This window comes from Loxodonta africana, chromosome 20 (assembly GCF_030014295.1).
Source record: "Loxodonta africana isolate mLoxAfr1 chromosome 20, mLoxAfr1.hap2, whole genome shotgun sequence".
NCBI lineage: Eukaryota > Metazoa > Chordata > Mammalia > Proboscidea > Elephantidae > Loxodonta > Loxodonta africana.
Genome location: NC_087361.1, coordinates 9734659 through 9806747, shown reverse-complemented (window position 1 = coordinate 9806747; position 72089 = coordinate 9734659).

Sequence of the window (72089 nt, the reverse complement as noted above, 5' to 3'; positions counted from 1 at the left end):
GATATATTTATCACAAGCTAGGAGCCCTGAACATCAAAGGCAACGTTAGAAAATGAACTGAAAGGCAGGGGAGGGAGAGACGGTTCAGAAACAGAAAGGAGTGGCAGGACCTGAATTGCTGGGAACCCTCAGGCACCACTCCCAGGAGTGGCTGCAGTGGGCTGGTGGTAGCATTCGGCCTCAGTTTCCTCAGGGAGAAACATCCAGTTGCACACCTTACTCACACCTCTGGATCCAGAGAAGAACAGCGCTCCGGCAAAAGCTACGTACTTGTACCTATTTTACCATGCCCACTGCCCCAAAGCCAGCATCAGTGGCTGTCGATTTCCCTGGGCCTGAGATAGGCCCTGTTGCGCGACCTGAGCCATTCTCCCAGCCTTGGAGAAGGAATAAATTAACAATTGGGGAAGAGATAATCTGCCAGCTCCACTAACCTCGGGAGCTCAGGACAGAGGCGGCTCCTGTCCAGGCATAAATGGTCCATGGACTTTGAATACCTTTCCCCTCTACATGGACCTGTGTGGGCCCATTTCAGGAGAATAGGCCCTTGTGGGCAGACTGCAGCTGTTTCAGCTGAGCAGTGGAGAGGTGGGTGTTTGAGGTTTGACATCATTTTGCCTATTAAACAGGGTCTTTTCACCTACCCACATCAGGGGCCTAAGGACTGGTGGCTCTACTCAGGTCACCAAGCCACCTGTGACTGGGGTCCAAGGATAACTGGCACCTCCCAGTCCTTACAACCAAAAGCATTGGGTGCCCAATGTCCATCTAGAACCCACCCACCTGTACACTTTAGGGAACAGGGATGTGCTTTCCTCACAGACACTCAGGGAACTGTTGTCAGCCCCCTGCCTTGTTCAAAGCATGACCCCCTACTGCAACCAGATACTGGTACCTACACCAATCACCCCTGACCCCCTAAGAGTGTAGGTCAGAGCCTGTACCACACACTTGATGACCAACTACCTGGACACCTGAGCTGAATCCACACAAGGAAAGTGAATGGACTCCTAGGCTCATATACCTGGTAAAAGCTCTAGCCATCTGGTGACAGGGTGTTAGAACTTCAAAGTCAAAAATAATCAAGCTAGCTCACTCAAGCAACCTACTGGAGCATATCAAAACAAAACAAAGCAAGAAGCTAGGATACAGTAAGCAAACATAAAATAAACTAATACAATAACTTATAGATGGGTCGCCGAAAGCAGTCACTATCGAATCACATAAAGAAGCAGACCATGATCACTTCAACAAGCTCTCAGAACAGGGAACCAAGGGATCTTCTGAATGAAGGTGCCTTCCTGGAATTACTGGATGTAGAATACAAAAGATTAATATACAGAACTCTTCAAGAGATCAGGAAGGAGATCAGGCAATTCACAGAACAAGCGAAAGAACACGCAGATAAAACATTTGAAGAAATTATAAAGGTTATTCAAAAACATAATGAAAAATTTACTAAGCTGCAAGAATCCACAGAGAGACAGCAATCAGAAATCCAGAAGGTTAACAATAAAATTACAGAATTAGACAACTCAATAGAAAGTCAGAGGAGCAGAACTGAAAAAGTGGAAGGCAGAATTTGCGACCTTGAACATAAAGCACTTGGCACCAATATATTTGAAGAAAATTCAGATAAAAGAATTTAAAAAAATGAAGAAAACTTAGGAGTCATGTGGGACTCTATCAAGAGAAATAACCTACTAGTAATTATAGTTCCAGAACAGGGAGGGATAACAGAAAATGCAGAGAGAATTGTTGAAGATTTGTTGGCAGAAAACTTCCCTGATATTGTGAAAGATGAGAAGATATCTATCCAAGATGCTCATCGAACTCCACATGAGGTAAGTTTTTAAAAGAAAGTCACCAAGACATATTATAATCAAATTTGCCAAAACCAAAGATAAAGAGAGAATTTTAAGAGCAGCTAGGGGTAAACAAAAGTCACCTACAAAGTAGAGTCAATAAGGATAAGCTTGGACTACTCAGCAGAAACCATGCAGGCAAGAAGGCAGTGGAATGACCACTGAAGGAAAAAAAATTGCCAGCCAAGAATCATATATCCAGCAAAACTGTATCTCAAATATGAAGGCAAGATTAGGACATTTCCAGATAAACAGAAGTTTAAGGAATTTGTAAAAACCAAATCAAAACTACAAGAAATACTAAAGGGAGTTCTTTGGTTAGAAGATCAATAATATCAGGTACAAAACCAAGACTAGAACACTGAACAGAGCAATCATACGTCAACCAAGAGAGGGAAATCACAAAAATAAGTCAAGATAAAAAAAAAAAAATGCTCAAAACAGGGAAACAGTGATGTCATTATGTAAAAGAAGACAACATTGAAACAATAAAGAGGGACCAAGAAATGTAGTCATAGATCTTTCATATGGAGAAGAAGATGAGGCCATATAAAGAAATAAAAGATAGGTTGAAACTTAGAAAAATAGGAGTAAATATTATGGTAACCACAAAGCAGACTATCTTACATATCAAAATAAAATACAAGAAAAAAATAGAGACTCAGCAGAAACAAAAATCAACAACCCATGACTGCCCCGACAGGGAACACAACAGAGAACCCCTGAGGGAGCAGGAAAACAAATGGGATGCAGACCCCCAACTCTTGTAAAAAGACAAGACTTAATGGTCCGAGTGAGACTAGAAGGACCCCAGAGGTCAGGGTCCCCACAGCATCTGTTAGCCCAGTACAGGAACCATTCTCAAAGCCAACTCTTCAGACAGGGATTGGACTGGGGTATGTGATAGAAAATGATACCGATGAAGAGTGAGCTCCTTGGGTCAAGCAGACAAATGAGACTATGTGGGCAGTTTCTGTCTGGAGAAGAGATGAGAGAGCAGAGCGGAGCAGAAGTCGGCTGAATGGACATGAAAATAGTGGAGGGAAGGAGTGCTCTGTCTCATTAGAGGGAGAGCAATTAGGAATATATATAAAAAAAAAATTTTTTTTTTTTTTATAGCAAGGTGTATATGAGGTTTTATATGAGAGACTGACTTGGTTTGTAAACTTTCACTTAATGCCCAATAAAGATTTTTAAAAAATCAATAAGCAAACATGATTATTAGAATTTAACTTAAAAAAGAAGGAAATTTTTTGAATGATTTAAGAGATGGTCAGAAGTTAACAGAGCATTTTGATAATAAGAAATTTTGAAGTCCGGATAAAGAATAAATCAATAGCTTCACAGAGGAATATCCAAATTCAATTTTCTCCCTTTTTCAAATATCATCTATATAAAAATTTTATATATTAAAAATTTAGAGTAAATTTATCCATGTCTTTTCCTTATGAATCAACCCATTATTATTGAGTCAATTTTGTTAAACATTTTAAGGTATTTCATTCTTTCTTTAAATTTCCTTTTTACTATTCATAAGCTTTTAAGGTAATATAATACACTTTCATGTATGTGGCAGGCATGTATAAATACACCTATTGTTCACTTGGAGCCCTGGTGGAGGAGTGGTTAAGAGCTCAGGCTGCTAACCAAAAGGTCAGCAGTTCAAATCCACTAGCTGCTGTTTGGAAACCCTGTGGCGCAGCTCTACTCTGTCCTCTAAGATAGCTATGAATTGAAATTGAGTCGATGGCACACAACACACACAACACACGTTGCTTGCTTATCGACTATCTCATTATCTGACAACTTGCATTTGTGACAATAGTAAAAAATCTACTCTCCGAGTGTTTCGTGCATTAACGACATACATCTGGCAGTAACAAACGCAGAAGCATGAGGTAAGAATAACACTGGCTGTGAAGGTTATGTGTCACCTTGTCTGGGCCATGATTTTCAGTAATTTGGCAGTTATGTAATGGTGTAATTTGGCAGCCATGAAATGATGTGGTTTGACAGTTATGTAATAACGTAGTTATGGTCCATTTTGTGATCTGATGTGGTAATCCTCCATTTTCACATAACACTGATTTTCACATAACGACCTGGCCTTTGGAACCTAACCATGTTGATAAGTGAGGAGTGGGTGCACATAACTATATAAACGCATAAAGGAGCCCTGGGTGCACAATGGTTAAGCACTCAGCTGCTAATTGAAAAGTTGGCAATTCAAACACACCATTAGCTTCACGGGAGAAAGATATGCTGACCGGCTTCCATAAAGGTTACAGTCTAAAAAATTTTATAGAGCAGTTCTACTCTGTCACATGAGCTCACCATGAGTCTAAATTGACTTGATAGCAACCATAACAATGTCCAAATTAATAAAATTAAAGCCTTTACATTAAGCTTTAAATTCAATTAACTGAGTCAGTGTAGTAAATAATATCTGTATTTTTAATTTACAATCTTAAGTGTACAAGTCTTTAAATAAAATGACATGCCACATTCATTATATTGTACGTATACTCATTTATTATATCTAGTATACTCTCAATCATTGTATTAATTATAATTTTTAACCAAAGTAAATGACTTTTTTTCTCTCCTGGCATGGAAGAAAATCTAGAAGCCAGGAAACCAATAACACCTAGCTATTTTTATTCATGAGCACACATTTCATATCTCCCTTATGAATTTAAAAAATGACAAAAACATCCACATGACTAAAATTATTCAAAGTCATTTGCACATCTGCTAATACCTAGCCATTTTTTAACATATAAGAACTATATTTAGTGACTAAAGTTTAGTACCAAAAGTATCATCCAAATATTATTCATCATTTCACTAAATCTAAAATTTGCCATGGTGTTAAAGTTAACTAATGATCTGGAAATTAAAAATTAATTCAGTTAAGCACATTTTATATTTTTAACAGCTTAAATAACTATGAAAACAAAGGTAACTTAAAATAAAAACTAAAAACCAAACCTATTATTGTCCTTGAGTTGATTCCAACTCATAGCAACTCTATGGGACAGAGTAGAACTGATCCACACGGCTTGCACAGAGTGGCTGGTGGATTCGAACTATTGACCTTTTGGATGGCATCCTAAAGCTTAACCACTACACAACCAGGGCCCTGACTAAAGGTAACTTAATTGACTCATAAAGCTAATGTAAGAATTTAGAAAGTTTAAATTATGGGGAGTTTAACCCTAATCTTCCATGATTTAAACTATTGTGCTGGCTTTGGTTTATGCAAGTAAATGGGTGAGAAGACAGAGAATGATCTTTAAATCAAAATCACTCACGCTAAATTTTCAAATAATTCATCTATTTATCATGGATATTACATAAAAAATGTTCTAATACAATTTATAAACTTCTTGGTTCAATTCTTAAAGCCATTGAACAATGGTACAAATATCTTCTTTTTGTCTTAAAACGGGAACTCTCATTATGTAACTAGTAGACAAGGCTACCAGTGAAGTCTTTGCAAAAAATGTATTACAGAGGCAACATGTGTAAAGCACAGGAACAGAAACTGCCTAATAATTGTACTCATTCCTTCTAAAATCTTAATTTTTTATCTCCAAATTTCTAGTATACACTAATATTGGCACACTTCATTTGATTAATTGAGCTTAAAAATTTTTCCAAGAAATCTAAAAAGGCAACAGAGAAAGAATTAATGAAGAGATACAGGGAGAGATGGAGAGAAATAAATGGGGGAGGGGGGAGAATTCAATTACAGCCAGGTTAAACAATATGCTGCAGCCTTGAAAATTTGATCAACCCACAATATTAAAACACTGTTACTTATTAATCCTAGAAAATGGAAACAGGAAACAGGTCCCATCAAAGTCTTTTAGACAGACAGCATGCATGTTTCTTCCCTTTTTGTCGTAAGGCATGCATCTTACATCAAAAGTTGCCCATAGAGGTCATAGATGCTCTTGATTTTCCTTGGTAAAAATGTACCAGTGTTCAAATATTTTATACTATTAAGTCCATAACGAATGAGCATTTATCACCCAGGAGACACATTAAATATTGTAGACACATTAAAAATTTAAAAATAAAGAATTGGATCTTTCAACTGCTATTCTACCCTAGGAGGTGAAAGGGTAGAAAAACACCAATAATTTCACTAGGAACAATTGCTATTAATTAATCAATTACTCTCAGTGCTCATCCAGAACAAATCAGAACACAAAGAGCAGGATTTACTTCAAAGTCTGGACAGAAGTGCCCTGAGGACGGGGGAAAATAAATAATCTCTGGCCTTCACAAGCTTTATCAAATTCCCCTTGTCCAAACAGTGAGAAAGTCTGGTCTGTCTCCTTGCATGGAAAAAGCAAGTAATGCTTCATTTCTGTCAGAGAGCCTAGAATAAGAGCAACAGAAATCAAGCCAGAAAAGAGAAAGGTGTATATCTACAAGAGTAGAAGACTCAATTAAAAAGCAGATTGCTTTAGATCTCTAGTATTTAGCACAGATTTCATAATTACAATTATGTGACCTGTTAAACCATTGTCATCATGTCAATTCATGAAGCCCTGTGTGTTACAGAATAGAACTGATCCACAGGGTTTTCTTTGCTGTAATCTTTATGGAAGTGGATAGCCAGTGGTGCTGCTGAGTGGGTTTGAACCACCAACCTTTAGGCTGGTATCTATGTGTAAACTGTTTATCCCACCAAGGGACCTACAGCGGCTAGGTAGGTATGATGAAATGAGTTCCTTTATGTGGCCTTTTGCCTGGTTCTTTGGAAAAACGGCTTGAAGGATTTTTCCTATAAGCCCTAAAGAGTTACTTTGCCCTAGTTGTCTACCCTAGAGAATTTGTTAGTTTTGTCAGGATTGATAGACAGTTCCCTGGTAGACTGTAAACAAGGATGGTTTGATACTGTTTGCCTGGTCCTGGGCTGCAGCCTTCCTTGTGATTGAAATGCACCTTTCAGTGATTGGGCAATAGACGATGCAAATGAAGTTCCTGAAGCCTGCCATGCGTGTGAAGTATCTGTGGCTAACGGGGACAAGACTGGTCAGTTCGTGGTCCTGGTGGGAGGACCATGCCTTGAAATTGACAAGGAGTTTGTGTATTTAAACAGTCATTCCCACAGAGGTTTTTCAGACAGAAGGAAAAAGGAAGAGAAGTAGCAGGAAGAAGCAGAAGGAAGAAAGAAGATAGAAGAAGCAGAGAAAGAGAAGGGGAAAGGAACTTCCTAAAAGAACTGTAACACAGGTCAAGGGCTGTAACATTGGAGACAGCAAGAGGCCCAGAAGGAGCCCTGAGGTAAAGTCAGTGGTGACAGATGGCAGGGCCAAGAGGAGCTATTTCTCACAGGGCTGAAAGGAGCCTGTCCTCAGGGGGCCAAGAGAGGGCTTGTCCTGAGGGGGCTGAGAACAGACCTCCATGGCCAAAAAGGGCTGAGAGAGCTGCCCTGCACTGAAGAAGGGAGACTTTACCAAATGCTTCCTGATCCTGATCCTGCATTGTAGCCTGTTGATTCTGGTCCCAAGTTGTGTCTTGCTCTTTAATAAACCACTTAACTGTATACGTGATTTTTGAGTTCTTTGTGGCCATTGCAATGTATTACTGAGCCCAGCAAAGCAGTAGACCTTGCCATGGGAGGGATTGCTGGTGTCAGAATTGCTACAAATTTTAAAGAGTAAAGGTATGTCTGACCTTCGACTCATAGGGATCAGCCTTGGGCTAATCCTGGTCTTTATCCTCCCTGAAGTTAGACAGGTTCCGATGATGCTATTATTACTACTACTTCCACCATTTCACAGCAGGTCACAGGAAAAGAGAGATAGAAACAGGGATGCTGTGTGTGGGGAGAGAGAGTTAATTTCACTAATATTAGTTAACTGTCACCAGTTCATTCAAAAGATGGCCAATGTCTGTCCAGGAAAGTATATTTGCAAGATTAGTTCAGCATTTTCAGTTCCAGGAGAAGACCATCTATGTCTGGCAAAAGTACTTTCTGCGGTCACTATTTTACCAAGATAATGGACTGAAGGCAGAGCTTAAAACCTTAAAACCTTTTATTTTAGAGAAAACATGGAGGTTAAGAAATTTCCCATGGTCACACCACTAGCAAACACAAAGCTAAGATTAGAATTCAGCAGGGAAGAACGCCAATATGAGTCTAAGTAGTGTAAATAGGATATTTTCCTCAAGTTCAAAAGCAAAGAAAAGCAGAATTCAAGTGCGTATAATAAGATATTAAGCTGTGAGAAGCTGGATTATCCAAGAAAAATAAAATACAGATCAATAGAATTTGAACAATAGTGCTGTTCTAGTGAAACTGGACTGGTGGTGTTGATTGGCACAAAATTGTGACCAGCAGTTCTCTTTGAATTTATCTGCTCACTCAGTTCCAACAGGTAGATGTTATTTACAATAAAGTCCATGGACTCACTATTATAACTGTTAAGCGAGGACATACACATATTAGTCCTGAAAATAGACATGCTTAACCATAGGAGAGTTTCATAAAAATGTCTAGGATCAACAGGTTTGAAACCAGTGCCCAAAAAGATCCAGATACCAGAAAAAAGAAAGATGTCTGGAAGGTACAGGCTGGGAGGCAAAGTAGGAAAGTGTCAGGTTTCTTGAATCTGACAGGAATGTGGAACCGAGAGTTCCTGGTTACTCAGACATTGCGCCACAAATAACGTTGACCGAATCCCAAAGGCCCTTAGACCCTTCCATTTTTTTTTCCTTACTGCCATTTTCCTGAGACTGGATGAATGGCTTCTTTTGTGTAAATAAGTATCACCAGAGAAACTCGTGTAAAGTTTAGTTTCCTAGACCAATCCCCAGATTTCTTAGATCTGAGATTAGCTCTTTAGGTCTAAAGTAATGCTAAAAAAAAAAAAGTAATGCCTAGAAATCTTAAAATTTATAAGCACTCTTTAGTGATCCTAAGAATGTGTTTTGAGATAAACTTCTCTGGATGTATACATGCAGGTATTCTCTAATCCATTTCATGCTTGTATAGGAGAACTGGGAGTGTAGAGATAACTTCATAATTGTAGGGTAAAGAATTTAGTTTTACACAAAGTAAGGTGGCCCTTGTCCTTTTCTGAGGAATAACCATTGGAGTATTTGAGATGCCTCAGTTTGGGACTTTCAGACTATACTCAATGTTACATTCTGGCAAGTGGGGGAAAGGCCAGGCATGAAAAGACCTTCCTAGGAGGCCAATATCAACCAACCTCAGGAGGCATGATTTATTCTATGCAGGGCTGGCCAATAAAAGCCTGGAATAGGAAGGCTCAGAGAATCTCTCGGTCAGGGAAGGGAAGATAACGTGGCCTTTGAGACAGGGGAGCTCTGTACTGGGGACTGTCCCAGACCTCACCCCTGTGTCTCTTCCTGTGATGGTCCTGATTTTTATCCTTTGCTATGATAAATATGTAATGATAAGTGTAGTGCTCTCCAGCTCTTCATGAGTTTTTTTTTTTTTTTTAAGTTATTACAGGGGATTATCAAACCCAGAGGAGAAGGAGGAGCTAGCAGGTCAAAAGTCGAGGTATTGTGTAAACTCCCCAAACTCGCAGTTAGCATCTGCCTATTTGGCAGCCTAAAGGGTGATGTTCTTTTAACGTGTGAGATCTGCCCACACTCTGGGTGGGTAGGGCCTGAGAGAGAGTGTGCCATGTAGATGGCTGGTGTCAGAAATGACTGAACAGCGGAAAGGTGGGGACTAGATTAATCTCCATATTTAGGGAATTGGATTCATGTAGTTTCTTATCCACGAAAGTACTCTTTCTTTCAAATCATAAATGCGTAAGTGTCCCAGATGCATTTTTTTCATGATCATATGATGCCTAGTTTGGCTCATTTAATAAATTGACACACTGCACTGATTTATTATGCAGGGATAGTTTAGAGTCAAGTAGGTTGTCATGTCTCATGCTGGGACTTCTGACCAATGCAGTTAGTGGTTGCTTGTCAGTGTGGTAGCCACATGGGTAGCTTCAAGGTGTACAACCTACACAGTTGCCCTGCACTTAAAAGAGTTGCGTGTTTAATGTTCAGCAGTTTTTATCTTGAAATTCTTACCAATTTCTTAACAAGGGGACTTGTATTTTCATTTTGCACCAGGCTTCTCAAATTATGTAGCTGGTCCTTGGTGCCAAAACAAGTCTATGACTTATTATGGGTGCTTCTACACTTCTCTTAGGTGACATTTATGCTTTCAGCCTCAGTAATAATCGGAGTTGAATTAAAATCCCTATAATTGACTCTCCACATTTTATTGTCGCTAAGGATAGAGATAATTTAGCTGAAGAGCTATACCTATTTTTTGGCATGTTTTTCGTATATAGCTAGTATTCTCTACCCCACACAAAGACACATAGGAATCCCTCGGGGAGATAGAGTTCTTAAACCTCCCCAGTTAAAACTGGCAGGCTCTCCTCCTGCCTCCTAATCTTCATTTGTCTACTATTTAAGAACTCTTCATCCACTGGTTTATGGCACAGCTCATTTCTCTATTTTAAACGTACCAAGAAAAACCACATTAAGAGTATCATTCCTACATTTCAAGCTACAAAACTTCTTTTATCTTTTGTTTTCCTGTCTGAATTAAGCATAATTATGGAAAGTAAGATTTTTTTTCTGTTCAAGGCGATATGTTCAGAGAAGAACTAGTGTGGCTCTTAAAACAATCCTTACTTCTTTTTTTGTTCCCTCTCACTTCCTGCTTGTTATATTCAAAGAAACAAGACTAAATATTATAATTTAGAGAAAATTACCTCCTGCATATCTGTAGTCTATAAATTTAATTCCATAAAACTGCAAAAAAAAAAAAAGGCTTAAGTATGGATTAAAATGTGCTTGTAGTAATGAGAAATACAATATCTAATATATACATATATAGGTATATATATATTTGTATTTATTGTATGTCAGACACTTTTCTGTGTGCTTTACATCTATTAATTCATTTGTTCTTCACAGAAATTGTATGAATTAGAGACTACCAGACATTTCAAATAATGAAACCAAGTCACTAAGAAGAATCTAGACTTACCTGTTGTATAGAAAACCAAAACCAAACCCATTGCCGTCGAGTTGATCTCGACTCACAGCAGCCCTGTAGGACAGAGTAGAAATGCCTGATAGCATTTCCAAGAAGTGCCTGGTAGATTCAAACTGCTGACTTTTTGGTTAGCAGCTGTAGCTCTTAACCACTATGCCACCAGGGTTGTGTAGAAGAGATATCTAAAATACAATATTAGGATATAAATAGAAATTTGCAAACATGCCTGTTTTGTTTTTCTCAATCTACCTACCTACTTGTTCACACAGTTTGGGCTTATTTACACATTCTAAAAGTAGCAACATATTGTTTGTCACACCAAAACAAATATATGGCTAATTTCCAACAATCAGTTATGGCAAGATTTAAGCAACATACCCAGAAGTATATTATTAGTTCTGAATAATGTATTGAATAAATGTGCACTATAGAGCATTATTCCTCAACTTAGTATGTTATCACTCAATGACTTTTTGAAACAAAAAGCCATTAGGGAACTAAAGAGTAAAATGTCTGCATTGCATGTTGTGTTATTGTTGTTAGGTGCCTTTGAGTCAGTTCTAACTCACATACCCCTATGTATAACAGAAGGAACTCTTGCCCAGTCCTGTGCCACCCTCACAATCATTACTATGTATGAGTCCATTGTTGCAGCCACTGTGTCAATCCACCTAGTTGAGAGGCTTCCTTTTTTTGCTGACCCACTACTTTATCAAGCTTGATGCCCTTCTCCAGGGGTTGGTCCCTCCTGATGACATGCACAAAATAAGCAAGACAAGTCTCATTCTCCCTTCTCAGGAACATTCTGGCTCTACTTCTTCCAAGATAGATCTGTTCATTTTTCTGGCAGTACACAGTATATTCAATTTTCTTTGCCAACGCGAAAATAATTCAATGTTTAAATTCTTCTTCTGTCTTCCTTATTCATTGTATAGCTTTCACATGCATATGAGGTGATTAAAAATACTATGACTTGGATCAGGAGCACCTTCGTACTCGAAGTGACATTTTTGCAGCAGACTTGTCCAATGTAATACATCTTTGTATTTCTTGGCTACTGCTTTTGTGCACATTGAATATTGATCCGAGTAAAATGAAATCCTTGACAACTTCAATCTTTTCTCCGTTTGTCATGATACTGCTTATTGGTCCAAGCTTCGGTATGAATTGTACTTCACAACTGCAATGAGGAGTTCTTAAAATATACTAATACCCCTAAGAAGGGACAGTCTTCAAAATGTCAGATTGGACATAAATGGCATCAGAGCCAGAAGTTTAACACAATAAAGTTGCTGTCATTATTGGATATTAGGTTGTAACAATGGGAAAAAGAACTGTGCGTGTTCTATGAGGCTGACTTCTTTCTTTTTTCTTTTTCTCTATCTTCCAGATCAAGTGCGAATAGACGAGAATTAAAACACTCTCCAGATGTAAAATCTCCCCGCCAGGTCCTCTGACCAAGAGCACAGGGGTCACGGTGCCTGGGGGAAGAGGGACCAGAACCAGAGAAAGGTAGAAAGAAAGTCCTAAATCTGAGCCATGTGGATGGTCCAGGATGATTTAAAGATCAATTTAACAAATATTTTCTGGGCACCTACTCTGTATGGGTCTGTCCTAGGACTCTGGTGATATAGCAATAAATTGAGCAGGGAAAAACAAACAAATAAAAGGGCATACTTTCCAAGAGCTGACGCTAGTTTTGATTGGTTAGAATCAGTGCTTGAATGCTGTGTTATGAAGGACTCTACAGCCACCTTATCTCTTCCAGAGTGTTCAAGTCATGCTTTGTTAGCAATATCAACCATTGAAAGCATGTCTGTGTGCCTCTGGGAGCTGAGCATGACTGAGAGATGTTGACAGACATTTGCTTGTTGTGTTTCTACCTGTCTCCTACTTCCAAATATGTTACATTTATTCTAGCCTCAAAGCTGAAAGTAAGTGAAAGGAAACCAGTTCCCACAGACAACGTACTATAAATGGCTAATTCGTGCAGGTGAACTAAAAATGCTTAACTTATGCTAATGATTTGGCATATGGAGATATTCGCAGTTACTGGCTCACCTCAACACTCCAGGAATTTGGAAGATTCGTAACCAAATTCAAAACCTAACTTTGTTGGCTCACCACCTAGCAAAAGCAGAGAGTTACATAAGGTGCACCTGACTCAAGCTATTGTCTTTTCAATCACCTCATATGCATCTAAAAACTTGACGATGAAAAAAAGAAAATAGAAAAAATAAATTGATGAGTTGGAATTGTGATGTTGGCCAAGAATAGTGGATATATTGTCAGAAGAGCAAACAAATCAGGCTTGGAAGAAATACTACAAAATGATCCCCAGAAGCTGATCAAGAATGACCAATGCCAAGAAAAGCAAATCATGTCTGGTCAAGTGGGTCAGAGAAAATGAGAGAAACCCTCCGTGAGACAAACTGACACAGTAGCCACAACAATGGACTCAATTACACTAACGATCGCAAAGACAGCACGGGACGGGCAGTGTTTTGTTCTGTTAAATAGAAGGTCATCACGAGTTGGAGTCGACTCCATGGCAACTAACTGCAATTACATGTTCTTATAAAATTCTTTCCAATTCACACAGACCCGCCCTACGTTATCCCAATTCACACAGACCCGCCCTACGTTATCCCACGCCCAGATAGGAGTTCTGTTAAAGCTTGTCCTCACAGTGTGAGCACAGAAGGCCTCTCTGGCCGAATATTGTAACCCAGACACTAACAGTAATAGTCAACACCAGTAGGATAATTACATGCCAGGTACTCGTCTAAAGGCTTCACAAGAATCAATTCATTTAATCCTTTAAAAAATCAGTGAGATAAATACCAGGACCTATTATTATAAGGAGGACTGAAGAAGAATTGATGCCTTTGAATTACAGTGTTGATGAAGAATATTGAATGTACCATCGACTACAAACAAGTCTGTCTTGGAGGAAGTACAGCCAGAATCCTCTTTTGAAGTGAGACTCCCTCTCATGTACTTTGGACATGTCATCAGGAGGAAACAGTCCCTGAAGAAGAACATCATGCCTGGTAGAGCATCAGTGAAAAAGAGGAAGCCCCTCAGCAAGATGGATTGACACAGTACCTGCAACAATAGGCTCAAACAGAGAACGATTGTGAGGATGGTGCAGGAACAGGCAGTGTTTTATTACGTTGCATGTAGAGTCATTATGAGTTGGAACTACCTCCACAGCACCTAACAACAACAATTATTATCCCAGTTTTATAGAGAAAGAAACTAAGATACAGACAGGTTGAGAAATGTTCCCAAGTTTACAGAGTTAACAAGTACAAGAGCCAGGATTTGAACATAGAGAAGCTATCGTATGATTTCAGAATTTTTTGCTGAATCACCACATACTTCTGTTTAGGTATTAAGGTATCTTTGTTTACTTTAGTCTGGAGTGTCCCTATGCTTCCTGCTATACATGTAAATTAAGATGAAAAATATAAGTAAAAAAACACAGCAATAAAATTATGTTATTCATTCATTTAACAAATATTTATTGGGTACCTATTACGTGCTAGACTTTTTTAGTGCTTAGTATACACCGGGGGAAAAAAAGTAAAACAAACAGAAAACCTAGATCCCTACTTGTAAGAGAATACATTCTAGTGGATAAAACACAATAAATAAAGAGATAAATGATATTTTTAGCTAGTGAAAAGTGCTATGAATAAAAATAAATCACTGTAATGACATTGACCATAATGAGTGGTTAGAGAAGTCCTGTCTGAGAGATATCCCATGAAGTGAGGAAGCAAGCCATGAAAATATCTGTAGAGAAAATTTTCTTGGCAGAGGGAAGAGCAGGCACACAGGCTATAACGTGAAGGAGTGCTTTTGTGCTCAAAGAAAAATAAGGATGCTTTGCAAAAAGAATGCAGGGTGGGTTGATAAAACATTATGTAAAAAAAGTAGCTAGAAAAAAAAAAGCTAGAAGCTAGGTAAATAATGGGGCTTGTAAACCAAAAAAAGGGAAACCAAACCCCTTGCTCTCCAGTTGATTCCAAATCATAGTAACCCTATAGGACAGAATAGAACTGCCCCAGAGAGTTTCCAAGGAGCCCTGGTGGATTCGAACTGCCAACCTTTTGGTTAGCAGACTTAGAACTTAACCACTGTGCCATCAGGCTTGTAAGCCCTGGCAAAAACTCTGGATTTTATTCAGATGTCAAACTAAAATCTAGAGCAGGGAACAAAAAGGCCTCTGAGATGAAGAGAAAGCACTTTAAAAAAAAAAAAAAAAAAGGCCCATGTGAAAGGCTACGGTCATGAGCTGAAGATTAAAAGACTTCACTTACAGACCCTGAAGCTTGGAGTTGATTTTCTGGGTTCCATTGTAATTTGGTAATCCATCTACGTTGTCAGGGCACGTGCAGTGTCATTGGCTGAGGGTTTCATCAAAGGTTGACTTAAGGTTCATCACAACTGACTAGGCTTGTTTTTGAAAGGCAGAAAAGTAGATATGTTAAATTGCACGTTGCTGGCCCACAGAAATGCAAACCATAACAATCCATGTTAAAAATACTTGTGGATAATCTTTAAACCTTAAACCAAAATCCCCTGAAGTCATCATAAAATCAAACAATAGTTTAGCTTAACTACTAAAAAAATAAAAGAAGTCTGCCTTGAGCATTATGCTTTTAAGAACATCTATATGGGATCAAATTAACAAGAGCAACTGGAAAGATTAGTTAAGAACCTCACGGGGCAGTCAGTCTATGTTAATGAAGGAGGAGAAACTCAGAAAAGGAGGGTGAAAATCGTTGTACAGCTTGAAGAATCCAATTGGTGTCACTAAATTGTATGTGGAGAACCTGCTGAATTGATGTATGTTGTGCGTCTACATTCTCAATGACAACAACAAACTAAATAAAATTTAGAAAAAGCACAAACAATTGTTTTCCAATTCTTTGATGGTTACAAGGTGGGAAGAGAGGGAAGGGGTATCCGCTAATTAGATAGTAGACAAGAATCATTTTAGGTAAAGGGAAGGTCAACACACAATACAGAGGAAGCCAGCACAACTGGACCAAACCAAAACCTAAGAAGTTTCCTAAATACAACCAAACACTTCGAGGGACAGAGTAGCAGGGGCAGGCGACTGGGAACCATGGTTTCAGGGGACATCTAGGTCAACTGGCATAACGAAGTGTATTAAGAAAACGTTCTGCATCCTACTTTGGTGAGAGGTGTCTGGGGTCTTAAAAGCTACCAAGCAGCCATCTAAGATGCATTAATTGGTCTCAACCCACCTGGAGCAAAGGAGAAAGAAGAACACCAAAGACACAGGGAAAATAAGAGCCCAAGAGACAGAAAGGACCACATAAACCAGAAACTCCATCAGCCTGAGACCAGAAGAACTAGATGGTGTCCAGTTAGCACCAATGACTGCCCTGACAGGGAGCACAACAGAGAGTCCCTGATGGAGGAGAAAAATGGGATGCAGAGCTCAAATTCTAGTAAAAAGACCAGACTTAATGATTTGACTGAGGCTGGAGGGACCCCAGAGGACATGGCCCCCAGACTCTCTGTTAGCCCCAAACTAAAACCATTCCTGAAACCAGCTTTTCAGACAAAGATTAGACTGGACTATAAAACACAAAATGAAACTGGTGAGGAGTGTGCTTCTTAGCTCAAGTAGACACATAAACCTATGTGGCCAGCCCCTAACTGGAGGTGAGATGAGAAGGCAGGGGGGACAGAAGCTGGTTGAGTGGACATGGGGAATGCAGGGTGGGGAGGACAAGTGTACTGTGTCACATTATAGGGAGAGCAACTAGGGTCACATAAAATGTGTGTATAAGTTTTAGTATGAGAAACTGACTTGAACTGTAAACTTTCACTTAAAACACAATAAAAAAGAGAAAAAAAAGTTTTCTATCCAGTTCCCATAATCCTATTCTTTCCATAAATAACTCTTGTGCTATTTACCTGAACACATTTTGAACATAATTATGAATTCTAATGACTGTGCATATCTACTCTAAAGAGACAGGCAACAAGATACTCAATTTCACTGTGATCCTTGAATGCCAAAGAAAACCAGAAAGCAGAATGTTTACTTTTTCAATGTTTATAGAGTTACAATAAAACTCTTGAAAACCGTCAGCATTTCTATTGTTTACCTTGGCATTCTGGGGGCAGTATTCAGAAGAAATCATGAAGAGAGATATGTTACTAGACTCTCATCTCTCCTCCCCTGCCTCAGTAGTGTTTTTGTAATGAGAAATACAAATCTTAAAACATGTAATCACAGCCTCTAATCATTGGAAAGAATCTTTAAAATTATATGATAGCTGGATGCACTATTGAACTTGGAATTATAAATATTAACTCATTGAGTTTTTTTTCTCTAAGCATTTTATAAAGAAATATTTGTGGTCAAAGAAGACCATAGACAGTTCAAAGGACTTAGCGATTCTCCATTTCACCAAATATTTCCTGTCATCATCAGGATAAGAGTAGCTACATGTAAGTTATTATACCAGCTCAGTTTATCACACTTAGACTGAGGCCACTTCAGCATTTTCTCTAGAAAAAAATTTTTTTTTCAGCATGTTTAATGCTATAAGGAGCCTTGGTGGTGAGTGGTTAACGTGATCGACCGCTAACCAGAAGGTCAGCGGTTTGAAACCACCAGCAGCTCCACAGGAGATAGATGTGGCAGTCTGCTTTCTAGAGAGTGAGTCACCGCCTCGAAAGCCCTGTGAGGTCACTGTGAGTCCGAATCAACTTGACAGTGGGTTTGGTTTTGGGTTAGTGCTATAGTCGAACAAAATGACATTGGGTTAGTAAACAGCTTCCAAATTCATAGAGAAGAAATCATGATTACAGCTTCTATTTCCTCCCTCCAAACATCTAATACAACAGAGCAAGGGCAGCAGTAAATTGCAGCCTGATCTTGGGGCACCAACAAAGGAAACATGAAATCTGACTGCATATATTGCTCCACAAATATAAATCTACCTTTAGATCTAATGCTATGATTCATTTGTAGCAACAGCAAAAGATTTCTCTTTGATGATTAGATTGGCTCAGTCACCAAGGCAAACTTAATGAAGAGCTTCTAAAGTTTGTATTTCATAAGGTCCGCACTGCTGAGTATTACGTGAGATGCCTGCATTTTGCTAGTATCTTTCCTACTTTTTCCATGGGTAAAAGGCAGCCAGGAGAGAGTGAGTCATTTGCTATAGGCACTGCCATGGAAAGGAAGAAAAAAACAGGAAACATAGTCTTGATGTTGACCTTGGTGTTGATAGTTCTTTTTTTTTTTTTTATCACAACTGTGATCCAATGACAGATTCCTCAAAGAAAACAGAAATCCCTCCACGCACATAACTGTACAAAGTATATCATGAGTGGAACAGAAGCAAACGTCTTTCTCAGCCAGGTGGCCATTAATTTATGCTCTACAGTATTGAACCCATCCTCGCAAGTGAAACTGCAGATATTTTTTATAGAATTGAGGCCATTCTCCCACTACATGTCTACACTGTGGCCTGTGATGAAACATTTAAAGTCAAGAGGAGGTCAGCGCAGAGAGGTGAGAAATATAAAATGAGCTAAAACCTTTTATTTATCCTCTCTCTAAAAAAGAAAAATCCATTTGCCTCTGTCGTATCACAAAGACCAAACCAGGATGCTCCCACAAGTGGCCTTTTACAAGGCACTGCATAAAGCAAACTAAGGCCAAAACAAGTCGCTGGGGCTTACAGACTTAAGCTGTTTACTTCCACTTGGTTGGTTTATTAGGAAGAAGAACTCAGCTGGAAAGAAAAGAAGCTTGTAAACTTGCAAAAAGCCCAGCAGTGCTTCATTACCATTCTAAAATCAATACTATGTTCAAATTAAAATGTTATTTAAATTATATTTTATATATATATACATATATATATATATGTATGTGCATAAGAAACGCTGGTGGCAGAAATGCTGAAGCAGTCAGCTGCTAACCAAAAGGTCAGCAGTTTGAACCCACCCAGCTGCTCCATAGAAGAAAGACCCAGTGATCTGCTTCCACAAAGATTACAGCCAAGAAAGCCCTATGAGGCAGTTCTACCCTGTTCCATGGCGTCACTATGAGTTGAAATTGACTAATCAGCTCACAAGAACAACAACACCTATGTGTATATGTACATAAATACTTATACATGTATTTGTATATCCACATATAATTGAATTATAAGTATACACACACAAATATATATAATATGATTTAAAGTAATCCAAAACTGTCTTTATTGACTTTCCCTTAAAGCATCCATATTAAACATGTGAGTATTTAAACTATTTCCTTATCCTATTTGCTGCATAATTAAAAACACTATTAATAGTCCAAATGACTAAAGGAATAATTATATCATGTTCACATGTTTCTTCTGATGGACTATTAAATGAAAGAGCTTACTATACAGACATGCAATACCTTTTAAAAAATATCTTCTTTTCACTCAAAGGAGATCTTTCTCTGCATACCCTCTGTGGTCAAGTCTTCCAATTATAGGGTTTGGGTAAGAGAGTACAGAACGGTGTGATGTACAACCTGTTTAATCAGTAGAATATATAAAACTCAGATACCAATGAGATCATATCTAGCAGTGGTTGAGCATAGGTGAGCTTAGCAGAAGTCTCTAGACATGCCCCTCCTAATCTTGATCGATTTTTCTAATGCTACCCCAAATAAATTAATAAAATGCTGTGTAAACAGTGACACTGTCAGTATTTTGTAAAGTGAGAATAAAAACATTTTTAGAAAAAGCTGCTTTTTTTTAATTGAGCTGTACATCTGTTCTAAGTAAAAACAATGTGCTTTCCCTGCAAACATAGCTTTAAGATAATTCTCCTATGCTCCATTTTTTTTTTTTTTTTACCTATCGCATCCTTGCTTCCAACCAGACTTCCATCCCTAAAAATAAAACAATCCTGGAGAGTCCATGAATTCAATCAGAGAGTATGAGGGATGCTTCATTTTCCAGAGATGTGATCACCCAAAGGTTTTCATTAGCCAGGAACATGTGATAAATTAGAAACTATGATGTGATTTTTAAATAAGCTTTTCAAAAATATATTACAGTGTGCATCATAGCCGGAGGAAATGTCATTTGATGGAACATCCGAAGTACATATTTAAGTCATGAAAGAGGAACAGCTTTTGTCAAGTAAATACAACAGTTTCTACCACCTCATGCATCCAATTACTATAAAATAATACAAAGAAAATGAACAAATTAAATGGAAATAATTATACTCTCAACGATAGCATGTTAGCTTGCTCTTGAAAGTAGGAAATTCAAGGTCACAAATAGAGCTCTAACCCCTTCTGTAGGGGAGCAGCCAGCTAACTTTTTTTTTTTTTTTAATTCTTTTTTAATTGTACTTTTGATGAAGGCTTACAGAGCAAATTACTTTCTCATTAAACAATTAATACACATACTGTTTTGTGACACTGGCTGCCAAACCCACGACATGTCAACACTCTCTCCTCGACCTTGGGTTCCCCGTTACTCTCAGGGTTTCTCTAGTCTCTGACCAGTAAGTCTGGTCTTTTTACTTTTTTTTTTTTTAATTGTAGTTTAGATGAAAGTTTACAGAACAAACTCTCTTCTCATTAAGCAGTTAGTACACATGTTGTTTTGTGACCTTGGCTGCCAACCCCACAACATATCAACACTCGCAATTTCTTGACCTTGGCTTCCCTGTTACCAGCTTTTCTGTACCCTCCTGTCTTCTCGTCGTTGCCCCCCAGGCTCGTGTGTCCCTTTAATCTCATTTTGTTTTATGGGCCTGTCTAATCTTTGGCTGAAGGGTGAACCTCAGCAGTGACTTCTTTACTGAGCTGAAAGAGTGTCTGGGAGCCATACTCTCGGGGTTTCTCCAGTCTCTGTCAGGACAGTAAGTCTAGTCTTTTTTCATGAGTTAGAATCTTGTTCAACATTTTTCTACAGTTTTGTCCAGGATCTTTTATCGTTATTCCAGTCAGAGAAGTCAGTGGTGGTAGCCAGGCACTATCAAGCTGTGCTGGACTCAGTCTGGTGCAGGCCATGGTAGTTGGGAACCATTAGTCCTTTGGGCTAATTTTTCCCTCTGTCTTTGGTTTTCTTCATTCTCCCTTGCTTCAGACAGGGTTACACCAGTGGAATACCTTAGATGGCTGCTCACAAGCTTTTAAGACCCTAGACACTTCTCACCATAGTAGAATGCATTACATTTTCTTTATAAACTATGTTGCACCAATTTAGCTAGATGTTCCCAAAGACCACAGTCCCCACAGTTTCAGTCCAGTAATTCAGCTCCTCAGGGAGTTTGAATGTGTCTATGGAGCTTCCATGACCTTGCCATGGACAGGTTGTGCTGCAGCCAGCTAACTTCCCTTTGAAGGTGGCTCACATTTATAGGTAGGGAAGCTTTACCATGGAAAAGATCTTCTAGAGTTTGTTGAACAAAAATTATTACACGAATCCAAGCAGGATATTTAGTTTCGGTACATAAGTTGCACATTAGCTTAGAGCAGGACGAAGCTGTGTTATAAAAATAAGCAACTAGGCAAAAAAAAAAAAAAAGCTAAGTGGTATAAATAGTAAGAATAAACCCGAACCAAAAAGTTATTTTGGATAAGTGATATTAATCTGATTTATATTAAAAAATAAAATATATTTCTTAAATACCAAGATGAATTTGTCTTTTATAACAGTATAATCAACCAGTAAATATCTAGTGTTATATGAAGAAACCATCTCAAGAATATTCATTTCCTTAATAGAAACCCTGGCTATTTATGAGAGATGAAAAACTAACTGTCAAGATGAGATAGCAAACAGAAGGCTGAGGATGTGATGTAGCCTGGAGGTTTTGTATAAGACAGGGACCTCCTGCTCCCAAAATATTTTTCAACCTACTGCAAATGAGCTTCATATTTCGCCTTTGGAAATTCATCAAGATCTTAATAAATCATTGATCTCAAAGAATTATCCATGAAACTATGAATAATCTTAGCATAACACCTGAAAACACACAGAGGATAACAAGCTAAGAGTCTTGTTCTATGGGAGTGATACAGAGCACAGAGGCCTGGAGGAAATGGGTGGCAGGAGAACTATGATTAAAGAGTGGAAGGACTTTTCAACTTTGCCTAGAGCTGCCTCCAAAAGCCATGAGGCTGTTTTCAATAAGGTGTGTGATTACAAGAAAAACCTTAAATCAGTGATATTCTAGGAAGAGAGAAGGAAAAATTCCATGTGAATTTTAAAATTTAATTTTAAGAACAAAATAAAACTTCAGAAACAATTCTGTACATTAAATTATATCTATACCTTACCTTCTTATTTGCATGTTAATGTCTCAAAGAATTTGACTTAAAAAAAATTATTATTATTTTACCAATAACTTAGGCTGAAACCGTAAGAAGTTACAGATTTTCACAGAAAAAAACAGACTATTTTATTTATATTTAAAAGACAGCTTCTTCACTCAATTAAAGCAAATAACATTACTTAAAAAAAAATCATATCTATATCTCCAAAAATTCCTTACACCTGCCTACTCATTGCAATTATATCCTTAAATGTAGTGGAACAAGCAGACATGTAGACAGAGAAGAAATTGCTATACCTTGCACTGTCTTAAATATAATTTCTAAACCTAACATAACCCCTTTGTATTTATATGCTATTTAACAATTTTCAAAGAACTTTCCACACATTATCTTATTTGAACACCGTAAATTCTCAGTGAGACTGAATGGACACATATTAAAATCCAAGAAAAATCTATTATCAAAGAGGTCAAATACGTTGCTTAAGATCACTTAGTCCCTCAGTAAAAAAAAAAAAAAAAAGGATTAGAACTCAAGATTTCCGTCTTTCAGAATCATTTATTTTCTTGTATTCCAAATCAATATGCCATATTAACTCATTCAGTTATTCCTGCCAACTCATTCAGATAGTTTTGCCAACTTTTTTCTGTAGCCACAAGCTATTGGTGTTCTTATCCCTTTGTCCTATTCAAGAAACGACGAATCAACTATTTTGAAGCTTGATATAATGGAAAGGAAAATATATTCAAACCACATCCAATTTCAATGCATTCATATGTTGCTTGCTGTAAGTCACAGGGGAGATTTATAAGAAATAAAAGATAATTTCTGAGAACGAAAGATGGCAACAATAGGAAAGGAACAACTGTGATTCAAGACTCACTCTGGGAATGGAGTAGGTCATTTCTGTAGATTTCCAAGTTATAAAAACAAACAACTAAAGCAAAAACTTTATTACCTTTAATTATTTAAAATCCATTCAACCACGGAAGAGAATTGAGAATCCAGACATAAATCCGTCAACATATGAGCAGCTAATATTTGACAAAGTCCCAAAGTCACTTAAATGGGGAAAAGACAGTCTCTTTAATAAACAGTGCTGGTATAACTGGATATCTATCTGCAAAAAAATGAAACAAGATCCATACCTCACTCCATGCACAAAAACTAATTCAAAATGGATTAAAGACCTAAATATGAAATCTAAGAGGATAAAGATCATGGAAGAAAAAATAGGGACAATGCTAGAAGCCTTAATACATAGTATAAACAGTATACAAAACATTACTAACAATGCAGAAGAGAAACTAGATAGCTGGGAGCTCCTAAAAATCAAACACCTATGCTCACCCAAAGACTTCACCAAAAGAGTAAAAAGACCACCTACAGACTGGGAAAAAGTTTTTTGCTATGACATTTCTGATCAGCGCCTGATCTTTAAAATCTACATGATACTGCAAAAACTCAGCTACAAAAAGACAAATAATCCAATTAAAAAATGGGCAAAGGATATGAGCAGGCACTTCACTAAAGAAGATATTCAGGTGGCTAACAGATACATGAGGAAATGCTCACGATCATTAGCAATTAGAGAAATGCAAATCAAAACTACAATGAGATTCCACCCCACTCTGACAAGGCTGGCATTAATCCAAAAAACACAAAATAATCAATGTTGGAGAGGTCGTGTAGAGACTGGAATACTTATACACTGCTGGTGGGAATATAAAATAGTACAACCACTTTGGAAATCGATTTCATGCTTCCTTAAAAAGCTAGAAATAGAACTACCATGCAATCCACCAGTCCCACTCCTTGGAATATATTCTAAAGAAATAAGAGCCTTTACATGAACAGATATATGTACATGCATGTTCACTGTAGCACTGTTTACAATAGCAAAAAGACGGAAGCAACCAAGGTGCCCATCAACAGATGAACAGATAAATAAATTACAGTATATTCACACAATGGAATATTATGCATCAGTAAAGAACAATGATGAATCCATGAAACATTTCATAACATGGAGGAATCTGGAAAGCATTATACTGAATGAAATTAGTCAGTTGCAAAAGGACAAATATTGTATAAGACCACTATTATAAGAACTTGAGAAATAGTTTAAACAGACAAGAAAATATTCTTTGATGGTTAGGAGAGCAGAGAGGGAGGGAGGGAGAGGGGTAGCCACTAATTAAATAGTAGACAAGAACTATTTTAGGTGAAGGGAAAGGCAACACACAATATGGGAGAGGTCAGTACAACTGGACCAAACCAAAAGCAAAGAAGTTTCCTGAATAAACTGAATACTTTGAAAGCCAGCATAGCAGGGACGGGGGTTTGGGGACCATGGTTTCAGGGGACAACTGGCATAATAAAATCTATTAAGAAGACATTCTGCATCCCACTTTGGAGAGTGGCATCTGGGGTCTTAAATGCTAACAAGTGGCCATCTAAGATGCAACAATTGGTCTCAACCCACCTGGACCAAAGGGGAATGAAGAACACCAAAGATACAAGGTAATTTTGAGCCCAAGAGACAGAAAGAGCCACATAAACCAGAGACTACATCAGCCTGAGACCAGAAGAACTAGATGGTACCCAGGTACAACCGATGACTGCCCTGACAGGGAACACAACAGAGAATCCCTGAGGGAGCAGAAGATAAGTTTTATTTTAGGTGAAGGGAAAGATAATACACAATACAGGAGAGGTCAACACAAATGGACTAAACCAAAATCAAGAAGTTTCCCGAATAAACTGAATGCTTCAAAGTCCAGGGGCAGGGGCAGGGGTTTGAGGACCATGGTTTCAGGGAAAATCTAAGTGAATTGGCATAATAAAATCTATTAAGCAAATATTCTGCATCCTACTTTGGAGAGTGCTTTCTGGGGTCTTAAATGTTAGCAAGCAGCCATCCAAGGTGCATCAATTGGCCTCAACCCACCTGGAGCAAGGAAGAATGAAGAACACCAAAGACACAAGGTAATTATGAGCCTAAGAGGCAGAAAGGACCACAGAAACCAGAGACTACATCAGCCTGAGACCAGAAGAATTAGATGGTGCCCGACCACAAGTGATGACTGCCCTGATAGGGAACACAACGCAGAACCCCTGAGGGAGCAGGAGAGCAGTGGGATGCAGACCCCAAATTCTCATAAAAAGACCAGACTTAATAGTCAGACTGGGACTAGAAGGACCCCAGAGGCCATGGTCCCCAGACCTTCTGTTAGCCCAAGACAGGAACCATTCCCAAAGCCAACTCTTCAGACAGGGATTGGACTGGAATACGGGATGGAAAATGATACTGGTGAAGAACGAACTTCTAGATCAAGTAGACACATGAGACTATGTTGGAATCTCCTGCCTGGAGGGGAGATGAGAGGGCAAAGCTGACCAGAAGCTACCCGAGTGGACATGGGGAGAGAGAGTGGAGGGACGAACTATGCTATCTTATTAGAGAGAGAGCAATTAGGAGAGTACAGCAAGGTGTATGTAAATTTTTGTATGAGAGACTGACCTGATTTGCAAACTTTCACTTAAAACACAATAAAAATTAATTAAAAAAAAATTATGGTACTCTGTTAAAAATAAATTGTTCACAAGATAAAATTATTTTACAAATGGATAAGCTTTATTTTTAATTCATCATTTGAAGTCTGGACTATGGGATAGAAATGATACTGGTGAGGAATGAGCTTCTTAGCTCAAGTAGACACATGAGACTATGTGGGCAGCTCCTGTCTGGAGGGGACATGAGATGGCAGAGGAGGTCAGAAGCTGGCCAAATGGACATGAAAATAGAGAATGGAGAGAAGGAGTGTGCTGTCTCATATGGGGAAAAACAACTAGGAATATATAAATTTTTGTATGAATGACTGACTTGATTTGTAAACTTTCGCTTAAAGCACAATTAAAAAAAAAAAATCCGTTCAGCCAACTGAAGACAGGAAGTTTCCCAGGGTCCTTGTAAGTGGTATCAGGACAATCAGCAAGGGTAGCACTGCTAAAAATTTTTAAACGTATGTTGTTTCAGGCCTGGACCTGTCCTGATTCATAGCCCTGGGTCTTTTTCTAGATTCTTCAAGACCTTCCCATCTCATCCCTCTACCTGTCTGAATGATCTGTTTTTTAAATGCCAGAGAAGATCATGAAATATATCTGTCTACAGCATTTGAGCAAACTTCTATATGTTTAGTTAATTGCTTCTTCCCTTTCTGGATAATAAAGATAGTCAGTTGTATCCTATATCAGAAATGAAACAGGAAGGAGGAGGTGAAATTGTTGATATTTGAAGGGCACCGAGTTCATGTTGCGTTCTGACCCCCTATGCTGAAGAAATGATATCTGGGGCATTTAAGCACATGAAACTTTAGAGTGATTATAAGCTGATGGAGACATGTAAACCAAGCTAATCACCTCAAGAAACGCCAGCTATTTAAAGGATATTACTTAAACAGTGCTGTAATATTTCTTATTTTTCAGGGTTACTGTATGCACACACACACACACACACACACTTAGCTAATGTACTGCTCTGAACAGCTTTTATCATAACAGTATGTCAGTCTTTGAAAAAGACATTAGCAAAATGTTACCTTGATACTAGAAGTACTTGCCTCCACAATAGCTTAGCCTCTCTCTGCTGTTTCAAGAATTGCTCCTGTCCAAAAAGTATGATTTTTTTCCAACCCACCTCCATGGATAAAATTTCAAAAATCCTAGTTTTGAGTGATCCATGTTAAAAAATAAAGATGAAAAGAACATCAGCAAGATAAATAAAAATAATATCAGAATCCATTAATATCATGTTGTTCTCAAGTTACTATATGTGTTTGTAAGGTGGATTGTTTTACTAAATGGTAAATTTTTCTTGGCCGAACTGTTATTCTGTCTTTTCTGTCATCCTCAATCTACCACAGCACTCAGTACTCAGCTTGACACAAATTGAAAACTGAAAGAATACTTTATAAAATCAAAATAACTACAACAAAAAAGAACAGTGAAATAATCTCTAATTTTACAGTGACACCATTTCTTTTCTTTTAGTATTCATTTTTATTCTGAAAATTGAAGCTATAGCACTTTTTAAATGTTCAACTAACAAGGCTGGACATCATACCACAGTAGATAACTAAATACTTCTAAATTTCCCTTTTCTTGTAGTGTGTATCAGAATACCATTATACTATCTAAGGTATTATACTACTCTGTGTAAACCACTGAGGAAAAACTTCTCAAAAATATCAACAATTAATTCAGAAATGACCAGCCCTGTGGAAGAATGGAACCGTGTTCTTTGAAGTTGTAAAGAGCGCACTAGTGACCCCACTCAGAAGCAAAGCACGCCGAAACAGCAAAGATTCCTGAAAGTTGGTGGGGTCCTGACTGCCCCTTTGTGGGGCAGATCCACAGGTTGGAAGGTCTGCACAACCACATCATAGTGTAAGAGCCAATCAAGTGACAGGGTCTCATCTAAAATGTGTTCCGCTGTTGGAGTTGATGCCAAGACCAGTCAATATTTCTAGCTCTAGTCTACTTTTTTTTTTTTAAAGGGCAGCAACTGGTCTTGAATATATAGTGATGGGAAATAAGTGGCTTGACATTTTAAAATTCAGGCAGAAGAGCTGTGCTATCAACTTAAATGATACTCAACATCTATAGGGCTTCTTCTAAATGCCATTGGAATTATGCTCCTCAATGCCCTGTGAGTCAAAGTCAAGAGGAAATGCCACCAAAATTTTCACACCAAGCTACCTTTTGTCAGAAAATTCCTTAAAGCCAGAACCGACCCTATAAGGTGGCAAAGCAGGTCGTATTTAATCCCAGTAACTCCACGGTCTCTTTTACAAACAATAATACCCCTTTTATTGCCAAATATATTCACTTTAAGGCTTCTATTGTCCAAAACTCAAGCCCCATTATCAGAAAATAAAGATGATAAAATATGTCATAGTAATATTTCAATATTCCCTATTCCTTATTTAGTATTTCTGTACAATATTTTCAGATACAACATTTTAAACTGAAAAAATATTTTTTTGTTACTTACATTTACAGAGAAGAAAACTAAAATTCAGAGAAATTAGAGCATTTATCCCAGATAACCCTGGGTTAGAAACAGTGGCTTATAACTGCAAAGCTATTCCTTGCTCCACATTGGGAATCTCTTGTTTATTTGTTTGATTATTTATTTATTTCAAAAAGGTCTCCTAAGGGAAGGAGGGTGGGAGAGGGTTATTTACTGATTAGTTAGGAGATAAGAACTACTTTAGGTGAAGGGAAGGACAATACTCAATACAGAGAAGGTCAGCTCAACTGGACAGGACCAAAAGCAAAGAAGTTTCCGGGATAAACTGAACGCTTCGAAGGTCAGCGGAGCAAGGGCGGGGGTTTGGGGACTATGGCTTAAGGGCACTTCTAAGTCAATTGGCAAAATAAATTCTATTATGAAAACATTCTGCATCTCACTTTGAAGTGTGGCGTCTGGGGTCTTAAATGCTAACAAGCGGCCATCTAAGATGCATCAATTGGTCTCGACCCACCTGGATCAAAGGAGAATGAAGAACACCAAGGTCACACAATAACTATGAGCCCAAGAGACAGAAAGGGCCACATGAACTAGAGACTTACATCATCCTGAGACCAGAAGAACTAGATGGTGCGTGGCCACAACCAATGACTGCCCTGACAGGGAGCACAACAGAGAACCCCTGAGGGAGCAGGACATCAGTGGGATGCAGACCTCAAATTCTCTTAAAAAGACTAGACTTAATGGTCTGACTGTGACTAGTAGAATCCCAGTGGTCATGGTCCCCAAACCTTCTGTTGGCCCAGGACAAGAACCATTCCCGAAGACAACTCATCAAATATGGAAGGGACTGGACAGTGGGTTGGAGAGAGATGCTGATGAATAGTGAGCTACTTGTATCAGGTGGACACTTGAGACTATGTTGGCGTCTCCTCTCTGGAGGGGAGACGGGAGGGTAGAGAGGGTTAGAAACTGGCAAAACGGTCATGGAAGGAGAGACTGGAGGGAGGGAGTGGGCTGACTCATTAATAGGAGAGTAAATGAGAGTATGTAGTAAGGTGTATATAGGCTTATGTGTGACAGGCTGACTTGATTTGTAAACTTTCACTTAAAGCACAATAAAAATTATTTAAAAAAAAAAAGGTCTCCTAGGAAAAGGACAGTGCCTATTTCAAAAAAAATGAGAGATCTAAGCGTGTGGAGACTACATTTTTTTTCCCTCAGGCATCCTTATAGATGACTCCGCTGAAGAAATGGAAACAGTGCCACAAAGCCATTGGAAAGGGGCAGCATTGAAGAGGAAAGCATCATCACAGAGCATTTTGGAAAAACGTTCTGAACTATTCACACCTTGTAAGGACAGCAGAAAGCTGATGATAGCACCTCCAACACAACATCAAGCCTGTGCTTGTAAGGATTTTAACAGGAAAAGCACAGGTGAAACAATGTGCGGAAATTACAATCACCTTTCTAGTTCATGTTGGGCTGGGAGTAAACTTTTTTTTTAATACTTTTATTTATTTTGTTGCTGTTGCTGAGAATATACACAGCAAAACATACACTCATTCAACAGTACATGTACCATTTAGTGACATTGATTACATTCTTCCAGTTGTGTAACCATTCTCACCTTCCTTTTCTGAGTTGTTCCTCTGCTATTAACATAAATTCACTGTCCCTTGAGGTTCTCATCTAATCTTTTGAGTTGCCGTTGTCAATTTGATCCCATACAGATAATTCTTAAAAGAGCATAATGCGCAAGGCAGAGATTTTTTTTTACTAGTTAAGCTAAACTGTTGTTTGGTTTTAAGAATACTTCAAGGGGTATTTTTCATTTAAGGTTTAAAGGTTATCTCAGGGCAATGTTTCAGGGGTTCATCCAACCTTCACACCTCCAGGATACCTGAGGTCCGCGAGAATTTGAAATTCTATTCTGCATTTTCGTCATTTGATCAGGATTCTTCTACAGAATCTTTGATCAAATTTTAAAGGAGCAAAGAACCATTTTCAGAAGCTAATGTTCCTTTTAGACCATGGTGAGGATTGTAAGGTATTAGAGAAGAGAATCAATAATGGAACTAAATCCTCACACCACCTCCTTGCTCTCTGAGCTTCTTCTTGGAGGCATAGATTTATTTCAAGCAAATTAAATATTCTCCACAGACTTCAGTGGATGCCTGCTTTCAATTTCAGACACTTAAATTGAAAGTAAAGGAGAGGCAATCTGATAATGACATGTTTCAAAGTCTTTCACAACAAAACCAGGCTGGGAATTATCTTACTTGAGCCAAACTATTAATAAAAAAAGTCACTATCTTCTTTTTTTGTGTTTGTTTTATATTGGACATAATACCCCAGTTACATAGAGAAAGATTGTTTCCATTTCCTTTTGCTTTTTAGGATACATTTATATGGTTTCTGGGTCAGTTTAGAGTAATATTGCCTTCAGAATTATGAGTGTCAAGGTCTGTATTTCAAGTAATTTAGACTAAATAATTTTCCACAAAAAATTGAAAAAAACCAAATTCAGTGCCATCGAATCGATTCCAACCCAGTAGTGACCCTATAGGACAGAGTAGAACTGCCCCATAGAGTTTCCAAGAAGCTCCTGGTGAATTCGAACTGCCAACCCTTTGGTTAGCAGCCACAGCACTTAACCACTATGCCACCAGGGTTTCCACCACACACAAAAAAATTGTAATAATAAATTTCCAAGAATAATATTTAATCACATACTTTTTTTTTTTTTTTTTTTACACTTTAGATGAAGGTTTACAGAACAAACTAGTTTCTCATTAAACAGTTTTATGACATTGGTTACCAACCTCACGACATGTCAATACTCACCCTTCTCAACCTTGTGTTTCCTATTACCAGCTTACCTGATCCCTCCTGCCTTCTAGTCCTTGCCCCTGGGCCGGTGTACCCCTTTAGTCTTGTTTTGTTTTATATGCCTGTCCAATCTTTGACTTAAGTGTGAACCTCAGGAGTGACTTTGTTATTGGGCTGAAAAGGTGTCCAAGGGGACATAATCTTAGGGTTTCTCTAGTCTCTGTCAGGCCAGCAAGTATGGCCTTTCTTTTTGAATTAGAATTTTGTTCAGCATTTTTCTCCAGCTCTGTCTAGGACCCTCTATTGTGATCCCTGTCAAAGCAGTCAGTGGTGGTAGCCAGGCACCATCTAGTTGTACTGGACTCAGTCTGGTAGAGGTTGTGGTAGATGTGGTCCAATAGTCCTTTGGACTAATCTTCCCCTTGTATCTTTAGTTTTTTTCATTCTTTCTTGCTCCCAAAAGGGTGAGGCCTGTGGAGTGTCCTAGATGGCCATTCACAAGCTTTTAAGATTGCAGACGCTACTTACCAAAGACATACTCTATTTTTCGTATTTGTCAGGTGCCATCGAGTCAGTTCCAACTCTATAAAAAAAAAAATAATTCACAGAACATAGTGAGGAAGGCGGTAGACTCATAGATGTTTTGTTTCTCAGCACTTTAATATGTTTTTAATTACTGTTTACCGTCCAGTTTCTCGAAAAAATACTAAACTATCTCCTGGATAGTTCATTCCTATATTTTCAGTCCTTAACATGGAGCTGGGCACATGGCGGTTATATAATGCCTATTTGATGGATGGTTGCTAAATTGAAATAAGGAGGAGTGAAATAAAAGACAAACTGAAAAAATCTTCCCAGCTCCATCCCCAGACAGTTTTGCCACTCTCCAAGCCCTATTCTCTTCTTGCCAACTACCTAATGTCTCAGAATATCATTACCAATTTGGCACCACTGAATCATTACCATTTTGCCCTGTGCTCACAACTTTCTGTACTCCTGTGGTTCTTGTTTGAAAATCCAACTTCCTTCAACACACCTACCAAAAACCCATTGCTGTAGTGTTGATTTCAACTCATAGCAACTCAATAGGGTAGGGTAGAGCTGCCCCAGAGTGGCTGGTGGATTTGAACTGCTGACCTTTGGGTTGGCAGTGTAGTTCTTAACTGCTGGGCCACCAGGGCCCCCTTAATGCACAGGAGATGAGCTATTCTTGGGAAAAAATTATTGTAATAATTTAATAAGCCATATTAATGAATTAGATTTTCAAATAAAAGATATCCTGACAATGATTAAATGGTCTTGGATATCATAATTTAATAGGAATACTTGTCAATTTGGAAATACAGTTTTTGCCTTCATTTTATACCCAACCATTTCAGTAACCCACTGGAAACGATAGGGGAAATAGCTGCCTATGCAAGAGAAGACAAACAAGCAGCGTGCGTGTGCACATGCACACACACACACACATACGTAAAAACTTCAGATGTCACTTTTCACTTTTAAGCGTATGGATTCTGGAATTCCTTGAAAGAAATTAATGTACCTGGCAAAACAACAGTACATCTGGTCCTGAATTATATCATGGCAGCAATCATCTGGGCATGAATTTTGATTTTACCCTTTTTGTATCTGTGCTCTAATTTCTCTACAATTCCATCTGACCTCTTCTACTCATTTTACTTACTGCCTGTCTCGTGAAGCCATATGACTTTATTACCTTGACCTATAAATAAAAATAATGGGAATTCAAGAGCTGATTGTTCCAGGCTTAATTGGGTGGAAAAAGTTTGATAATAAAAACTAATAATAATTAATGTGTGTCTCCTTGAATTACCTTTGAATCAATACATAGGCCAGGTATTTTTATGCAAACAAAAAAAAATTTAAGCTTGGTAAACACGTTCTAGGAAACACAGTAAGAATAAATTGTCATTATAAGCTTACAAAGAATTCAACCAATCATATAGATGCAAAACAATATTCCAAATATCAGGCCTTATTTTGGATAGATAATTTCACTTAGTAATTATTTAGGTATATTTTCACATGTATTTTAACAGGATGTACGCTTCACACAGCAGAACATTCATATATTTCCTCATACTGCTTTAATCTACAACATGTTTGCGGTTTTAAATCATATTTATTCATCTCTGAAGGAATTTAGGTCAAAGCAAAGATTGCTTCACCAATATTTTGTGTATATATAGTATTAATCTCTCTTGTTTTAATACAAATGTGTGTGTGTATAGAGGCAGTACTTGAGTTACGACTGGGTTCCATCCTGATGACTCTATCAGAAGGCGGTTCTGACATAAGTCAAATGCCTTACAGTGGCATGACTTGTTTTGATAGACATACTGTTGGTGCAGTATAAGCAGCGCAGGTGTTACAGTTAGAGAAACTTGAACTAATCAGCTCCAAATTAACAACGGATTCTTCTCATGGTATGAAATGGTGAATAAGATTACGCTGTAGGACCGGTCTAAATGAAATAAGCATCAGTGTTGTAACAATAAAGTTGGAGTCGTAAAGGCTGTCGGTTGTGCACAGTTCAATTGTCGTGTGTCATTACAGCTGAACACTGCCCAACTCTCTATCAGTTACGACTTCCGACACCGACACTGACTTCTTTGGAGACCAGGCCATAGCCTGGTCATAAAACTGAACATCTGTGAGTGAACATCTGAAAGTGATAATATCACCAAATTATGTGTGGCAACATTGTATGTATTACATATTACCAACAAAAGATTTACAAAAAACAAATGGTCGTAAGTATTGTTTTTCATAATTCAAATATGTCATAAGTTGGGGACTACCTGTATGTATATATACATATATATGAATATGTAGAAAACACTATTTCATAATTTGGCTATGTAAATAACATTAAAAAGCTGAAAAATACAACTGTGGCACAAAGAAGTAAAAGTTTCAGATTTCCGATTTTTGCTGATATAATTTTTCAACTGAGAACTCTTCAATTGGTTCAAAAATTCAGGAGATACTTATATATTTTTTAATTGCATTGCTGTTACCCATGAATGATACTTAACTATTTCAAACCACTCTCTTGAGGTTAGACACTTCTTATAAAAACATTGTGTAATATTGAAAAATTTTGGAAACATGAAATGCAAAGGAGATGTGAATATTATCTACCCACCTAATGATACCCTGGAAACCTGGGAACTGGTGGCGTAGCGGTTAAGTACTACGGCTGCTAACCAAAAGACTGGCCGTTTGAATCCACCAGGTGCTCCTTGGAAACTCTTTGGGGCAGTTCTACTCTGTCCTATAGTGTCCGTATGGGTTGGAATCAACTTGACAGCAACGGGTTTGTTTTTTTTTAATGATGACCTTGTTTCTTCCCGTCCTCTCTGAAACAGACCCAGAACTTCAGGTATGGTATTAAGGAGATGGATGAGGGTAGATAAGACATCTTGAAGAGGACTGGCATCTACATTTTAACAGAATTTTGAACATTATAGAGATACCTCAATAACACAGGGACATTTAATGTTTCAAAGTTTCTGTTCTTTTTGTCTGTTTTTGGACCTTTCTTGACAATACATGTACATAAAAAATCCAGGGAAATGAAATGAGACAAACATAGGATTTTCCATTAACCAAGTCAGAGCCAACACATGTTGTTTATGTCAATTTTTAATGGACAGTACAATCTGATAGTATTCCTCTAATGACTGAGTAATGTACACTATAGCTTTGCCAAATTGAATTTAACAGTTGTGTTATTTATCTGAGTTATATGTACATGATAATCTTTAAAATATTTGAGCTAAGTATTGTCTTTCAGAGAAGTTTTATGAAGCTGCACATAGACATTTTGAATAAGAACACTAGAAAAGACAAGCAAATTGCCTGTACTGGTAAATCTGATTAAATACATAATTCAGAGTAAACTAAGAAGTAACAGGCATCCCCATGAAACTTGTGGATAAATTCAGGCTTCCATGTTCACACTATTAGAAGATTTAAAATCAGCCAGTGTTTTATCACTATCATTAGAAGCTGTGCTGCTTGGCTTATAGTATATACTTAGGTTGTTCCAAAATGCTGTTATTCGATTTATGTTGTACAATAGCTAACGTGGAAAAATGAGAAATGCAAGATAATTTCTATATAATGAAATGAAAGAAGAAACAGTGCTGGAAAGCTTGCGTATTATTAACTTTGAATTTACCTTCACACAAAGATTTGTAAAAAAGCTAACCCAAATTTTAACAGGATAGGTAGGAGTAGGACTGGAGTGTAAGACATGTTGTCTGTTAAATTATCTTACCTAGGCCATTTTCTCTATTTCTATGCTGCTGTTAGAGTCCAGAATATTATTACCTATTTCCTGGATTGTTTTAATAGCTTTTCAACTTGTATCCTCACCTCCAGTAACTTCCTTTCTCAGTTCATTTTGCACACTACTACTAGACTCAACTTCCTAAAACATGTTTGTGTTCATGGCTCACCTCAGTCCAAAACTCCAGAGGCTTCACTTTCCTGTAGTCTAGAGTTGAAATCCTTAGCCTAAGTTAGTTTTTGTTGTTGTTATCCTGACTCAAACTTACTTGTCCAACAAGATTACTCAATATTTCAAGGATCTTATTTTTCAGCCAAACCAAACGAATCATTGCTAAGTCTTCACTTTTCCATTTCTTAGTAGTTTGGCCTTTTCTTCATCACAACATGTGTAAATCCACCCTGCCCCCACTGACCTATAAAAAGTGTCAGAACATCTCTGAAATGCTCCTTGAATTCACACCTCCACTGGAAGCAAAGTTTCCTTCCTATAAATAGAGCTAGAATTCTGCTTCTACTATCTGATTAAAGTGTTTTCTCCCTTAAAATCTGTTTAGTTAACAAATATTTATCATATATTGATCATAAGCCACACACAAGTTTGTCTACGGTAAACTTATTAACATGTAAACAAAAACATAAACCTTTATGTAAAGCATCTGGCATAATTCCTGTCTTTTCATTAGGTACTCGGTGAAGAGTATTTTCCTCCCATTTTTCTCCCTCTGGTGTATGGCCCATGAGTAGTTTATCACTGTAATTTTCATAGCATCTAATCTGGTATGTTCTACGTAATGAATGCTCAATAAATATTTGTCGAATCAGAGGATGGTCTTTTTTTAGCTCTTACTTCATATCATTAAAAACTGTTACCATAATCTTCACACATGTGTTTTTGTTATTGCTCATATTATGAAAGTATCTATTTGTAGATAGTCCTGGGTACTCTTTATCACACAACTGATAATACTACCACCTACCAAGCTCAAAGAATCATTTCAGGCATTCATAATTACTTAATTAGCTGTGATAGCCACAATAAACAAATATTCTCAAAGAAGACTAAATTTCTAAGCTGAAAATATCACACGTACCTGATAATGAATGACATTATCTCTTCTGTTATACTTAATATTTCAAGGACCCTACTTTTCAGACAATCAAACAAATCGTTGTAATCACTCTTCCATTCTTTACTGGAAAGGTCTTTTCTCCATCATAACCTGTACAAATCCTACCTGTTTCCAGGCAGCAAATATTTCTCATTTACATTCTACAGTCTTGTGTTGTACAAACCAAAATTAACCCCACATATAAGCTTAAATGGATTACAATCCTTAACCCAACATATAAAATTATTAACCAGCAAAGACATATGAAGTCAAAAGAAGAAATTAATGCATTTCCAATTCTCTTTCTTCTGCAGAACACATATAACAAGAAAGTTTTCAAGCTGATTTGTTCTTTTGACGGTTCATACTACAGTCAATATTTTTTGCCAACAACACAAACAAACCATCAGTTCTTCCATCCTCCTTTTTCATCGTCGAACTTTTTAATGTATTTGAGGCTACTGAAAGATCATGGCTTGACTTAAGAACGCCTTAGTCATCAAAGTAATACTTTTGCTTTTTATAACTTTCAAGAGCTCATTTGCAGCAGATTTGCCCAACGCAATACATTGCTGGATTCCTTGACTGCTGATTCCATGGATATCGATTGGCAATCCAAGTAGAATGAATCACTGACAACTTAATTTTTTCCTCCATTTATGATGATTTTTTTTATCAGTCCGAAACTTTTTGTCACCTGAAACAGAAAATCAGTACCCGGTGAACAATATAGCTCCTCATTTCTCCCTCCCTCCAGTCCCTGGTAATCACTAATCTACTTTTGTTTCTATATATTTGCCTATTGTAGAAACTGCACTTAAGTGGGGTCATACAATATGTGTCCCCACTTGTCAGACTTATTTCACCAAGCACGATGTTTTCAAGGTTCATCCATGTCACAATACATATCAGCTCTCCCATGACTGAACAACATTCCCACATATTTATAACAATTGTTGATAAGGAAGAACTTACTTCTTCCATTTTGCTATTTGTTTTCAGTGTGTCTTATACCTGTTTTGTCCCTCCTTTCCTTCCATAATTCCTTCTTTTGTGTTTGATTTTTTCTAGTGAACCTTTTTATCCTCATTTCCTCTTGTGTAAATATTTTCATTGTGATTAGCATGGGCATGGCCCTTCACATCTTAAATTTATAACAATCTAGTTTGAATTTGTACCAACTTGGAGACCTGGTGGTGCAGTGGGTAGGAGCTTGGCTGTTAACCAAAATGTTGGCAGTTCTAATCCACCAGCTGCTCCTTGAAAACCCTATGGAGCAGTTCTACTCTGTCCCATAGGGTTGCTATGAGTCAGAATTGACTCAACGGCAACATGTTTTGTTGTTTTTGTTGTTGTTGTTAACTTTAATAAAAATAGCATATAAAAATTCTGCTTCCATATAGCACCATTCCCTCCCTACTTGTATGTTGTTACTAATTACATCATTACAGACTGTGTGCCCAATAACATTAATTTATACTTATTTTTTATGTATTTGTTTTTATATCATGGCCTTTGGCTAGTATATAATGAGTTACAAGCCAAAAATATAGTAAAACAGGCCTTTATATTTACTGATGGAATTAACTTTACTGCAGATCTTTAATTCTTCACACAGCTTTGAGTTACTATCTAGTGGCCTTTCCTTTCAACCTGAAGGACTTCCTTTGGCATTTCCTATAGAGCAGCTCTGGTGGTAACAAACTCTCTTTACTTTTATCTGGTAATATCTTAATTTCACCCACATTTTGAAGGGAAATTTTGCCAGATACAGAATTCTTGGGTGACAGGTATATTCTTTCAGCACTTTAAATATGTCACCCCACTGTCTTTTGACCTCTATGTTTTCTGAAGAGAGATCGACACTTAATCTTATTAAGTATTCCCTGTATTTTTTTTTTTTGTATGAAAATTTTCTTTTCTCCTGCTGCTTTCAAGATTTTCTACTTTTCTTTGGCCATTGACAATTTGATTATGTCTCATTGTGGATCTCTTATCCTACTTGTGGGCTTATCCTACTTGGCATTCATTAAGTTCCTTGGGTGTGTCTATTCATGTCCTTCATCACATCTAGAGTATTTTCAGCCATTAATTCTTCAAATACCTTTTCTGTCTCTTACTCTTTCTCTCTTCCCCTTCTAGAACTCCCATAATGCATATATCTGCCTGTTTCATAGTGTCCCATAGGTCACTTAGACTTTATTAATTTTTGCTTTTTTTTCTTTTGTTCCTCAGATTGGTTCATTTCAGTAGTTTTATCTTCAAGTTCATTTACTCTTTCTTCTCCCAGTTCAATGCTGCTGTTGAGCCTCTATTGCCATATGTATTTTTTCAATTTCATCTATTGTGCCTTTTTTTTCTAGAAGTTCTTAAGTTTGGTTCAGAAATTTGGTGCTTTTTATAATAATTTCTATATCTTTACTGATATTCTCATTTTGTTCAATTTTTTTTTATGATTTCCTTCAGTTCTTGGCCTATGTTTTCATTTAGCTTTCGGAGCACATTTAAAACACATTTTAAAAATTTGTCTAGAAATTCCAATGCCTTGGCTTTCTCAGAAATATGTCTTTTTGTTCTTTTTTGAGTGTGTTATTTTTCTATATGCCTTATTTCTCTATATGCTTTGTGGATTTTTGTTGAAAATGGGACATTTGAGTAATTATAAAGCGGTAACTCTGGAAATCAGCTTCTCTCCCTCTTTGTGTCTGCTGCTTCTTTTCTGCTTTATATTTCTTTTCTTTTTTATGTTGAAGGCTACAGTAGTCCATCAACTTAGTGACTTTTCCAAACTGTATTTGCAAAGACAGAAAATAGCTCTTCGAAGACTGGCTGTTTGCTTGGTGATTCATCCCCCTTTTGCCCCAGGTAATTACAGGCCTTCCAGTGTATCCTACAATGCCTATCACTATCCTGCCTTGCACTGCATCCAAGTCAAATTAAACAGAGACATGTAATTTGCTCAATTCCTTAAGGTAGCAACCTGACAGGTTTGAACAGACAAACACAATAATGTTTGAGGTAGAATCCAAGACAAGGTCCCAAGCTGGGAATGTGGGCTGCAACTTTAAGCTGGTTGTCATACCAAGTTGGGGGAGGGTACAACTCAATACTGAAAAGTGCCAGAGCTTTCCTACCATTTTCTTGATGTCTTTTTTTTTTTTTTTGCAGAGCTTCTTACTCCTGCATCTTGATGACCTCCTCTCTGAAACAATTAGTTTTTGAAAAATAGAAATAGATATATGTGTTGATATGGATATAGATTAAAATATTTAAGTTAATGTTATTTGGTTAATTAATTGGCTTATCAATTGAAGAAAAATCTACATCTAATATTTATCTCTGTAATACTGTAACTATCTGGAAGTTATTTTGTATAATTTGGATTAAACACATGGAAAAGTTCTATTTATAAGCTCACTGAAACTGTGTTCTATTTAGGGCCCAGAAAATCATAGCCATTATATTTCTAGTTAGAGTTTTGAAAGTAAATAAGCATTGCTCAGAGATGCCATTTGACAAACAGCACAGGACACTTTGATCCTTGCTAGTGGATTGATTTTACAGGGGAGACACCCCTAACAAGGCATTATTCTCAGTAAAGCAAACAACATAATATCACAACTTAGAGCTGCTCAATTCCCAGGATCAAAGATATTTACCAATAAAATGGACAAAATGAGATAAAAAGCCGTGCCTCACTGGGGTGAAAGCTCACAGCTAAACAAGGTCAACCGTGTGACAAAATTGGCATGAGGATGAGAGTTGGACTGATAAACAGAATTTATAGCTTTGCCCTTTTCTTATTTTTGCATGGTTAGTTTTTGTCAATATTGAATTATTCAGGTCATTGTGCTTAATTAATATGAGGATAAGCTCATCGTTGTCTTCACAGAATAAATCTAGTTGGAATGGTGATTTTTCTGACATGACTTTAATATATGCCAAGATCGATAATATTTCCGTAAAAATTCATTGATTTTAATTTGAAAATATTTTATTATGAGTTACTTTTGAATCAAGAGCAAATGATGAATATAAAGCACAAAGTTTTTGATCCATTGTGGAATGTTAGATTTTCATATCTTCATGACTAAAATCACCATCATCACTATCAGCACCAGCAGTAGCATCTTCATTTTAACATCATAATTCTTGATATTCAAAGAATGGTCTTTGGAGTACAGTTATCAGCATCGCTTAGACACTGAAAAGTAGATAACCTCAATTCCCGCCCCAGCCTTCTGAGTTATAACAAACCCCCTAGACAATTTGCATTTACATTAAATTTTGAGAGGACATCATCGTAATCATCAACACCCCACAATTTGGTACATTAGAGCTTCAGTGTACCTTGAAAAGCATTTTTGGCATCCAATATATTATTCAATATGCTTCAAGAGGTAGATTATCAGTGTGTCTTACTTGTATGATAAAATGGCATTTTACTCATATGCCAATTTTTCTTTTTTTTTTTTTCCTACAAGTAGAGATACCCACACCCTGGACCACTGCTTCTCCCATATAATGTACATACAACATGGTGGGTTTGTTAAAAAGAATATATTGAATTAGAAGTTTTTGGCTGGGCCTGAGATTCTGCTGCCTTCTCCATGTTTTAATGGAGCCAATATAATCAATATGACACCAGTCATCAGGCTACTTTCCATAATGTGGAATAGAATTATTTCAGAGCTTGGTGTTAACCTCCACCGTACACAGGCTGGGCAATTCTGACCAGTCAGACACAGTGAGAATAATCCACTCTGATGTAAGAAGCTCCATCACAGCCACCGTTGCCTCTTTGTACAAGATTCCATTGAGAAAGCACTGGCATATCTAAAATCTTTTTCACAGATTATAACAATTTATCATTTATTTTAAACACAAATATTCTCACCCTCTGTCCATTTTGAAAGATTCATCCTTTGACCAAATCGTTACCAATTCTCCATTCTTGTTATTTTCAAATTACTTCAAAATGATTAGCCAATGACTACAAATCTCTATATAGTTATAATCCTTACTCTTTCTGTACATATACTAAGTGCCAACCAAATATACTGCTTGAAATTCTAACTCCTGGGAGAGCCCCCTTTCCCACTATCATTAAGGATCATTCCTAAAAGTGATTTCATTATTCTGGCAGTTCACTTCTGACTGGCACCAGCTAGTCGGGTAAACCCGTCTGCAATAAGCAAAATAATGGCCCCAAAGATGTCCATGTGTTAATCCCCGGAACCTGTGAATATGTTATGTTATATGGCAAAGGGGAATTAAGTTTGCAGATGAAATTAGGTTTATTAATCAACTGAGCTTGAGATGGGAAAGTATCCTATACCATCCAGATAGGCACGATGCAATCACAAGCGTTCTTATAAATGAAAGAGGAAAGCAGGAGGGCCAGAGTCCGAGAGGGATTCGAGGACACTATGCTGTGCTGCTGGCTTTGAAGACTGAACAAAAGACCGCAAGTAAGGGAATGCAGAAGACCTGCAGCAGCTAGAAAAGGCAAAGAAACATATTCTCCCTAGAGCCTCCAAGAAGGAACGAAGTCCGGTTGACACTTTCATTTTAGCCTGGGGGAGGTGGGGGAACACGGCTGTTGAGTCAATTCCAACTCATAGTGACCCTATAGGACAGAGTAGGAAGCAGGACACCATATCTTTCTTCTGTGAAGCAGCTTGTTGTGGTTGTGAACCGCCAACCTTTAGCTTAACAGCTCAGCACTTAACCACTGTGCCACCAGGCCACCATTTTAGCCCAAAGAGACCCATTTCAGACTATTGACATCCAGAACAATAAGATAAGAAATCTGCTTTGTTTTAAGCTATTAAATTTGTGGTAATTTTTTACAACAATAATAGGAAACAAAGACACCATCTTATTTTTTTTCCTTCTGTCAAATAGTTACAGAGAACTCCCCATGAGGATATAAGTATAGACTGAGGGAGGGCAGGCAGTGAGGCAGAACTTGGTGCCATGAAAATATGAGCAACCTGTTTATATAATTTACATGTACTTTTATAACTATTCAAGCCTTATATCAAATATATCACTTCTACTTTAAGATCAAGGACTGTCACATATACCCAGCTTCATATCTTGGTGGATTATAAATATCCTGTTAATGAAGATAAAATCAATTATCATCGTTACTTGGTATAAATATCCAGTGTCCATCAATGCCAAATAGCAAGCCAGCAACTGTCGTCAAGGGATTATATTTAATTTCAGAGGAATATATGCATTTACTTCAAAATACTAAGGTATTTTGGAGATTCTTTTATTTGGGCTTTTCAAAGCTCTATACAACAAGCTACCTGGCATTTCAGTGGAGCAGAAGGAAGAAGCATGATAAAGACCACCATGTACTATTTTGACTCTCTAAAAACCAACAGGTCTACCCAACATCCTGGAATCTGGACAATCAGTTTAGCATTTATCCTTGGGAAAAAAACTAGGAATAATGTGGTAGAGTGGGTAGGTAAAAGGGCTTCTTAAGAACTCTCTTTCACTAAATGCCTACATACAATATTAGATATTGAGATAAATATTCCAGATGCCATATAAGTATACTTTTTTTTTGGCATCAGATTTGTTAATCGTAATTATAATAGCATTTTTACATGATGATCAGTACAATAAAGTAGTTATGGAGATAACATGACAGGACAGCAATAACAGTAACTACATGTACATGAAATACTATTATTTATCTTTAAAAATGGCCATAAGGAAATTTCAATTTCTATTTTTGAACCAAGATTTGTGCAATGAAGAGAAGTACACATATTTCCTGGGTTTCCAAACACATCTTGAAATCAGAATAATATTTTCCAAAGTGAGTTAGTTAGGTATTTTAGAGAAGGAAGCAAGTTTTTAGTTAGAGGGAACAACTGAAAAAAATACTATTTTATGAACAACTTTACTTAAATAATCTCCTTATAGGCATTTCAGAGTTCAAGAAAAGGTAAAGAATGCTTTGATATAACACAGTATGTTTTTGAATACTAGAAATAACAATATATTATATGTTTTGAAGTGTGTAAATATAATTTTTAAAATATGTGTACTGCTTTGAAATTAGACTCCTATTTCTTAACCCAGGAGGCTTTGTGTCTAGACTGTGTTATCTACTTTTGAGTGGATGCTCTTAAGAGCAAGACTACACTTCTTAAATGTTTGCCACAGCTTGAAATAAACCAAATGTTCTCAATAAATTATACTCTTAATTATGAACTATTGAATAACTGATGAGTTAGGGATCCTTGTTTTGCATTTTATTTTTTAACTTATTCCATCCACATCAGTGCTTGAAAGATTATTTACTTATTTCCAAAGTTTTAAGCCAATAGCTCTCTAAGAAAAACCTTTGTTTCACACCAGAGATGTCTCTAATTTTGAAGCTGTTTTAATAGACTTAGCTCCTAACCTAACCTCATTAAATTGTTCAAAAAGACTGAATGCAGCAGGAATAAAATAAAATCCTCTAAATTTTCTCCAGCCGGAAAGAGAAGAACAGTGACTATCCTTCAAAGAAAGGCTTAGCCTGCACACCAGAGGGAAATGTATTTTATCCAATGAATAAAAAATAGTTTAATGAGAGTTAAATACAGGATTATGGTATACAGAAAGGTAGAATTCACTGAGAAACACAAAAAAAGATCAATCACAGCTCTCTGATTTAGGAAGAAAATGTAATACAGTAAAGGTGTTGTGTCAAAAATGAACCATAATCAAAAGTGATGAACTAAGAGATGGTATCTGGGTGTTTCTTGTTCTTCCCACATGGAAAACTTTGGCAAAGTATGGGCTGTACAGCTGACAGTAAGACTGAATATAAAGAGGTTACAGCTTAGGCAAGCAAAGAAGCTAGATAGAATGTTTTATAACTTTCAGGCTTGCAGATGAGTACCTAATAATGGAGAAAAGTTTACCGTATCTTTATGCAAATAAGGAAAGCCTTCTACATTTCTTTGCCAACTGCTCCCTCCATCCAAAAGGTATTTTTGTAAAAGTGCTGTGCTAATTTTTTTACAGCAACATGTCAAAAAATAGGCATAACAGGGCTATGGAAATACCTCAAGGGGGGAAGGAGCTGTTGGCTAACAAACATAGAAGGTACACGTTATTTTCCTAAAAATACAGTAATACCAAAGGTGTCTGATTGGATGGTAAGCACGTGGCAATGCGTTCAACATTAGTAATCATGGGTGTGCAAAATGCAATCATAGAATACTACTCCACACTTACAAAGGTTTAATGCAGAAGAAATTACAAAGTTTTGAAGTTTTGGAGCACTTGGAATTCTCACACATCACTAGCACAAGTTGAAATTTGTTCAATCACTTTAGAAAACTCTGGAATTAAAGCTGGATATATACAAATATATTAAAAGTAAATGAAATGAATCCACTGACTGAATAAAACAATTGAAGTTGGTTTTAATAATAGAACACTCTATTTGTGCCAGTTTAGGGGACGCTGGGGTAGTTAGTCACTCATTAAACATTCCAAATTTGAAAATTTGATGAACAACTTTTATTGCTCAGATCGGACCCTAAACTAGATCATTGACCATAAACAAATCATTTTTACTTCGCTGGACCCAAGATTTCACTCTATAAATTAATGATTTTTATAGCCTCTTCTTTTTAAAATCTCTTTCAAGTTTAGAATTTTACATTTCATGAATTTATGGGCTAAAGTGTTGAATATTTTTTTTAAATATTTAAAAGGAGAGGGACAAATTGTCCAATCATGAAGATAGCAAGTATCTATTTCCTATGCTACTGTAATTGAAAAATTAGGATTAAGTTTATTACAGAATTATTAATTAGGATTATGTTGTTGTTGTTAGGTGATGTCGAGTCGGTTCTGACTCATCATGACCCTATAGGACAGAGTAGAACTGCCCCCTAGGGTTTCCAAAGAACAGCTGATGGATTTGAGCTGCTGATCTTTTGGTTAGAGGCTGAGCTCTTAACCATTGCTCCACCAGGGCTCCAAGATGAATTATAGGATTACATTTTATTAATTTTAACGATAGATTGAATACATTTCTAGACAAAATTTACTTATACAAAAATAAATAAAATGGCAAAGTATTCCTAACAATTATTTAATAATGTAAGTAAAGAATGCCCACTTCTTGATAATACTGAAATTCAAAAAATACTTTCTTCCTAATAATGTATATTCTTTTGTGATAGAATATCTTGGGAATATTACTAAGGCATATGAAAAAAAAGAAATAAAGAAATAAAGGGAATAATATCAATTAAATATGGCTCACAAATATCCCAAAGACTAGGTTAATAGAAAAAGGTGCGGTATGTTACAGGGTATCAACACAGGCACTGGAAAATAATTTGGGGTGACTTGAATTCAAACACTGATGCGTCATAACTAAATCAACTGAAATTTTTAAAAGGTGTATTTGGTGGGGGGGGACAAGAATATTTACAACCAATCAAATTTGAAGGAAAATGAAACAAAAAGGAAATCATCCCAGGTGTGGAAGTAGATTTCAGTGTCTTTGGGATGCACATATTGAGTGATTTCTGTACACTGACAAAAGTAAGAAATTATGTATCATGGATTGCCTCTTGCATCTCACAACAAAGCTTGGCATAGCTACATTGAGCATTTTGCTTTCACTACTCATGCAGTGGTATTTTATGTACAGAAGTACTATAAAAATAATATCTAGGTCACGAGACAAGAAAGCATCAGAGGAGGAAAGATGAACCGAAGTCACCTCAAGCAACAATTGCTGATACTGCTACTTGCTTTCCAGAAATATCCATAGAATACAATTAATTGATGTTGGATTCATCAAGACCATTGTGTTTAAAGACAAGTAGAGAGAGAGAATGTGGAATATAATGCATAGCTTATACACACAGGCAGAGTTGTAATGTTTTACGCTTCCTCTGAGTGGTCATGTAGTAACCTTTTCAAACATGATGACAACCTCACAGTTGGGCAATGATGTTGCCATGTGAAAATGCCAAAACACTTAAAAAAAACAAAACCTCTCTTTTCTATTTAAAATCCTGATTTGTTTTTTCTAGCCTCTTAGTTTTACTTTCCCTTCTATATGTTAAAGTGGTTAAAATGGAGACAGCGAATAGCAGTATAAACACTCGTAATAGCTTAAATATATATATATAAAATATATATATAATATTTAGAGATTTAGGATGAGGAGAAAGACTAACAGTCTCACAGATATAAATACTAAATACAATAGTCTTTTAGCCTATCTTTGAAGCACACCATCTATCCTTGGACAGGCTAGTTAATCTCTCCAATACAGCTTCATCACTGTGTAATTGTTTCAATTGTACAGGTGAATAATTCAGGAATGATATAAAGAATAAATATTGAAATGTATAAAATTAATTGAAAAAAAATTGTTTGAATAATAGCCATAATACTAAGGACTTGGTTTCATGAGTTCAGCTCAAACCAATTCAAACTTTATATTCACTTTTGACATATTAAGACATTAAACATACCCATTTTTGAAAAATCAATAAGTGAATGAATATCTTTTGTTAGTGACGTTCTCTTACTATCTGTAGCCATGATCATTGAAAAGAGCTTTCATTACATTATGGAAAAAATTATTATTCCCAGTGAATTTTCTTATCACTCAAATACAAGTGAGTCATGGGCAGGTTGCACTGTTCCGGAGGACAGCTACCAAATGTCCACTAGTTCTTCGCCATTATCTGTTATAACACTGAAACGGCCATAGCACTGCTTAACTCTTAACTGCTGCAGCACATAACACCAACTTTGACTCAGAAATGATCATTTGAAAAGAAGACAGAAAGGCATGAAAGACTTTTCAAGGGACATTTGAGAATGAATTTTTTAACCGATAAATCAAATAATTCATCCCCTCATTTATTGTCAACAAATATTCACTGAGTACATACATGTCAGCCCACTTTGTTCTTGATGCCTAGGGTATATCGGTAAAATATATTAGAGAAATTACACTCCCCTCAGAGTTTAATTTATAGTGAAAAAAATATTAAATAAGTAACAATAAGGAAATATACAGTATGCTAACTGTTGATAAGTGCTATGGGGGAAAATGTAGTGAAGGGAAGGAAAATTAGCAGTACAACATGGTGCAAGGGAGAGGGGCAGGTTGCACTTTTAAGCATGGTGGTTAGGGTAGCCCAGTAGCAAAGCATTTTTTTTTTTTTTTTTTTGAGCAGACTTGAAACAGGCAATGGAGTTAGCAAAGAAGATAACTAAGACGAACATGTTCTCATCAAAGCTAACGGCCAATACCAGACCCTACAGGCAGAGCGTGCCTTCTGTGCCCAAGGTATGGCAAACATGACAGTGCAGGTGGAACATGGGGAGGGGCAGGAGACGAGGTCAGACAGGTATGACAGCCAGTTCAGGAAGTACTTGGTAAGGCATTGTAATGACTTTGTCTTTTATTCTCAGGGAAATGGGAAGCCACTGCATATTTATGAGCAGTCACTGATCTTTGACAGTGGTTGTTTTTTGAGAATAGATTCTAGGGAGGCAATGTAACAATAACCTATGATATAGTGATGGTAGCTTGGCCCAGTGTGGTACTAGAAGAGATGGTGGGAAGAGGTTGGTCTCTAGATTTATCACAGCCAAAGGAACAACCTGATGAAATGGATTTAAAGTGAGGGAGAGAGAGTGGTCAAGAATTACACCAGGTTTTAGCCAGAGTGCCTCGAAGGGAGGAGTTGCCAGAGTAACTGTAAGATGGAATTGCCATCAGCCGAGACAGAAAAAGCTGATTGGAGAAGCCTCATGCTAGAATCACTCAGTTTCCCATTAGCTTCTCAGACTAACATGATTCAGATGAAACATAACCTTCTTGAAATATCTCTAAGCTTAAGAATAATGCCATAACTCAAATATATTAATATTTAATTTGCTTCTATACAAATAATCTTATAATAAAGAAAATAAAAGGAAAACTTAAATATTAAAGAAAGATAAAGAGATGGCAAATGGAAACTTTTCGAGGACTCTTTTCAGTAATGCCTTTAGGGAAACCAGAGGTAAATCTTCCCTTACCAATTATGACAATACTGCACACATTTTTAGACCAGTTAGTTTCAAAGATTAAGCAGAAAACAATTTAGTTACAACTCCACTATTACAAGCAAAACAGAAAATAAGTTTTTTGGAAAGGTGGTTTTCAAGTTGTTTTTTGAAACTCTAGGTTTCTCAGCGATGGGTGTGAAAACAGGTAGAATGGCATTAGTGTATTGTTTTTCTGCAAACCCTGGTGGCATACAGCTGCTAACCAAAAGGTCAGCAGTGTGAATTCACCAGGAGCTCCTTGGAAACTCTATGGGCAGTTCTACTCTGTCCTATAGGGTCGCTATGAGTCAGAATCAACTCTACCGCAACAGGTTTCATTTGTTTGGTATATTGTTTTTATTTATTGAGGTTCTATAAATGAATTTATATAAACAATAGGGCTATTGCCTTTTGCTGAAATATTAAAGTCACTGTTTATTCCTCCACTGAATATGTGAATTTAGTTTTTCTTTAATACTATTGTAGAGTTTGAATTTCAAGTGAAGAGGGACTAGCCAGGGTAAAAGAAATACGTGCACAGGTGTGAAATATTCATGAGACTACATTTGACTACTTTGTTTTAGAGGATGGCCAAAATCCAGCATTAATTCTTCCTCTGTTCTTACGAAAGAAATACCAATTGTGTTTCAATACTGTAAAATCTAATTATCGCTGAATTACTTTTAATTTATATATTATTTGAATGACATTTTCCAACAAAGAGCCTTGAAATGTCACTTCCAGCTATATATGACATTTGCTTCTCAGGAACTCTTGATCATTTTTATAGAAACTGTAGATTACATGTATGTATTCAATTGCCTAATATGTATAGTTCAAGAGATAGCTTTTATTTTAAAAAAATGAAATATGTTATATGGAGGAAAAATAACTTTATTAGGATTGTTGAAAAATAAAACATAAATAAAAATAGTACTTTTTTAAATTATGTAAAGGTATTATTTTTCACAGGGTTTCTTTTGAAACAGAAAAGCAAATAAACATACTTAATAATACAGCTCCACAAAATAATATTTGTCTTTTGCAAATCCAGATTTGGCAATTTTATTTCAGGTAAGAAAAATTTGTTTCACCCTCACTAAGATTTAATTTAACTGCAATACATTTATTCCCTTTGGAATGAACCTCTACAGCCTCTATACAACTGTGTAAGAAACTGTTGAATATTGAGGTGCTGGTAGGTCTAATTGGGACTTCAGAACTAAAATCAGGCACTCCATTTTGAAATTAAACTGAGGGTTTGATTTCTACATTCCTGATAACTACTTGGCTTCTGTTAAATTTACCTTTTGAAAAGCAAAGTTCGGTCATGCTTGTTATGTTAAAAGTGTTCCCTCAGTTGGCCTTAGAAAATCTTGAGTTGTCAAGGAAAATTACAGCCTGTAGATAAATATGTTGTTTTTTTAACTACCTTAAAAGAAGACCCTCAGCAAGCACCTAGGCATTATCTCTTTTTCTTTCAGTTAAGTAAGCAGAGTTTATTTACCTTTTCCTAAGTAACAGTCCTGTATCTGAAGATTCCAATTAAGTTGGCCAAGCTGCAACTATATCACTAAACTTCCATATCACTGAACTTTCATGTAGAAATTCTTTACACTTTTCATTTTAGAAATATTGCCTTAGTTAAATTATATCAAGTATGAGAGATTTGTGTTAGACTAGAAACTGATATAAAGTTTTATAGTTAATTGCACCCTTGTAAATTTCATCTCCTTTCCTGCCATTGCTTTGATATGAAACTGTTATCTACACTCATTCTACGTATTAAATATCTCTTTGTGTTGCCTGTGAGGCAGAGCATACACCACTACAGTCAAACTGAATGCATGCTTCCCAGTGGTTCGTTCCTTCAATAAAGTTTATTTGTTTTTAATATCAAATTAGAATGTTGGTCCAGTGACTTCACTAGGACTTATATTAGAAATTCCAACCATCTTATTTTTTATAAAAACAAAACAAAACTACCTTCTTGGTAGTATCAAATGTTCAACTATTTGTACGTTATATATTGGCTATTTTGACAGCAACTGTAGTTCTCTGCATTCTTTGTACCCTAATGAAAGTTTGTCTTTTGAAAATCTTTATTGCTACAATAGTTTAATGGATATAGATTATGGACTTATTTAAATTTTGCTCACATCATACATGGATTCCAATTTAGCGTATCATTTAAATCTCTTTCGTTCTGGTAATTCACTAAGGATCAGCAATTTATTTAGTAATTAAGAATAAACATATTTGACACTTTTCTGCATAACAGAATTGCACGAGTTATTAAATAATAAAGGAAAGGCTTCATGAGAAAGGGCTAGACATCCCTTGGTGGATTCTTTTCCTTTATTATTTCATATTACTAACTTTGTTCACTTTGTTTATATCAAAAAAACCCTTTGTAGTCAAGTTGATTCCAATTCATAGCAAACCTATAGGACAGAGTAGAGCTACCCCACAGAGTTTCCAAGGAGTGCCTGGTGGATTGGAACTGCTGACCCTTTGGTTAGCAGCTATAGTACTTAACCACTTAATGTCCCTAGACATACTATGGTTTTATGACTGTTTCACAAAATATTGTGCCTTGACTTGTTTTCATTTTATTTTACATTTAGTAACATTTCAAACTCAACAAAAATTGTTTTAAAAGTGCAGTTACATATAAAAACATTTACTTAAATTAACAAATTGTATCAAATGTTATTCTAATGTACGTATGCTCATTATTCTGTCACATGTTGAGAAGATGGCGTGAATAATTACATGTTTGAAGATTTAATAGTAAAATTCACTATTAAGTATTACAGGTTACTACTCACTAAAAAGTAATATGAAATGAATCGGCCTTCATTGGAGGTAGTATTGAGAAAAGGCCTCAGTAAAGTCAGAAAGAAGATGCACTAAACTATAGGGTTTCATAGAGCAACAGGTATATTCAAAGGACTTTTGCATAGTTTGCATGGCTGAGAATGAATCCATATCTTGTGATAGAACCCTGAATCTTATAGCTGAAGGGGTTTGGCTTTATTCTGAAATGTGGAAAGGATATATGAGATTATTTTTAAGAAAGCTCATGACATGATGAGATTTTAATTTTAAAATAGTAACTTTGTGATTGTAAGGATGTTATAGGAAGCCAGTAGATAAAATGGCTAGTAGTCCATTTGGTCAAGATGAGTTGTGGCTACAAAAAATATGTATATTTCATAAGGAATATTGTTGGGATTTTGGGAAAATACACAAGGGTATAAGATGAAAAATAACTTTTTATTATAAGATGTAAAATATAAATAAGTGATACCTAAACACAAAGTTATTTCTTAACATTGTAATATACCCTTTTCCCTTTATTATACTTATTTTCACATATGCATTCAAGCATTAAAATATAACCACCAGCTCACACTCTAGTATATAAAACAATTTAAGATAACATGATATGTATAAATAAGGATGTGAATACAGAAGAAATTTAGCTTCTTGGAATCTTCTAATACTTCCTTCCTAGTATCCTACATTATTCAAACTTTAGTGCGTGCCCTGTAAACTATCCCCATATACCTTACTCAGGCTTTTCTCAGAAATAGCAGAGTATTCCTTCAGGCCACAGGAAGTACATAGTTCAGTTGTGAATAGAAATAGATGGAATTGAGGTCTGAGACTTGAGAGAAGAGGTTAAGTGGGTGGAAAGGCATTGATTTTTCAATTCACCCTTATGAAAAATCAAGAAAGTTGATTTAAAATGCTCATGAGCCTTGGAAGTGTGATGATATCTGTTAGTGAAGAGACATCTGAAATGTGGATAATGCTACTACCTGAATCAGTCCAGATTGCTCTGTTAGCCTCTATTGAGATTTTTCTGCATCAAATAAAACTCCACATCTTCGTGGGATTAGTGAACAGAGTGAAGAAAGAGTTTCATGTTTGATGTTGCCTCCTTAGAGATACCCAAAACCAAACCCAGTGTTAGGTTAAAAACCAAACCTGAAGAAGGCAGAGCCAAGATGGCAGAGTAGTGAGACACTTACTGCAGTCCCTCGTACAACAAAGACCAAAAAAAACAAGTGAATCAATTGTAAATGACAATCTAGGAGCCCTGAACATCAAAGGCAAAGTTGAGGAATCAGACTGAGCAGCAGGGGGAGAAAGAGAGAGTTCAAAAGCAGTGAGGAGTTGCCAGACCTGACCTGGCCAGCACTGGGAAGCTGCAGGCTGGGTCAGCTGGCTTGCCTGGTGAGTCAAGCAGTGGTGCTCAGGACCTGTTTTCCTTATTGGGAGAGACTGAGGGGCAGAGAGTTTTCTCAAACCTCCAGAACCAGCAAGACGCGGTGCTCAATCAGCAAAAGATAAGTACTTGCATCTAACCTAGTGTACAGATAAAACAAACACCCCCTTTAGGAAGAAACTTTCTCTCATTTATCTGCCCCCTCCCTGCTTCACACTGGTCCTAGCCTGTCTTCAGTGATTGCTGCATCACCTCGGTCAGAAGTAGGACTCATTGCATGCCCTGAGCCATTCTCCTGGCTTTGGAGAGGAAACAAATTAACAAACAGGAAAAAATAATCTGACACTCCCCTAAACTGGGAACTCAGGGAAGGCACAGCCCCTTTGCCTAAGCACAGGCATAAGGGCTCCATGGATTTAAATGCTTTTCACCACTGCATAGGCATGTGTGGACCCATTTAAAAAGTATAGGCCCTCATTAGCACAGTACAACAGGGTTTATATCCGAAGCCTATTTTCATATGTATCTGCTATAAGGGGGACTGGTAGAATCCTGATATTTGACACTGTTCTGTCAGTTATGCAGGATCCTTAGCTACCCATATCAGGGATCCCAATCCTTACAACCAACAGCATTGGGTGCCCATAAAAAGTCAGGCTGAAAAACCCACCCACTTATGCACTCTAGGGAACAGGGGTGGACTTTCCTCCCAGACACTCAGGGGCAGCTGATAGCCCTCTGCCTTGCTCAGATCATGACCCTCTACTGCAGCCAGATACCTGAGCCTACTCCAATTGCCTCTGTCCATCTAGCACTGAAGGTGAGAGCATACATCACACCCTTGGTGACCAACTACCTGGACACCTGAGCTGAATCCATTCAAGAAAAGTGAACAGACTCCTGAGCCCACATACCTAGTAACAGCTCTGACCATGTGGTGACAGGATGTGAGAGCTTCAAAGATGAAAATAATTGAACTAGCTCACGCAAACCGCCTATTCAGTCATATCAAAGCAAAACAAGAAGTTAAGGCATAGTAAACAAACACACACACACAAAAAAACTTATTGATGGCTTGGGAACAACAGTCAATATCAAATCACATAAAGAGGCAGCATATGATGGCTTCATCAAGCTCCCAAAACAAAGAATAGAGAAACCTTCCAGAGGCAGATAATTTTTTGGAGATTACTGGAGGTAGAAATCAAAAGGTTAATATACAGAACTATTTAAGAGATCAGGAAGATCAGGCAAAACATAAAAAAAGCCAAGGAACACACAGACAAACCAATGGAGGAAATTAAGAAGGTTATATAAGACCGTAACAACAAATTTAACAGGCTATAAGAATTCATAGAGAGACAGCAAACAGAAATCCAAAAGATTAGCAATAAAATTTCAGAATTAGACAACTCAATAGAAAGTCTTAGGATCAGAATTGAGGATATGAAAGACAGAACAAGTGAGATTGAAGATAAAGCACTTGAAACCAACTTATTTGAGGAAAAATCAGATAAAAGAATTACAAAAAAAATGAAGAAAACCTAAGAATTATGTGGCACTCTAAAAAAAAAATTTTTTTTCTATCAAGAAGAATAACCTACTAGTGATGGGAACACCAGAACAGGGGGGGTATAACAGAAAATACAGAGAGAATTGTTGAAGATTTGTGTGCAGAAAACTTTCTTGATATCTTTAAAAATGAGAAGGTATCCATCCAAGAAGCTCATTGAAACCCACAAAAGACAGATCCCAAAAGTAAGTTACCAAAGCATACTATAATCAAACTTGTGAAAACCAAAGACAAAGAGAGAATTTTAGGAGTGGCTAAGGGTAAATACCAGACTTCTCGCTTCTTTTGGGAAAAAAAAAAAGAAGATATAACAACACAGGGGAAAGAGACAGATGGTGTGTGTATAAGGAAGGGTGGTTTGTGAAGTAATGGGGCTATATAAAACTAGAGTGCCATGATAAAGTGTTTGGAATATATTTCAAGGATTGTGGGGAGCCACTGAAGAATTTTGGGTTGCATGGTGAGATGAGTTTCTCTATCTATTCGAGTCCCTGAGTAATGCAAATGGTTAATGTGCTCAGTTGCTGACCTAAAGGTTGGTGGTTCAAATCCACTCAAAGACACTTTGGAAGAAAGACCTGGTGATTTACTTTTGAAAAATCAGCCACTGATTAAGGGTAACTAAGGGTAAATTTTTAAGGGTAAATAAAAAATTATCTACAAAGAGGAGACAATAAGACTAAACTCTGACTACTCAGCAGAAACCATGCAGGCAAGAAGGCAGTGGGATAACATACATAAAACATTGAAGGAAAAAAAAAAATTGCCAACCAAGAATTATATACCTAGCAAAACTGTCTCTCAAATATAATGGTGAAATTACGGCATTTACAGATAAACAGAAGTTTAGGAAATTTGTAAAAAAACAAACCAAAACTACAAGTAATACTAAAGGGAGTCCTGCAGTTAAATAATCAATAACATCAGGTGACAACCCAAAACTAGAACACAAGACAGAACAACTAGATGTCAACCCATAAAGGAAAGTCACACAAAAAAATCAAAGTTAAACACTGAAAATAGGGAAACAGAGTTGTCAGTAGGGAAAAGATGACAACATTAAAGAAAAATAGGGACTAAAAAGTGTAGTCATAGATCTTTCATATGGAGAGGAAGTCAATACAATATAAATAAATAAAAGATTGGTTTAGACTTAGGAAAATATTAAGGTAATCACAAAGGAAACTAAGAATCCTACACATCAAAATAAAAAATAAATCAAACATAAAGACTCAGCAAATGCAAAATCAACGACAGTGAAAAGGATGAAAAGAAAATACACAAAGGAAAATGACTCAGGACTCAAAATTAAGTGGAACAAAAAAATTGTAAAGGAGGCAGGGCCAAGATGGCTGATGAGGTAGAAGCTACCTCTGATCCCTCTTGCAACAAAGACTTGGAAAAACAAGTGAATCGATCACATACATGACAATCTATGAACCTTAACCATCAAACACAGATCTAAAGAGTTGACCTGAGTGACAGAGACTGAGAACGAACAACCACAGGGAAGCAGCGACTGTTTTCAGAGCCTGGAGCCAGGCTCCCAGTCAGGAAACCTTGGTGCCGGGCTTTGGACTGGGTGCAGGGGAGCTGAGCACGGTGTCCTGAGACAGAGCAAAAATGGGGCGCAGCCCTAGCCCCCTGAACTGACCTCGGGGGAAGCCCAGCCAGTGCACGCAGGCAGCGCAGCAATGCGGCTGACAGGAGAAGTCACCGAGAGGCAGCGACTGGTTTTGGAGCCGGGAGTGCGGCGTCCCAGCTGGGGAACCTTGGCGCTGGGCTTTGGACTGGGAGCAGAGGAACTAACTGTGGCTTCTGAGACAGCGCAAGCATGGGATGCGGGCCTGACCCTAGGGGGCAATCTCTACCCAGCCAGCACACACAGGCGATGTGCCCCCCTCAGGAATCTCAGATAAAATGGTCATCCCAAGCAAGATAAGTAACTTCGTCTATATTCCGGGGTGCTACTCTTTCCTATTTATCTGAACCCTCCCCTCCCCTTCCCAGGCGGCTTCATTAACATTGGAATTTCCTGAGCCAGAAAGTGAAGTGTGCTGAGTTTTTTCTTTCTTTGTTTTTTTTTTTCGGTCTTTTCCTAACCCATTCTCTGGCCTGAGAGAAGCAGCTACAAAAAACCCAGGGACCAAAAATCCTTCCCCATTTGGACTAAAAACACAGAAACAGCTCCAGCCAAGCATATGTGATCCACAGTCTTGGGCTTTCATCCCTACAGGGAACAAGGTGGCTATTGTAACGCAAAGGCATTTCTAATAGGGATCTGACTGTAATTGTTTTCACGGATTACTGGAAAGTCAAGTTTCCCAAATCTGATATCTCTGCGTATTCAACAGAGCCCTCCCTGACCCACAACAGGGAACTGAGGGCTGAAGCTCCCCTCAGACCACCAAGCCTCCTGCCTTAGGGGTCTAAGGAGGGTGACACCTACCAATCTGTAGATGTACTTGCATTGGGGGCCTAAGGTACAGCTGCAGAGCCCATCCACCAAGGTGCTTTAGGAATAGAGACACACTTATCTCACTGGCACTTGGGGAAGTGTGTCAGCATTCTGTCCCCAATAGATAGTGAACCCCTGCTGCTATTAGAATCTGGTGCACACAACTATCACCACTACTTCTCTAGGTGGATAGATGACAGTCTGCACCACACACTTGAGGACCCAAAATCAGATTCTACTCAAGAATAGTGAATGGGCTCTTAGGCTTATATATCTGGTAAAAGCCCAAACCAGCTGGTAATAGGGCATAAGTGACTCAAGGGCTATGACAATCAAGACAGCACAATCTAGTAGCCCATCTATGTATATTGAAAGAAAACAAAACAAGATAAGACTCAGTGAGCAAATATAGAATAAATCACTACAATATCTTAGTGATGGCTAGGAGACAGCAGTCGATATCAAACCACATAAAGAAGCAGACCATGATTGCTTCTACAACTCCCCAAACTAAAGAATCAAAATCTTTCCCAAATGAAGATACAATCCTGGAATAGCCAGATGCAGAATATAAAAAACTAATTTACAGAATGCTTCAAGACATAAGGGATGACCTCAAAAATGAAATAAGGCAATCTACAGAAAAAGCCAAGGAACACACTGATAAAGCAGTTGAAGAACTCAAAATGATTATTCAACAACATAGTGGAAAAATTAATAAGTTGCAAGAATCCATAGAGAGACAGCATTCAGAAATCCAAAAGAAGAATAACTTGTGTGTGATTGGAGTCCCAGAACAGGGAGGGATAACAGAAAATACAGAGAGAATAGTTGAAGATCTGTTGGCAGAAAACTTCCCTGACATCATGAAAGACGAAAGGATATTTACCCAAGATGCTCATCGAACCCCATTTAAGATTGATCCAAAAAGAAAATCACCAAGACATAGTATTATCAAACTTGCCAAAACCAAAGATAAAGAGAAAATTTTAAAAGCAGCCAGGGATAAAAGAAAGGTCTCCTACAAAGCAGAATCAATAAGAATAAGTTCAGACTACTCAGCAGAAACCCTACGGTCAAGAAGGCAATGGGATGACATATATAGAGCACTGAAGGAGAAAAACTGCCAGCCAAGGATCATGTATCCAGCAAAACTCTGTCTAAAATATGAAGGCGAAATTAGAACATTTACAGATAAACACAAGCTTAGAGAATTGGCAAAAACCAAACCAAAGCTACAACAAATACTAAAGGAAATTGGTCAGAAAACCAATTATATCGGGTACCAGCACAACACAAGGTCGCAGAACTGAACATCCTGATACCAACTCAAATAGGGAAATCACAAAAACAAATTAAGATTAATTTTAAAAAGAAAAAAAAAAACGCTAAAAACAGGGAATCGTTGAAGTCAATATGTAAAAGATCACAATAATCAAAAAGAGGGACTAAATACAGGTGGCATAGAACTGCCATATGGAGAGGGATACAAGGCAAAATAGGACAATACAAGTTAGGTTTTTACTTAGAAAAATCAGGGTAAATATTAAGGTAACCACAAAGAGGTATAACAACTCCATAACTCAAAATAAAAGCCAAGAAAAACATAATGACTCAGCAAACATAAAGTCAAATACTATGAAAATGAGGAACACACATTTTACAAAGAAAAACATCTCAGCACAAAAAAGTACGTTGAAAAATGAAATTGTCAACAACACACCTAAAAAGGCATCAAAATGACAACACTAAACACATACTTATCTATAATTACGCTGAATGTAAATGGACTAAGTGCACCAATAAAGAGACAGAGAGTCTCAGACTACATAAGGAAACATGATCCGTACATATGCTGCCTACAAGAGACACATCTTAGAGACATAAACAAACTAAAACTCAATGGATGGAAAAAAATATATCAAACAAACAATAAGCAAAAAAGGAGTAGCAATATTAATTTCTGACAAAATAGACTTTAAAGTTAAATCCACCACAAAGGATAAAGAAGGACACTACATAATGATAAAAGGGACAATTGATCAAGAAGATATAACCATATTAAATATTTATGCACCCAATGACAGGGCTGCAAGATACATAAATCAAATTTTAACAGAACTGAAAAGTGAGATAGACACCTCCACAATTATAGTAGGAGACTTCAACACACCACTTTCGGAGAAGGACAGGACATCCAGTAAGAAGCTCAATAGAGACACGGAAGACCTACTTACAACAATCAACCAACTTGACCTCATCGACTTATACAGAACACTCCACCAAACTGCTACAAAGTATACTTTTTTTTCTAGCGCACACAGAACATTCTCCAGAATAGACCACATATTAGGTCATAAAGCAAACCTTTGCAGAGTCCAAAACATTGAAATATTACAAAGCATCTTCTTAAACCATAAGGCCATAAAAGTGGAAATCATTAACAGAAAAATTAGGGAAAAGAAATCAAATACTTGGAAAATGAACAATACCCTCCTGAAAAAAGACTGGGTTATAGAAGACATTAAGGAGGGAATAAGGAAATTCATAGAATGCAACGAGAATGAAAATACTTTCTATGAAAACCTCTGGGACACAGCAAAAGCAGTGCTCAGAGGTCAAATTATATCGATAAATGCACACATACAAAAAGAAGAAAGAGCCAAAATCAGAGAACTGTCCCTACAACTTGAACAAATAGAAACTGAGCAACAAAAGAATCCCTCAGGCACCAGAAGAAAACAAATAATAAAAATCAGAACTGAACTAAATGAAATAGAGAACAAGAAAACAATTGAAAGAATTAACAAAGCTAAAAGCTGGTTCTTTGAAAAAATTAACAAAATTGATAAACCATTGCCTAGACTGACTAAAGAAATACAGGAAAGGAAACAAATAACCAGAATAAGAAACGAGATGGGCCACATCACCACAGACCCAACTGAAATTAAAAGAATCATATCAGATTATTACGAAAAATTGTACTCTAACAAATTTGCAAACCTTGAAGAAATGGATGAATTCCTAGAAAAACACTACCTACCTAAATTAACACAATCAGAATTAGAACAACTAAATAGACCCATAAGAAAAAAAGAGATTGAAACAGTAATCAAAAAACTCCCACCAAAAAAAGCCCTGGCCCGGACGACTTCACCGCAGAATTCTAAAAAACTTTCAGAGAAGAGTTAACTTCACTATTACTAAAGGTATTTCAAAGCATAAAAAATGATGGGATACTACCTACCTCATTCTATAAAGCCACCATATCCCTGATACCAAAACCAGGTAAAGACATCACAAAAAAAGAAAATTACAGACCTATATCCCTCATGAACATAGATACAAAAATCCTCAACAAAGTTCTAGCCAATAGATTTCAACAAAATTTCAAAAAAAATAATCCACCACGAACAAGTGGGATTTATACCAGGTATGCAAGGCTTTTTCCTTTTTTTTTAATGCAAGACTGGTTTAATATTAGAAAAAACATTCATGTAATCCACCATATAAATAAAACAAAAGACAAAAACCACATGATCTTATCAATTGATGCAGAAAAGGCATTTGACAAAGTCCAACACCCATTCATGATAAAAACTCTCAGCAAAGTAGGAATTGAAGGAAAATTCCTCAATATTCCTCAAGGGCATCTATACAAAGCCAACAGCCAACATCATTCTAAATGGAGAGAGCCTGAGAGCATTTCCCTTGAGAACGGGAACCAGAGAAGGATGCCCCTTATCACCGCTCTTATTCAACATTGTGCTAGAGGTCCCAGCCAGAGCAATTAGGCTAGACAAAGAAATAAAGGGCATCCGGACTGGCAAGGAAGAAGTAATATTATCTCTATTTGCAGATGGCATGATCTTATACACAGAAAACCCTAAGGAATCCTCCAGAAAACTACTGAAACTAATAGAGTTTGGCAGAGTCTCAGGTTATAAGATAAACATACAAAAATCACTTGGATTCCTCTACATCAACAAAAAGAACATCGAAGAGGAAATCACCAAATCAATACCATTCACATAGCCCCCAAGAAGATAAAATACTTAGGAATAAATCTTACCAAAGATGTAAAAGACCTATACAAAGAAAACTACAAAGTACTACTACAAGAAAGTAAAAAGGACCTACTTAAGTAGAAAAACATACCTTGCTCATGGATAGGAAGACTTAACATAGTAAAAATGTCTATTCTACCAAAAGTCATCTATACATACAATGCAATTCTGATCCAAATTCCAATGACATTTTTTAATGTGATGGAGAAACAAATCACCAACTGCATATGGAAGGGAAAGAAGCCTCAGATAAGCAAATTATTACTGAAAAAGAAGAAGAAAGTGGGAGGCCTCACTCTACCTGATTTTAGAACCTATTATACAGCCACAGTAGTCAAAACAGCCTGGTACTGATACAACAACAGGCACATAGACCAATGGAACAGAATTGAGAACCCAGATATAAATCCATCTACATATGAGCAGCTGATATTTGACAAAGGCCCAGTGTCAGTTAATTGGGGAAAAGATAGTCTTTTAAACAAATGATGCTAGCATAACTGGATATCCATTTGCAAAAAAATGAAACAGGATCCATACCTCACACCATGCACAAAAACTAACTCCAAGTGGATCAAAGACCTAAACATAAAGACTAAAACGATAAAGATCATGGAAGAAAAAAATAGGATCAACCATAGGAGCCCTAATACAGGGCATAAACAGAATGCAAAACATTACCAAAAATGTTGAAGAGAAACCAGATAACTGGGAGCTCCTAAAAATCAAACACCTATGCTCATCTAAAGACTTCACCAAAAGAGTAAAAAGACCACCTACAGACTGGGAAAGAATATTCAGCTATGACATCTCAGACCAGCGCCTGATCTCTAAAATCTACATGATTCTGTCAAAACTCAACCACAAAAAGACAAAAAACCCAATCAAGAAGTGGGCAAAGGATATGAACACACACTTCACTAAAGAAGATATTCAGGCAGCCAACAGATACATGAGAAAATGCTCTCGATCATTAGCCATTAGAGAAATGCAAATTAAAACTACAATGAGATTCCATCTCACTCCAACAAGGCTGGCATTAATCCAAAAAACACAAAATAATAGATGTTGGAGAGGCTGTGGAGAGATTGGAACTCTTATACACTGCTGGTGGGAATGTAAAATGGTACAACCACTTTGCAAATCTATCTGGCATTTTCTTAAAAAGTTAGAAATAGAACTACCATACAACCCAGAAATCCCACTCCTCAGAATATACCCTAGAGAAATAAGAGCGTTCACACAGATATATGCACACCCATGTTTATTGCAGCTCTGTTTACAATAGCAAAAAGCTGGAAGCAACCAAGGTGTCCATCAACGGATGAATGGTTAAAGAAATTATGGTATATTCACACAATGGAATACTACATATCGGTAAAGAACAGAGACGAATCTGTGAAACATTTCATAACTTGGAGGAACCTGGAAGGCATTATGCTGAGTGAAATTAGTCTGATGCAAAAGGACAAATATTGTATAAGACCACTATTATAAGATCTTGAGAAATAGTATAAACTGAGAAGAACACATACTTTTGTGGTTACGAGGAGGGGAGGGAGAGAGGGTGGGAGAGGGTTATTTACTGATTAGTTAGTAGATAAGAACTACTTTAGGTGAAGGGAAGGACAATACTCAATACATGGAAGGTCAGCTCAAATGGACTGGACCAAAAGCAAAGATGTTTCCGGGATAAACTGAATGTTTCAAAGGTCAGCGGAGCAAGGGTGGGGGTGTGGGGACTATGGCTTAGGGGGACTTCTAAGTCAATTGGCAAAATAATACTATTATGAAAACATTCTACATCCCACTCTGAAATGTGGCTTCTGGGGACTTAAATGCTAACAAGTGGCCATCTAAGATGCATCAATTGGTCTCAATCCACTTGGAGCAAAGGAGAATGAAGAATACCAAGGTCACACGATAACTATGAGCCCAAGAGACAGAAAGGGCCACATGAACCAGAGACCTACATCATCCTGAGACCAGAAGAACTAGATGGTACCCGGCCACAATCGATGACCACCCTGACAGGGAGCACAACAGAGAACCCCTGAGGGAGCAGGAGATCAGTGGGATCCAGACCTCAAATTATCATAAAAAGACCATAATTAATGGTCTGACTGAGACTAGAGGAATCCTGGAGGTCTTGGTCCCCAAACCTTCTGTTGGCCCAGGACAGGAACCATTCCCGAAGACAACTCGTTGGACATGAAAGGGACTGGACAATGTGTTGGAGAGAGATGGTGATGAGGAGTGAGCTACTTGTATCAGGTGGACACTTGAGACTGTGTTGGCATCTCCGGTGTGGAGGGGAGATAGGAGGGCATAGAGGGTTAGAAACTGGCAAAATTGTCATGAGAGACTGGAAGGGCTGACTCTTTAGGGGGACAGTAAGTGGGATTATAGAGTAAGGTGTTTATAAGCTTATATGTGACAGACTGACTTGATTTGTAAACGTTCACTTAAAGCTCAATAAAAATTATTAAAAAAATTGTAAACAACACAAAAAAATTTCATCAAAATGACAGTATTAAACTCATACCTATCAATAATTACACTGAATGTAAATGGACTAAATGCACAAATAAAATGTCAGAGAGTGGCAGAATGGATGAAATTAAAAAAATCTTAAGAATATCATGAAAAATTGTACTAAAAAATTTGAAAACATAGAGGAAATGGAAAAATTTCTAGAAACACACTACCTACCTAAACCAACACAAACAGAGCTAGAACAAGTTAATAAACCAATAACAAAAGAAGAGATTGAAAAGGAAATTAAAAGGCTTCCAAAAAAAAAAATGCCCTGGCCCTGAGGCTTTCACTGGAGAATTCTACTGAACATTCAGAGAAGAGTTAGCACCACTATTACTAAAGGTATTTCAGAGCATAGAAAAGGATAGAATACTCCCAAACTCATTCTATGAAGCCAGCATAACCCTGACACCAAAACCAGGTAAAGACACTACAAAAAAAAAAGAAAAGAAAATTACGGATCAAATAGACTCAAAAATTGTCAAAAAAATTCTAGTCAGTAGAATTCAACAACATATCAAAAAAAGATAATTCAAGGGAGCGGAGCCAAGATGGCGGACTAGGTGGACACTACCGCGGATCCCTCTTGCAACAAAGACTCGGAAAAACAAGGGAATCGATCACATACATAACAATCTACGAACTCTGAACAACAAGCACAGACTTAGAGACGGAAAACGAACAAATACGGGCAGACAGCGACCGTTTTCAGAACCAGGAGCCAGCGTACCAGCCGACTACTTGGAAAATCTAGTTTCCCAGTGATGGCTCGGAGACAGCAGTCCATATCAAACCACATAAAGAAACAGACCATGACAGCTTTTCCAACCCCCCAAACAAAAGAATCAAAATCTTTCCCAAATGAAGATACAATCCTGGAATTATCAGATACAGAATATAAAAAACTAATTTACAGAATGCTTAAAGATATCACAAATGAAATTAGGATAAATGCAGAAAAAGCCAAGGAACACACTGATAAAACTGTTGAAGAACTCAAAAAGATTATTCAAGAACATAGTGGAAAAATTAGCAAGTTGCAAGAATCCATAGAGAGACAGCATGTAGAAATCCAAAAGATTAACAATAAAATTACAGAATTTGACAATGCAATAGAAAGTCAGAGGAGCAGACTCGAGCAATTAGAATGTAGACTGGGACTTCTGGAGGACCAGGGAAACAACACCAACATAGCTGAAAAAAAATCAGATAAAAGAATTTAAAAAAATGAAGAAACCCTAAGAATCATGTGGGACTCTATCAAGAAGGATAACTTGCAAGTGATTGGAGTCCCAGAACAGGGAGGGGGGACAGAAAACACAGAGAAAATAGTTGAAGAACTCCTGACAGAAAACTTCCCTGACATCATGAAAGACGAAAGGATATCTATCCAAGATGCTCATTGAACCCCATTTAAGATTGATCCAAAAAGAAAAACACCAAGACATATTATCATCAAACTTGCCAAAACCAAAGACAAACAGAAAATTTTAAAAGCAGCCAGGGAGAAAAGAAAGGTTTCCTTCAAGGGAGAATCAATAAGTTCAGACTACTCAGCAGAAACCATGCAGGCAAGAAGGGAATGGGACGACGTATACAGAGCACTGAACGAGAAAAACTGCCAACCAAGGATCATATATCCAGCAAAACTCTCTCTGAAATATGAAGGAGAAATTAACATATTTACAGATAAACACAAGTTTAGAGAATTTGCAAAAACTAAACCAAGACTGAAAGAAATGCTAAAGGAGATTGTTTGGCCAGATGACCAATAATATCAGGTACCAGCACAATACAAGGTCACAAAACAGAACGTCCTGACATCAGCGCAACTCAAATAGGGAAAGCACAAAAACAAACAAATTAAGATTAATTCTAAAAAAATAAATAAATAAATAAACAAAATAATACACACAACAGGAAATCATGGAAATCAATAGATAAACGATCACAATAATCAAAAAGAGGGACTAAATATAGGAGGCATTGAACTGTCAGATGGAGAGTGATACAAGGCGATATAGAAGGATACAAGTTAGGTTTTTACTTAGAAAAATAGGGGTAAATAAAAAGGTAACCACAAAAAGGAATATCAATTCCATAACTCAAGAAAAAAGCCAAGAAAAACGTAACGACTCAATAAACACAAAGTTAAACATTATGAAAATGAGGATCTCACAAGCTACTAAGAAAAACGTCTCAGCACAAAAAAGCATGTGCAAAAATGAAATGGCCAACAACACACATGAAAAGGCATCAAAATGACAGCACTAAAAACTTACTTATCTATAATTACGCTGAATGTAAATGGACTAAATGCACCAATAAAGAGACAGAGAGTCACGGACTGGATAAAAAAACACGATCCATCTATATGCTGCCTACAAGAGACACACCTTAGACTTAGAGACACAAACAAACTAAAACTCAAAGGATGGAAAAACATATATCAAGCAAACAATAAGCAAAAAAGAAGAGGAGTAGCAATATTCATTTCTGAAAAAATAGACTTTAGACTTAAATCTGCCACAAAGGATAAAGAAGGACACTATATAATGATAAAAGGGACAATTGATCAGGAAGACATAACCATATTAAATATTTATGCACCTAATGACAGGGCTGCAAGATACATAAATCAAATTTTAACAGAATTGAAAAGTGAGATAGACACCGCCACATATATAGTAGGAGATTTCAACACACCACTTTCGGAGAAGGACAGGACATCCAGTAAGAAGCTCAATAGAGACACGGAAGACCTACTTAAAACAATCAACCAACTTGATCTCATTGACTTATACAGAACTCTCCACCCAACTGCTGCAAAATATACTTTTTTTTCTAGTGCACATGGAACATTCTCTAGAATAGACCACATATTAGCTCATAAAACAAATCTTTCCAGAATCCAAAACATCGAAATATTACAAAGCATCTTCTCAGACCACAAGGCAATGAAGCTAGAAATCAATAACAGAAAAACTAGGGAAAAGAAATCAAATACTTGGAAAATGAACAACACCCTCCTGAAAAAAGACTGGGTTATAGAAGACATCAAGGAGGGAATAAGGAAATTCTTAGAAAGCAACGAGAATGAAAATACTTCCTATCAAAACCTCTGGGACAAAGCAAAAGCAGTGCTCAGAGGCCAATTTATATCGATAAATGCACACATACAAAAAGAAGAAAGAGCCAAAATCAGAGAACTGTCCCGACAACTTGAACAAATAGAAAGTGAGCAACAAAAGAACCCATCAGGCACCAGAAGAAAACAAATAATAAAAATTAGAGCTGAACTAAATGAATTAGAGAACAGAAAAACAATTGAAAGAATTAACAAAGCCAAAAGCTGGTTCTTTGAAAAAATTAACAAAATTGATAAACCACTGCCTAGACTAACTAAAGAAAAACAGGAAAGGAAACAAATAACCCGAATAAGAAATTAGAAGGACCACATCACAACAGAACCAAATGAAATTAAAAGAATCATATCAGATTACTACATAAAATTGTACTCTAACAAATTTGAAAACCAAGAAGAAATGGATAAATTCTTGGAATGATACTACCTACCTAAACTAACACATTCAGAAGTAGAACAACTAAATAGACCCATAACAAAAAAAGAGATTGAAACGGTAATCAAAAAGCTTCCAACAAAAAAAAGTCCTGGCCCAGATGGCTTCACTGCAGAGTTCTACCAAACCTTCAGAGAAGACTTAACACCATTACTATTGAAGGTATTTCAAAGTATAGAAAAAGACGGAATACTACCCAACTCATTCTATGAAGCTACCATCTCCCTGATACCAAAACCAGGTAAAGACATTACAAAAAAAGAAAATTTTAGACCTATATCCCTCATGAACATAGATGCAAAAATCCTCAACAAAATTCTAGCCAATAGAATCCAACAACACATCAAAAAAATAATACACCCTGATCAATTGGGATTTATACCAGGTATGCAAGGCTGGTTGAATATCAGAAAAACCATTAATGTAATCCATCACATAAATAAAACAAAAGATAAAAACCACATGATCTTATCAATAGATGCAGAAAAGGCATTTGACAAAGTTCAACACCCATTTATGATAAAAACTCTAACCAAAATAGGAATTGAAGGAAAATTCCTCAACATAATAAAGGGCATATATGCAAAGGCAACGGCCAATATCACTCTAAATGGAGAGAACCTGAGAGCATTTCCCTTGAGAACGGGAACCAGACAAGGATGCCCTTTATCACCGCTCTTATTCAACATCGTACTTGAAGTCCTAGCCAGGGCAATTAGGCTAGACAAAGAAATAAAGGGTATCCAGATTGGTAAGGAGGAAGTAAAGCTATCACTATTTGCAGATGACATGATCGTATACATGGAAAACCCTAAGGAATCCTCCAGAAAACTACTGAAACTAATAGAAGAGTTTGGAAGAGTCTCAAGTTAAAAAATAAACATACAAAAATCACTTGGATTCCTCTACATCAACAAAAAGAACATCTAAGAGGAAATCACCAAATCAATACCATTCACAGTAGCCCCCAAGAAGATAAAATACTTAGGAATAAATCTTACCAAGGATGTAAAAGACCTATACAAAGAAAACTACAAAGCTCTACTACAAGAAATTCAAAAGGACATACTTAAGTGGAAAAACATACCCTGCTCATGCATAGGAAGACTTAACATAGTAAAAATGTCTATTCTACCAAAAGCCATTTATACATATAACGCACTTCCAATCCAAATACCAATGTCATACTTTAAGGGGATAGAGAAATAAATCACTAATTTCATATGGAAAGGAAAAAAACCCCGGATAAGCAAAATATTACTGAAAAAGAAGAAGATAGTGGGAGGCCTCACCCTACCTGATTTCAGAACCTATTATATAGCTACAGTAGTCAAAACAGCCTGGTACTGGTACAACAACAGGCACATAGACCAATGGAACAGAATTGAGAATGCAGATATAAATCCATCCACATATGGGCAGCTGATATTTGACAAAGGACCAGTGTCAGTCAATTGGGGAAATAATAGTCTTTTTAACAAATGGTGCTGGCATACCTGGATATCCATTTGCAAAAGAATGAAACAGGACCCATACCTCACACCATGCACAAAAACTAACTCCAAGTGGATCAAAGACCTAAACATAAAGACTAAAACGATAAAAATCATGGAAGAAAAAATAGGATCTACCCTAGGAGCCCTAATACAGGGCATAAACAGAATACAAAACATTACCAAAAATGATGAAGAGAAACCAGATAACTGGGAGCTCCTAAAAATCAAACACCTATGCTCATCTAAAGACTTCACCAAAAGAGTAAAAAGACCACCTACAGACTGGGAAAGAATATTCAGCTATGACATCTCAGACCAGCGCCTGATCTCTAAAATCTACATGATTCTGTCAAAACTCAACCACAAAAAGACAAACAACCCAATCAAGAAGTGGGCAAAGGATATGAACACACATTTCACTAAGGAAGATATTCAGGCAGCCAACAGATACATGAGAAAATGCTCTCGATCATTAGCCATTAGAGAAATGCAAATTAAAACTACGATGAGATTCCATCTGACACCAACTAGACTGGCATTAATTCAAAAAACACAAAATAATAAATGTTGGAGAGGCTGCGGAGAGATTGGAACTCTCATACACTGCTGGTGGGATTGTAAAATGGTACAACCACTTTGGAAATCCATCTGGCGTTATCTTAAACAGTTAGAAATAGAACTACCATACAAACCAGAAATCCCACTCCTCGGAATATACCCTAAAGATACAAGAGCCTTCACACAAACAGATATATGCACACCCATGTTTATTGCAGCTCTGTTTACAATAGCAAAAAGCTGGAAGCAACGAAGATGTCCATCAACGGACGAATGGGTAAATAAATTGCGGTATATTCACACATTGGAATACTACGCATTGATAAAGAACAGTGATGAATCTCTGAAACATTTCATAACATGGAGGAATCTGGAAGGCATTATGCTGAGTGAAATGAGTCAGTTGCAAAAGGACAAATATTGTATAAGACCACTATTATAAGATCTTGAGAAATAGAAAAAACGGAGAAGAACACATACTTATGTGGTTACAAAGAGGGGAGGGAGGGAGGGAGGGAGAGGGCTTTTTATTGATCAATCTGTAGATAAGAACTGCTTTAGGTGAAGGGAAAGACAACACTCAAAACAAGGAAGGTCAGCCTAATTGGACTGGATTAAAAGTAAAGAGGTTTCCGGGATAAAATGAAAGCTTCAAAGGTCAGTGAAGCAGGGGCTGGGGTCTGGGGAACTTGGTTTGAGGGGACTTCTAAGTCAATGGGCAAAACAATTCTATTATGAAAACACTCTGCATCCCACTTTGAATTGTGGCGCCTGGGGTCCTAAATGCCAACAAACGGCCATCTAAAATACATTAATTGGTCTCAACCCACCTGGAGCAAAGGCAAAGGAAGAACACCAAGGTCACACGACAACTAAGAACCCAAGAGACAGAAAGGGCCACATGAACCAGAGACCTACATCATCCTGAGACCAGAAGAACTAGTTGGTGCCCGGCCACAATCGATGTCTGTCCTGTCAGGGAGCACAACAGACAACTCCTGAGGGAGCAGGAGACCAATGGGATACAGACCCCAAATTCTCATTAAAAGACCACACCTAATGGTATGATTGCAACTAGAGGAATCCCAGAGACAATGCTCCCCAGAACTTCTGATGGCACAGGACAGGAACCATCCCCGAAGACAAATCATCAGGCATGAAAAGGACTGGTCAGTGGGGGGGAGAGAGATGCTGAAGAAGAGTGAGCTAATTAAATCAGGTGGACACGGGAGAGTGTGTTGGCAACTCTTGACTGGAGGGGGGATGGGAAGATAGAGAGAGAGGGAAGATGGCAAAATTGGCACGAAACGAGACTGTAAGGGCTGACTCAATAGGGGGAGAGCAAGTGGGAGAAGGGAGTAAGATGTATGTAAACCTACATGTGACAGACTGATTGGAATGGTAAATGTTCACTTGAAGCTTAATAAAAATTAAAAAAAAAAAAAGATAATTCACCATGAGCAAGTGGGATTCATACCAGGTATGCAGGGATGGTTCAAAATTAGAAAAACAATCAATGCAATCAATCTCATAAATAAAACAAAAGACAAGAACCACATGATGTTATCAATCGATGCAGAGAAGGCATTTGACAAACTCCAACACCCATTCATGATAAAAACTCTAAAAAAAAAAAAATAGGAATAGAAGAGAAATTTCTCAACATAATAAAGGCATTTATACAAAGTGAACAGCTAACATCACCCTAAATGGAAAGAGTCTGAAAGCTTTCCCCCTGAGGACAGAAACTAGACAAGAATGCTCTTTATCACCAGTCTTATTCAACATTGTGCTGGACGTCCTAGCCAGAGCAATTAGGATAGATAAAGAAATAAAGGGCATCCACATTGGTAAGGAAGTAGTAAAAGTATCCCCATTTATAGCTGATATGATCTTATAAAAAGGAAACCCCAAAGAATTCATAAGAAATCTACAGGAACTGAGAGAAGATTTCAGCAATGTATCAGGATACAAGATAAACATTAAAAAATCAGTTGGATTCCTCTACATCAACAAAGAGAACTTTGAAGAGGAAATCACCAAAACAATACCATTTACAATAGGTAAAAAAAATACTTAAGAATAAATCTAACCAGAGATGTAAAAGACCTATACAAAGTAAACTACAAGACACTACTGCAAGAAACAAAAAAGAGACCTATTTAAGTTGAAAAACATATTCCACTTATGGACAGGAAAACTCAACATTGAGAAAATCTCAATTCTACCCCAAACGATCTACAATGCAATCCTGATCCAAATTCCAATGACATTTTTTAATGAGATGGAGAAACAAATCACCAACTTCATATAAAAAGCAAGGGGGGCCAAGATGGCAGACTAGGGAGACACTACCTCGGATCCCTCTTGCAACAAAGACTCGGAAAAACAAGTGAATCGATCAAGTACATAACAATCTACGAACCCTGAACAACAAACACAGATTTAGAGACGGAAAATGAACAAATATGGGGAAGCAGCGATTGTTTTCAGAGCCTGGAGCCAGCGTCCCAGTCAGGTAACCTTTGGCACCCGATTTAGGGCAGAGCCCAGGGGAGCTGATGGCGCAAACAAGGGGCCCTGCCCTACCCCCCTGAACTCATCCCGGGAGGGGGCCCAGCCGGTTCGCGCGGGTGGCGTGGCGGCGCAGCCGGTGGGAGAAGTCCCCGGGAGGCAGTGACTGGTCTTGGAGCTGGGAGAGCAGCGTCCCAGCCGGGGAACCATCCCGCCCGGCATTTGACTGGGCGCTGTCACGGCACAAGCATGGGGAGCTGCTCCACTCCCCTGAACTAACCCCGGGAGGGAGCCCGGCTGGTTCGCATGGGCGGCGTGGTGACGCAGCCAGGGGGAGAAGTCTCCAGAAGGCAGTGACTGGTCTTGGAGCTGGGAGAGCAGCGTCCTAGCCGGGGAACAATCC